We start from the raw sequence: 70,304 nt of genomic DNA on the forward strand, positions 1-70,304 counted from the left end.
TTACTGAAATGTCCCCCTAGGATCCCACTCCCCATATGGCTTATTTGCTCATCCAAAATATAAATTTCTGAAGCACCTCCTACGTCCTAGCCTCCCAGGGCTTGTCATGTTACGTGTACAACTCCTCCTAAGAAGGGTTTTTCAAAAAGCTCCTTGGAGGATTAAGAAAAAAAAAAAAAAAATTCTAGTATCCGGTATCTCTGGGTACCATCTCCTTGTCACTGATAAATGCAGGGCCACTCAAAGGCCAGCTTAAACCATACATATCTAACCATAAATGCTCTGTGCCCCTGGGTGCCAGGGTGGCTTAGTTGGTTAAGCGTCTAACTCTTGGTTTGGCTAAGGTCATGATCTTGGGGTTGTAAGATTGAGCCCCTTGTTGGGTTCTGTGCTCAGGGTGGACTCTGCTTAAAACTGTCTCTCCTTCTGCCCCTCACCACTTTTGCAAATAAAGAAATAAACCTTTTTTTAAAACCACCCAAAGCAAAACAAAACAAAACAACTTCCGTGTAAGCCATCTATTGCCGCATAACAAACCACCCCAAAACTGAGTGGCTTTAAACAACAATACTCATTTGGCTCACAGACCTGCAATTTGGGGAGGGCTTGTGGGAAACAGCTTGTCCCAACTTCCATCACCATTATTGGCTGAGCTTGAAGACCAGGCTGGGGCTGGGACTGTTGCAGTAGCATCCATTCATAGTCTTAGTGGCGGATGCTGGCTGTCAGCTGGGACCTCAGTGGTGGCAGGAACACCTATGACCCAGCTTCTGGAGTCCTGCAGAATCACTCTGCTATGTTCCATTTGAAATAAGTCCACATTCCAGGAGAAGAGAGTTAGACTCCGCCTTTTGATGGGAAAGTGTCAAAAACTCACAGACATGTTTTTTAAAACCCTGTGGCCTTAAAGAGAAATGTTGCTCATAACTGGGCTGTGTAAGCCCCAGGAAGCTTCCTCAACATCCTCCTTGCCAGTTTTCTCCAAAGATCAGGGTATCCTGCTGCTTATCCCTCTCTCCCCTCTTCTTCTCCCTCACCCTTCCCTCAACCCCATCCCCCTCCTTTTTCTCCTCCTCCCCCTCCTTCCTCCCCTCTACCCTCCCCCTCCCTCCGCCCAGACAGATGCCCAGTCATCCTCTTTCTGTTCTCTTGGTTCTGGCACCTCCAGCCCCCCCCCCCTTTTTTTTTTTTTAACATTTTGTTTTGTTTGTCAGAGAGAGAGAGAGAGAACACGTGCGTGCAAGCAGGGGAAGCAGTAGGTAGAGGGAGAAACAGGCTCCCCCCTGAGCAAGGAGCCCAATGTAGGACTTGATCCCAGGACTCTGGGATCATGACCTGAGCTGAAGACAGACACCCAACCGAGTCATCCAAGTGCCCTACCCGTAGTCCTTTTTACATCAAGTTACACTTAAATGCTCATGTGTTCCCTTTCCCTGGACTCCATCCATTGTCAGTTTCCTCAATGGACCCAACAAAGTCTTCCCGCTCAGGGAAGGTGGGAGAGGATCAGTTGTGACTCTACTATTTCTCATGCTGATCCCTGAACTGCGTGGGTCCACTTAAACACAGATTTCCTTTTTATAAATACAGTGGAGTACTATAAATGTATTTTCTGTTTCTTACAATTTGTTAATATTTTCTTCTCTCTTGCTGACTTTACTGTAGGAAGACAGTATGTAATACATGTAACATGCAAAATAGGTGTTAATTGATTGTTTATATTGTTGGTAAGGCTTCCACTCAACAATAGGCTATTCACAGTCGAGTTTGGGGGGAGCCAAAATTTACCTGTGGTTTTTCTTTTTCAAGATTTTATGTATTTATTTATTTGAGAGAGAGACGGAGAGCGAGTGGAGGAGGAGGGGTAGGGGCAGAAGGAGAAGCAGGCTCCCCACTGAGCAAGGAGCCTGATATGGGACTCCATCCCTGGACCCTGGGATCATGACCTGAGCTGAAGGCAGATGCTTAACTGACTGAGCCACCCAGGAGCCCTTACATGTGGAATTCTGACTGCGTGAGGGGGTTTGGCACCTCCAACCCTGTGTTGTTCAAGGGTTAGCTATATACATATGTGTGTGTGTGTGTATATATGGTATGTTTATATATTTGAAAATAAACCCAAGAGTTCACACAGTAATTATATTTGCGAGTTGAGCCAGTATTCTGGATAGACTTGACAGCTTTGCATGAACATAGCCAATGAATGCAAAAGAAAGCATGGAATGTATGAATTCAGTGAATGAATGAATCCCTGCATGTATCGGAGAGGGCACACCCAGGGGAGAACTTAATGAAAACCCTGTTTACAGAGGCACCGGCAGACTGCAGAGAACCAGGGAAGGATATTGAGACACCCAGGGACCAGTCACAGCAAGAAGCCACCACCTCCCCGAGGTCCCTTATTATCCAAGGCAGTGTGATTTGGCGCCAGAAGGAGGGCCCCTGCTAGACATAGTGGCCATAAAAGGGACCAGGAACAGCGGAGAAGGGCATGGCTTAAAGGCACCTCTAACTCCTTTGTCTCCTTCTCTTTTGTCCCCTGCTAGTTCTCCCGTTACCCAAACCAAGCAGAGGCCGGAGGGCACGGGAGCCGAGGAGGCAGCAGTGTCTGTTAGGGGTCAGCTTCCACACAAGGGACGCACTGAGAAGGGCAGAAAATGGGGGAGCAGGAGAGTGGGCAAAGCAGCCAAGTCACTACAACTCGTTACAAAAATGAATTAGATCGTCTTTTTTTTTTTTTTAAGATTTTATTTATTTATTTGACAGAGAGAAAGATCACAAGTAGGCAGAGAGGCAGGCAGAGAGAGGGGGAAGCAGGTTCCCTGATGAGCAGAGACCCTGATGCGGGGCTCGATCCCAGGACCCTGAGATCATGACCTGAGCCGAAGGCAGAGGCTTAACCTCCTGAGCCACCCAGGTGCCCCTTAGATCATCTTTTGATGGCAATTCTTTCAAACTATACATACACTGGGAGTAAATGATGGGGAGGGTGTGGGGAGGGGCCACATATGCAAACAATTAAAAGAAATAGACATTGACAGTCATTGGCAAGACAGCCGCTGTTAATTACATGAGCTAATGGAGTGGGATTCTTGGCATGACTTACTCCAAAGTAATTTATATTTGGCTTGGAAAGCAGAATGGTTTTTATAACAGATTTTTCTAATTATGTTTTGCTTATGTTAATATGAGGATTTGATTCCTCAAGTAAATACCACCTGATCACAAAGCAGGATGGCTCAAAAGCACGCTGGGCGCCAGGTGGAAGACAGGCTGGGATTTCACAAATTGCTGCAAACGATGCAAAAGTAAATGGAAGGTTTCGCTTTGGTTTCCCCCGGGGGCTGCGCTCTCCAGCTGGTGTGTAGACGCATGAAGGGCAGCTCCTCTATCTCGTGCTTCCTCTGGATTCATCAAAAAGAATAACATTCAAACGGCTACGGATAAGCATCGTCTGTAGAAGCTGTGAGAACGCATGTCCCTGGGCCTGCCAGAGCACCGGGTGCCCTTGGGCTGGATGGTGCCTGGGAATCTGAATTCCAGCAAACATTCCAGACCAAGGTGATGCTGCTGGTCAAGGCATCACATCTGGGGAAAATGCTGCTCAAAGTGCGGGACATAGTCATGCACAAAGGAAGCAACATGGAGTAACAAAGCAGGGAATGATTTGGGGTCAGAGCCAGCCTCAATCCCGACTTCGCTGTTAGTTGAGGCCAGTTTTCTTCTCTGTCATTTGCAAGTTCTTTCTCTGTCATTAGGGATACACTTGGAAATGATGAATGAAAAGTGAAGATCATAACTGATACATAGCTATAGCTATCACTATTTGTACCCAGAAGTTTGTTGATTGAGCCTTTCTCAACATAATTGGGTTCTGGGAGTCGTAGCTTAGAAGACCCAGGGACAGAGCACCCATGAGGTGTGCCCGGTCGGACGCCCAGCCCTGCGTCCCTGCACTCACTGAGCACAGCCCTGAGATAGTAGATTTCATATATTCCATGGTTTTCGAGGCTCCGTCTCCTTGTTTCCAAGCAGGAAATTATTATTCATCCTGCAGCATATGGACAACAGGTTTTTACCCATTCTCTCTTGCCTCTGGCATTATACCATCCAACAATCTGGTGTTAACAAAAAATATTAAAACTAGCCATCTTAAATTTTTGGTTCTGGTTCATAATATAACACCACGAAAGGGAAAATCTTTTGCACAGTCCCAGTGGTGCAGAAACATTTAGAAATGATTCTAAATATAGACTCCCAGATGACAGAGGGGTTGTTTTATGTCATTCTGTGATTTCGTTTTCACAGCATGTTCTATGTGCTGGCATAAAAAATTTTAATGAAGTCAGAATGCTAAATTTAAGTGAACCTTTGCTCTTGTTCATTGCAAAGTACAGCTCGTTGCCATTTAATTGGCTGTGCATCTTGGCATCAGACTGGCAAGCAGCAAAACAAAAATCAGACCTCATAAAGCAACAGTCCTGATTATGCCACAATTCTAAGTACCACTGTGGGTCTTTCCTAATCTTTTATGTAATTGACCTTCATGAATACATGCAAAAAGTGTTTTCAATTGTTCCTCTTAAATCATCCTAATTGGACAGAAGTACATAATAATATATGACTTGAGGAATCGTTTACATAATCTAATTATTTATCCTTGATGATATAGGATAAGCTCCAAGGTTTTTTTTGTCAATAAATAGCCTACAAATACTGCTTATTATGGGGAACAGATTTATACTGCAAGCTGTTCTAAGCAGGCCGTTCAAAATGATCACTTACAATTTAGGTACGAAATCTACAGTAACCTGTTAGTGACTGTACAATCCAGAGTAGGTCTGCTAGAACACTAGAACTATGTTTCTCAAACTTAGGGGTACATAGGGGTGCCTGGGTGGCTGAGTGGGTTAGGTCATGATCCCAGGGTCCTAGGATCAAGTTCTACATCGGGCTCCCTGCTCAGCGGGGAGCCTGCCTCTCCCTCTGCCTGCTGCTTCCCCTTCTTGCGTTCTCTCTCTCTCTAGCAAATAAATAAAATCTTTTTTTAAAAACCCGAAACTTAGAGGTACAAAAAGATAACCTGAGGACACCCCTTCAAAATGTGGACTCTTGGGCCACCCATAGAGAATCTGATTCAGTAGCCCCTAGAGCAAGGGAGAGATGAAAACAGAAGCAAGCATTTCAATCAACTTCCCAGGTGATACTAATATAGCTAGTGAAGTAACTAGTCCATTTTTCCCGGATGGGCCGACTCTCTCTCAACCTTGGCATCCTCCCCTGGCTGGATGCTTCCAGCTCTTGATGTTTCCAGCTCTTGGACTTCTCTTGGCCTGACCCCAGGACAGTCCAATCACAGAATAAGTTCATGAATATCTAGCAGGTTACTAGCTCAAGGATTGCTCAGAGATGGTAATCCTAGATGCCTTTGGGGCCAAATAAAAATGTACTGTTATATGTGTTCTTTGCTTGATCCTCATGATGCCATAGAGTGAGTCTTACCCACATTTTATAGAGAAAGGAACTGAGGTTCAGGGAAGGCAGGTCACTTGGCAAAGATCACAGAAGAAAGGTAGAAAACGGAGTCTCCAAGCCATGTCTTCAGTCTTCAAATGCGTTCTTTCCAACTCCTTGTCAGGAATTTGGTTGTATTGCCAGGATGTGTGGAGGTGGGTTAAACATTTTTCATAAGAAATAAACTAATTACCTCTCAGAATTAATTCTCTATGTGAGAGGAGATTTCTCTGCATTCACAGAACAGCAGCGACACAGGAAATGATTAAAATTCTAAGAAAACTTTTCCTCTGTCTATCTCCAGACCTTTTACAATGCTTCCATCTTTTGGTTATGTGTGAAAATAGACAAACAAGTTGAGTTCTGCGTTGCCTCTGATTTTCAAACCCTCTCTCAAGGGCCCAAGGTCCCCTGGCTTGGCTCCCTGGAGCTGAGCAGCGTCGCTGCTGAAACTGTTTCCCAAAGGATCAGAAGGATGATCTTCACAAACCTAACCCTAGAATTTCCTTTTGCCTTTTGCAGTGGGGATGGTTTTGTAGTTTTGATGGTCTGCTCAGGCTGTCATAAGAAAATACCATACCGTTCAGTTTCCGGTGAGAGCCCACTTCCTGGTTTGCAGAGAACAGTTTTCTGGGTGTCTTCACGTGCATGGCAGAGAGGGAAAAAGGTCTCTCTCCTCTTCTTCTTTTTAGAAGGTCGACATTCCTACTGGTTTAAGGCCCCCACACTTAAGACCACATTTAACTTTAATCATCTCCTGAAAGCCCTTCTCCACTTAGAGTCCCTACAATCCCCCCCTGGGGGATTAGGGACTCAGCACATGAATTTTGAGGGGGACACAATTCTGTTGATAGGAAATAGAGTCAGTAATTTTCCAGGAAAGCAACTTTGGAAAGAGGCAAGTAGGCAGGTTTCCTAACTGAAGCCAGAAAGTTCTGTGTGAGAAGGTACCCTCCCGACCCTTTCTTGGAGAAAGGGATGGTGTATGAAGAAGTCAACATGTAGGGTTATCAGCCCTCATGCGGGGCACAAGGAATACTATGGCTCTGAATCTGCTTCCGTAGTGTCTGTATTTGTTTCCTGGGGAGTTTTACTTTTAGTCACAATGGCTTCCCTGCTGGTTTTCGGACATATCAAGCAAGCTCTGGCCTTAGGGCTTCCTTGGGCTGGGTTCCCTGGGAGCAGAGCCTGAGACTGGGATTCTCATGCGAGGGATTTATGGAGGAAATCCTCCCGGCATCAGGAGAGGTGGTGAGGGAATCAGGATAAGTCGGAGGAAGAAGTTAGGCAGACGGCAGTTTTTGAAGAAGTCTAGCCTAAGCCTGTCCCACGGGGAGCTTGGGAAAGAATGAACTCCACATCTTGGAGATAGTCCTGTGCAAGTTTAGGGCCCCCTCCTATCAGTCAGTCATTGTCCACCTCCCTGGCATCTCCAAGAAGGGAGGTTGACCTAGGGCAATCCTCCAGAGAAGGGGACATGTGTGAAACTTTAGGAGCCAACACCTGCTACAACAAGGGGTTGGGTGCCCCAGATGGTACAGAGCATTGGATGAGCTCCAATTGCACCTGCCACAGAGCCTGTTGTAGCCAAACCTTCTACCTGAAAGCTCCCCATCCCTGCACCCCCGCCCCCCAGATAACCTCTTAGATAACTCCCTCATCTCCTTCTGGTTTTTGCTAAAAATCTCAGCTTCTCAGTGAGGTCCATCCTAGCCTCCCTATTGATGTGTGAACTGCACCCGAACCCCCTTACCTTCACCCTCAATCTGGTCCACTTTTTCCTTTCATCCATAGCTCTCGTCGCCCACACATGCACATAATTCACTTCTTTAGTACACCCAGTCTTTTTGGCTCATCTCTCCCCATGAGACTGGCAACTCTTTAAGGACAGAAACACTGGTCTAGCCTTAGCACCTAGAATAATGCCTGGCATATATTAGGCATTTAATAAATGCTCACTGAATTCAGTAAGTCTCGAAGGGGTCCTGACCCAAAGCAAAGAGGTCAAGAGCCTAAAGCAGCAGATGATGCCCCAAGGGCTCAATACTTTAGGCATGTAGGCCCGACCCCTCTACATGCCTACATCCACTGGGGCCTTCAGGAGGGATACCCCTACCTCCAGGAATACACAGATGATACCATTTGGAGATCCAAATGAATATAAAGTCACCATTACAATGTGCTCTGTGTCCCGCCCACCCAACACAGCTGCTCTGCTGGGGACTAAATTTTATTTGCCCTTCTGAAATAACCTGGACTGTACGCCCCCTCAGGAGTTTCAGCTTCGGAAAACCGTGATCCCTCCCACCCATGATAATCCCTTACTTAGCAGAACTTCTCATTCAAAGACACATGATGCTTCGCAAACAGGAAGTGAGGCATTTTCACGACTTCCTGGGAGGACACTTCCTAACGCATGTTCTCAGAAGTCGAGAGTGACCAGGTCGTTGATAACTACATTCTATCTGCTTGACAAAAAAGGTAACTGGGACAAATCCTGAAAAGCATTTAAAAAAAAAAAATCAAGTCTTCCTCGTCTTCCCCCCTGCAAACAACACATAAGAAATTTTTTACTCCTCGCCTAGACAAAATGGGCAAAGAATGTAGACAGATGTATTACCCAGAGAATGGATGACAAATACACAAATAGATGAGAAAATGTTCCATTTAACCAAAGAAATGCTAAGTAAAACAATAGTCAGATACGATGATCATCTATCTAGTGAATTTTTTTTTCCACTGTACTACCCAAACTGGTAAAGATGTGGTCACAAAGAACTTCCTACAGTGCATGTGGAAGGTACGGGAGAGGCAGCTGATGGAAAGTGTGTGCCAGCTGTTTCCAGAGACTTTGCTATCTTTGTCATCTTTGACCTGCTAGAGTTAGAACTCTACTAGGACCCCGTCCTACCAAAATAATCTGAAATTCAGGGAAGGGAGGTCTTTTGAAACCAGCCCTAAGGGTTATTTGTTTTTAATTTTTAGCAGGAACCCTGCTTACCAGGTCGTTTGCCGTTTCCAGTTTTTGAAGGTGGTGCTTCTGTAGCAGAGGTCTTCCCTTATTACTCCAAAAAATATCCACCCCAACTTCATTTGCTTTGGAAAAATGAACTGAAATGTGCCGTTTAGTCACCAAAAGGGAAAGCAAATCCCTATGCATCAATCTTAGGGATGTTGTGAAATCACCCCCAAATGGGAATCCAGGATCGCTGTGGGGAGGGGCAGAGAAGGCTCCACCCACTTACCCCCATGCAGGAGACCTGCTCTCTTGGTCTTGCCTGAGAGGTCACCGTGGGGTGTGGCAGGGAGGACATCCCACACTGCAGCATGCGGGGCTCTAAACCCCACAATCATGAGTCAGGGCCTGAGAAAGGGCCTGGAGAGGCCCCTTTCCCTCTGCCAGGAGTCCTCCCCATACACTCACTGTCACCTAGGACCTGGAGTAGCACTCTGGCTTCTTCCAGGACATGCAGCGGCTCATTTCCTCAGATCCTGGCAAAGGCAAGCAGGACAGGATGGGCATTTTCTGCCTGTAGCCTCTGTGATGGAATTACATCTAAGGGGTTTTCCTGACCTAAAGTTCTAAATTTCCACTTCAGTCAAGAAGAAGAAACGAGCTGAGGAAAAGCAGACGCTGGGCTGTCGGGGCAGCTCCATCCTGGGCCCTGCTCTCTCTGGACCCTTCCTCGGCCCATGTCTTCCTTGCTCCTGTCCACAGAAGGCTCTTGGCCCATTCCTGGCCTCTCTGTCTTCACCTTGTCTTGGCATGGCTGCTCCAGACCCTGAGCTCCAGCTCCCCATATTGAAACCCCTGGAAATGGAATGAGACTCCCCTTGGGTCTGCATTCATGGCTGGTCCAAAGAGTGGAGTGGTAGAAGGGCCCAGTGATGTGGTAGAATCTTAGCCACCAGACTCATGATGTTATCTGAGGGAAAGAGAAGTGGACTTGGGGAGGGGAAGGACCCCTCAAATATCTCCAGTAGAGTTGGAAGCTCCTTCCTTCCCCGGCCTTCTCCTGGTCCTGGGGTTCTTCCTCTGGTTCCTGGAGCAGCACATGACAAGGGGAACTCAACATGAGAAATGTATTGAAGGGGATGCCTGTGAGGGAAGATGGGAGGGGAGCTGGACAAGGCTGGTCCTCTCATGGCCAATGGGGTGTCTATCTTTGTCAGCTCAGGCAGCAATAACAGGATACCATAGACTGGTGGTGGTGGGGGGGGGGTTGTTTAAATAGCAGACATTATTTTCTTGCAGCTCTGGAGGCTGAGAAGTCCAAGATCAAGGTTCTAGAGATTCTATGTCTGTCCAGGGCCTTCTTCCGGGATTGCAGACAGCCATGGGGAGAGAGAGATCATCTCTCAGGTGTCTCATCTTTATATATATGTATGTATATATATGTGTGTGTGTATATATATATATATATATATATGTATGCATATATGTATGTATATATATATATATTTTTTTAAGTTTTATTTAAGTAATTGTTACACCCTCAAACTCCAGGGGCTCAAACTCATGACCTTAAGGTCAAGAGTCACATGCTCTTCTGACTGAGCCAGCCAGGTGCACCCTCAGGTGTCCCTTCTGAAAGGGCACTAATCCCGCTCATGAGGGCTCCACCCTCATGACCTTCCAAAGGCCCTGCCTCCAAATACCATCACCATGGTGGGTAGGGCTTCAACACATGAATTCCTGAAGGCACATTCAGTCCATGACAGCACCCTAGAGGCAAAGTCAGAAGAGGAGTCTCCCATTTCTCAGAAGTTCACCTGTGGTGCTCCGTCACTGGTTGGGGTGTCTGAGCGTGGCATCCACAGCTCAGATGTCCGGGTGGATTTAGAGCACAGCTGCTGGAGTCATAAGTCAATTACTCTTTCCCAGTAGGGGAGCTGAGAGGCACAAGTTCAAAGGCCAGGCACCCAGGACCTTCTTTAGTTTAAAAATGCAAAACTCCTCCCCTTGAAAGCTGTACCAAAACAGAAGGCGAGCTAGATTGGTGGGTGATCCCTGGTTTAAGTTGCAGGTTAAGGTTTCTGTTGCTTGCAGCCGAAATCCTCCTAACTTCCGTAAGAGGCTAGTATGGTTGACGCCAGAGCACTGACTTACGGCTGCTTGTCCTTCTAATTCCCCATGTAAATTAGTCCTTGACGCTCAGGCTTACAAATCTGCAGACCATACCTTAACTTGCCTTCTTGCATGTACAAGCTGGTAACTGAAGGGTAAAGTAGCAGGTGTGGAGCGGGGCAGGATTTCTGTAATAGACCGGCAAGGACAAAGATAGCCTTAGAGTTTAACAAGTCATAGGAGAGTCCCTGGCAAGAATCGAAGATCTGTCTGTGAGATCTTTCCCTGTTACCCCAGTCCCGAGCACAGCAAAGTGGTCCCTAACTCTGGCCTCAACACACACTCCTAAGTGTGATGGAGCTGAGGATGGTTGAAAAACAGCCTTCACGGAGGTGGAGGTCAGGTTGGATCCCAAGGAGATGGGGCTTTGGGAGAAAAGGGGTAAAGAGAATTAAAGAAACTGGAAGGAGAGAGGGAGAGAAAGAGACAGAGACAGAGGGAGAGAGTGACACAAGAGAGAGACTGTGGACGAGCCCTTACGCGCCACTTTGCCCATCAGGATGTGACCACGTGGTGCCACGCCCAAGGTCTAGGGCAGGGTCCAGGCCCATGGGAGATCTCAGAGGCAAGCTGGAAAGACCAGAAGAGCCCTTTCCGAATCTCCAGCTCCTGGCCAACTCTGCACGGGCCAGAGGGATCGCTGGACCCTGCTGGGAAGGACAACGGAACATTTTCCACAATCCTGCATGGCCTTCCCAAGCTCTATCATTCTGCCCTGGACTGGACTGCCCCACACTGCCTGGGAAGCAAGGGCAGTGCGGGGGTTACCCAGGTGGTTGGAGAAGCCATGTGTCCACCTGCAGTCTTGGACAAGACTGTGGGAGCTCTGCAATTTAACTGTGGGAAAGCTTAGGAGCCCGAGGTCCCGTGCACACGAGGGGATAGAAAAATTTCCTTATTGGAAAGAGGAGGTGCAGGACAAAATGCTGGCATGCATGTGAGTCACACACCACAGAGTGGTCAGTCCTGCACTCCGTCCCTGCTGGGCACTGCGTCTCTGGCTGGGTCCTCCTTATTTGGAGAATTTGCCTCCCAGAGACAGTTCCCAGGCCCTGGGATTTGCAGAATGGACTGCTATTTCGACGTTAGGTGTTTTTAAAAGATGAAAAGTCCACCTGATACCTCAGCAAATGTCCATATCTCATGACATGCAATATTCACTTATTTCCTTCATCGGAACCCTTCTCCACTGCTGCCTGCTTTCTCTGTGGCTTTATTGCATGAGAAGGCAGTGTGGGGAGGGACACTGCTCAGCTGTTGATACCCCGTAAGTCTCTCCAATGGTGCCGTTTGAAACAGTGCCCCTTCACTTTCCGCTGTGGTGGAAGAAAAAATACATCTCACATAAGGCAACCGTATTTTCCCATATACCAGGTCTATTCTGATATTTCTTTTTTGTTGTTGTTGTCGTTTTAAAGAATTTATTTATTTATTTGAGAGAGAGAGAATGAGAAGAGAGAGGTCAGCAGGAGAAACAGACTCCCTGCTGAGCAGGGAGCCTGATGTGGGACTCGATTCCAGGACTCCAGGATCATGACCTGAGCCAAAGGCAGTTGCTTAACCAACTGAACCACCCAGGTGCCCTATTCTGATATTTCTAATTGTAACATTTGGGTTATGAACATTTTCTCTCACCAACAAATATTATTATTCAGAACAGAGATGAACTCTTTTAGTAGTTCAGGAGATTTCTTTTTTTCTTTTAAAAGATTTTTTTTTAAAGATTTTATTTATTTATTTGACAGAGAGAAATCACAAGTAGGCAGGCAGAGAGGCAGGCAGAGAGAGAGGAAGGGAAGCAGGCCCCCTGCTGAGCAGAGAGCCCGATGTGGGACTCGATCTCAGGACCCTGAGATCATGACCTGAGCCGAAGGCAGCGGCTTAACCCACTGAGCCACCCAGGCGTCCCTAAAAGATTTTTTTAATATTTATTTATTTGACAGAGATCACAAGTAGGCAGAGAGGCAGGCAGGGGGGGCAGGCTGAGCAGAGAGCCTGCTGTGGGGCTTGATCCCAGGACCCTGGGATCACAACCTGAGCTGAAGGCAGAGGCTTTAACCCACTGAGCCATCCAGGTGCCCCAGTTCAGGAGATTTCTGATCAAGACAATTTTCTCCAAAAGCCTGGACATGGGGTGCTAATTAACACCAAAAGTGCTTGATGAAAAGAGCAGTGTGTTTGTCACGATTGTCAAGGGGACAACCCTGACTTCGTGCCCACCTGTGGGGGTCCTATCATTTTGCCCACCCAGCCCTAGTCTTTTCTTGGGCTTGTCTGAAGAATTAATCAGGTTCTTGGATGGCAAGAGGAAATAAAAACCCAGTGTAGGGGCACCTGGGTGGCCCAGTCAGTTAAGCATTCAATTCTTGATTTGGGCACAGGTCATGATCTTGAGGTCCTGAGATCGAGCCCCGAATTAGGCTCTGCACTGGGCATGGAGCCAGCTTGGGATATTCTCTCTCCCTCTCCCTCTGCCTCCCTGCTGGTATGCTCTGTCTCTCTCACTCTCTCTGAAGAAAACAAACAAACAAACAAACAAACAAAAAACCACAAAAAACAAAACAACAACAACAAAAAATCCAAAACAATGTAAACCAGCTTTGGTGAAATGTAGTAATGTATTTGTTCAAGTAATCAGAGTGGGAAGAGAATAGGACTGGGTTGGTTTCAGGAATAGCTGGAACCAGGGACTCCCATGCCATCAAGATTCTCAGTTTCTCATCTCCTCTTCTCCTTGTGTGATTGCCCCATTTTCTTTTCAGATTAAACTTTTCATGAAACATGGGAGGGGATATGGCGACCCATGAAACCTGATGCGTATCCTCAGACTTCCGACCCAAAGGAGGAAAAGGCTCCTCTCTCCCAGATCCAGTTTAAAAGTTCCTGTGCAGAACAGTGATAGACAAAGGTTTCTGTGCTCATTCCTGGGGCTAATTTGTGGCATGGAGGGACAGGAAAATGCCATGAATGTAGTCAGGAGGGCAGAATCTGCTCATAAAAGAATAGGGAGGGGGCTGGGCTGTCTGAACAGAAGCTGTGTCCTATGTCTCCCTTCTTTTGAGAACCATTATCTTCCCTTCCAGCCAGGAGGAGCCATCCTGGAAGGCCGATGCTGCCCCTTCACCCCATCGGTTAGACATGGGCCTCTGCTAGCCCTACAGCATCCTCTCCCAGGAGTTTAAAGCTGGGGCTCAGAGGTACCAGAGCAGTCTGTGGCTTGCCTGTACTGATAGGCCCTTACAGGGGCCATGTCTTCACCATCAGGGTGGGAAGACTGAGAAACAAAAGACGGCCAGCTGCCAAACTAGAGGAAAAGGAAGCAGCAACTTACAGAGGGAAGCAGATGCCAAGGGCTGAGCATTCTCATGGGATTTGCATCCTGGTTCTTCTGATTCCTGGTGTCCAGCCATCTCCCCACCTGCTGCCAGCTCTACAGGACACCCTGGATCCGTGTATCCCCTCCCTCTCCCTTAAGGAAGCTCAAATTGCACTTCTTGTCATTAAAAGCATTCTGCAGGCACCTGGGTGGCTCAGTCGGTTAAGCATCTGACTCTTGGTTTCAACTCAGGTCGTGATCTTAGGGTCCTGGGGTCGAGCCCGGTGTTGGACTCCCCACTCAGCGGGGAGCCTGCTTGAGGATTCTCTCTTCCTCTTCCTCTGACCCTCCCTTCCTCTAAAATACATAAATAAATCTTTTTTTAAAAAAGGCTTCTGATACTCTCTTCATCTTAAAAAAACAACAACAACCCTAACGTGCTGACTGACACACAGCACAGCAGCATGGTTAAATAGGGGGAGGCTGTTCATTCTTGCATCTAAGTGTCAGTTTTCCTTAAATGAATCTGAGTTCTGCTTCTTCCTAACTCTGTGACATACACAAGCTACTTGACCTCTGTGTGTCAGTTTCACACCTGTAGAATGAAAGATTAATAGCACCTGCATCTGTAGGGTGAGAGGGAAAAAAGTTAAACCAGGTGGAGCCCAGTCCCTGGCATGTAGAAATCACTCAATAAAGTTCGGCTGTTATTCACAGTAGGAGACAGCAGAGTATCTGGTAGAAATTTAAACATCTCTTTAAAGATCAAAGAAACAAACCAAGGGAGCTAACTTCCCACAAACACCCTCCCTAGCCAGGGATCATATTCCCAGCTTGTTAGATGTGCTATGCCAAACCCTCCAGCCACCTTTCCAGTATTTGGCTGCCAATACAGGGGAGAGATAACAAGGACTTCCTCTAAGAAAACTGAGCTCTGCTATAAAGCTTGTGTTGGGGTATAAGGCTAATACCCACCTCAGACACTGTCATTGTTAAAACATGAAATCTGAGTGTCAACATACATAGAGAGTAGATGACGGGAACTGCATGTGCTTTAGTCTGGCTGTAGAACCTAGGGATTCTTCATGATGAAATTTTCCTGTAATATCCATACATAGGCAAACACAACAAATCTACAGAGAAGAAAGAAAAGCCAAGGGATAAAAATGCCAAGTAACACATGCCTATAAGGGACCATGATTACTGTCATAAAAAAGTGATATTTGGAGGGATCATTAGTGTGTCTGAAAATCTGCGTTGGTTGTTTTCTTGGCCATCCTTTGATTTAGCAGCTACTGTGTTTATACAGCAGACAATTAACACAGTAACATGGTTAACTTAGCTTACTTTCACTTTTAGAGATCTAATTTTGGGAAAAGTGGAAAGGAATGGAAATAAGGAATTAAAGATCAACAGTAGTTTAAAAAAAAAAACAAGAAATTATATTTTAAAAAAGAATAAGGCGGGTGGGGGGGACCAGGAAAGAGTCAAACCTCCCTGACACAGCCTCTTGGCCAGTCCATTTTTACTTTTTTTTTTTTTTAAGATTTTATTTGAGAGAGAGAGTGTGTGTGTGTGTGTGTGTGAGCACAAGTGGGCAGAGAGAAGGGGCAGAGGGAGAGGGAGAAGCAGGTACCCACTAAGTAGGAAGTCCAATGTAGGGCTCAATCCCAGGACTCTGAGATCACGACCTGAGCCAAAGGCAGCCACTTAACCAACTGAGCCACCCAGGCAGCCCTCATTTTTACTTTATATTCCTTAAATAATGCACATTCAGATCTCCCTTCCTGAAAAAGTGAGCTCTGTGATCAGGATCCAAGCCTGTGCCATCTGTCTTCCTCATAGGGCTCACCCCTGTGCCGGATCCACACTCGGATTCAACTGTTTACACTTGCCAGTTGAAAGATAAAAGGAATTGGAAAGACCTAAAGGGTAAGGACCAGAGTAGATAGGTCAGTCGTCTGAAAGTTGAACTTGAAGTCCGCCCTGTTAGAGCAGAGCTCACAGATGAGGTATGTAGACATCGATGGTTAGGATGAAAGTCTCCGGAAGTTTTTAACAGTGGAAATGCTGTTATGTTCCATCGGGTTATACTCAGCGTCAGTGATAAAAACGTTGCACAGAGAAAGTTCTTTGGTGAGGGATGCCTCCTCCTCTCCTCTGTGAGCAAATTTGTTCTTTTTAGCACACTACTACAAGAATCTTGGGATATTTTACTTACACCTTACATCCATTGCAGGCAGTCAGAATCAATCTCATAGATGTTGCTTTCCAGCAAAGCAAGCTGAATCTTTCAAACACTCATTACTACCCAGAGCAAGACCAAAAACTTCTCTCTTAAGACTCATTATCTGTCTCCAGAATATTCAGACAATCTAATCTCCCCCTCCTTCCTATTACTCATCCCCATCCAGGTCCTGGGGATACACCTGAAGTCTTCACATCAGACTGATTTTTGCCAGGATGCCTTCCCTTTTGTCTAATTTAGGAATTAATTATATACCCTTTCAAATTATTCTTTGTTTTACGTGTTCCAGTTGAGCCAGACTGCAGTATTAGCTGGAAGACACCTGGCAACGGAGTTCAGTGGTTAAGGACCCAGCTGCTAGAGTCAGGAGCCTGTGTGGGAACCCAGGTCTTGCCACTGACTAGCTAGCTGTCCTCAAGCAAGTAATTTAGCCTCTCTGTGCTTCAGGTTCGTAATCTGTAAATACGTAATAAATAAGGATGTAAATAAGGAAATGAGGATGAAGATGGTAACAGCAGGGGTGCCTGGGTGGCTCAGTTGATTAAGCGGCTGCCTTCAGCTCAGGTCCTGATCTCAGGGTCCTGGGATCAAGCCCCACATCAGGTTTTCAGCTCATGCGAGAGCCTTCTTCTCCCTCTCCCTTGGCTACTCTTCCTGCTTGTTCTCTCTCTCTGTGTCAAATAAATAAATAAATAAATAAATAAATAAAATCTTTAACAAGACGACGGTAACAGTAGCTAACAATAACCTTACCAAGTAGGGTCGTTAGGAGGATTAAAAGAATTACAGTGTGTGAGGAAGTCAGAAAAGTTCATGGGCTAGAACACTGTGGAAGCTTTCATACTTATTAGTTATGTCCCACAGAGCTCAGCGCCCAGAAGAATAAAGGGTTTCATATATACATATTCATTTTTATAGCTTTCTTTTACATATGTAGTTCAAGTGTAATGGGTAATAATTAGAAAACACAATAGAAAAAACAATAAAATAAAAGATATAGAAAATCTTTAAGATATAGAAAAAACAATAAAATATATAGAAAAAACAATAAAATAAAGATATAGAAAAAAAATAATAAAAACTGCATGTCAACTGTATTCAAATTAAAACACAAACAAAACACACCAGCAATGGTACTGCCTGGAGTTAATACTAACGGTATTTTCATACATTCCATTCATCAATTAAACAGCATATACTGGGGCGCTTGGGTGACTCCGTTGATTGAGCGTCCAATTAGGTTTCAGCTCAGGTCACGATCTCAGGGTCCTGGGATTGAGCCCCATGCTGGGCTTTGTGCTGAGTGCAGAGTATGCTTCAGATTCTCTCTCCCTGTCCCTCTCATTCATTCTCTCTCTCAAATAAATAAATAAATAAAATCTTTTAAAAATAAACAGCATTTACTGAGCACCCAAGATATAGCAAGCTTCATGCTCTTGCTGTCTATGATGTTGAGTAAAAAGAGACACACCTCCTGCCTCATAGAATTTACCATCTGGTGAGAAGACACACCTTCATCAAGTAATGATAGAACTATGCGAAGCTGCAAGTTTGATTATTGCTATAAAGGAGAGGTACGTGTGTGGTAGGGAGACCTGACCTAGTTGTGAAGGTCTCTGTTATTGAAGGCTGTAATGCAATGATTACTGAGTTGAGAATTAATACATAGGAATTAACTCAAAGTCGGAAGAGAAGAGTGTGAACAACAGAGACACAATAAATCCAAACGCCCTGCTGTGGAAAGGAGTATGATGGGTGGAGGGGAGTAAAAAAAAGGACCCAAGGTGACTGCAATGTAGTAGATAAACCTAGTGGCTTAGGGAGAGGGCACACTTAGCAGAGCTTAGTACCCTTAATTTAGAAATTATATTTATTCATTTGACAGATTTTGCCTAGGAGGAACCAAGAATGTACTCCTTTTACATAAATCAGAGTTGGTTTTTTTTTTAAGATTTTATTTATTTATTTGGCAGAGAGAGTGCAGGAGCACACAGGCAGGGGGAGTGGCAGAGGGAGAGGGAGAAGCAGACTCCCTGTTGAACAGGGGGCCGGATGCGGGACTTGATCCTAGGACCCTGGGATCATGACCTGAGCCAAAGGCAATTGCTTAACCAACTGAGCCACCCAGGCACCCTTACATAAATTAGACTTACACCATACACTGTTTTTATTAGAAACATTTTTTGAACAATAAATATACAATAATTTAACCTCTTACTGTTGAAAATATAGTTTCTAATTTTCCACTATTTTGAACAATACTGTGACAGATGCTTTTGTATATGGACATTTGTCCAAACATTTAACACAAATTTCTACAAGTGGAATTGCTGGTTCTGCAAATTTGTTAGTATGGTTTAATCATAAGCTTGTCTGGAAAATCAGCACATTCAACTGTCAAGATTTGATGCTATGTGATGCTCTGGTCTTCTGAGGTCGATACCACTGTTACGTTTGGGGGGCATTTTTGGTGACTTTCAAAAACCACACTCTCATTTTCTTCAGTGTGTGAGAAAGGCCCTCCTATTTCTGACTCTTCCTAGTCTTTCCCACAAATTCAGATCACTCAGTACTGACTGCCAGTGAAGTGCCTCTAGCTGAAGCTCTAGAAGCCTGACTGACCTACTCCCTCCACAGGAGAGAAAAGGCTATTTTAAATCTGTCTGTGAAGGACCTTCCACTGGATTTGAGCCACACTGGAAGAGAAGCCAGGCTCTGATATTCCTTTCATCTCCTCTGGCCTCCTGTTTCGTCCAGTTTCCTTTTTGTGCAGTAAATTCCCTAATTAGTGAAAGGTAAATGGAGCTCAGATGATTCTATTATAGACCATTACCATTCTACTGAGTTGACAAATGCCTTCGTCTCGAGTCTGTCTTCCATGGAGCACCTTCAGTATCTACTGGCAAACTGACATTTTCCGCTTTCAAAGTCCTGTTTATGTCCCCACTCTTAGATTACCTTCTAAGAACCCATTTACTGTTAGGTCACAGATAATTTCTACGCTCCATAGCTAATCTACTCCCATTTTTCTAAAGCTATTCTTTGCATTCCGTATCTTCGTTGTAAAAAAAAAACAAAAACAAAAACAAAACAAACCTATTCCCAAGGGCAATGGGACACTCTTGCCTACGTATAAAGCAGCCAGACTTTTGGGTAGGAAGATACTGGGGGGTCTAGGTGAAGTTAGTCTTGCAATGTACCAGGCATAGGGCTCACTGCATTGCGTAAGTTATTCCATTTAATCTTCATGACAACCCTGTAGGAGAGTATCCTGAGGATCCCCGTTTTACAGATTAGGAAACAGGCTTTGCAAGATTGCCACTCATCTAGGGTCATTCAGCTACTGTGTGGGGAGTGGCCTCCACTTCTGCTTGTAAACTGAGGCAATAAAGAAAGGCAGGCCAAGGAAAATAAAAATCGGCGGGGGTGGGGGTGGGGTAGGCAGCGAAGGAAACGTCAACTGACAGACGGCTCCTTCCCTGTCCCCTTCCCTCTTACAGCTAAGGCTCCGGCGTAGCTCGCACGCCTCCCAGCGGCCACCTCTTGCCGCCTGCGCTTCCGGCCTCGGGAGGGCGTCATTACTCAGCGCCTTGAGCAGCCACCGGCCACGCGCACGCGTGTAGAGTAAATCGTCGGGTTAGGAGGCGGGCTTTCCGGCCTTGACCCCAACCCTTTCCGGCAGGAGCCGGAAGACGGTCCCTGACGGCATTGGCGGCGGCCTGTGCGTGGTAGTGTGCTCTGGGCCGCCGGTTTTCCGGCGTCCGCTGGTAGCCGATGCTGCGGTCCGGGGCCGCCATCCCCTACTCGGATTGGCGGCGCTAAGGCGCCGGGGCAGCGCGCGAAATGTCGTCGGGGCTCCGCGCCGCAGACTTCCCCCGCTGGAAGCGCCACATTTCGGAGGAGCTGAGGCGGCGGGACCGGCTACAGAGGCAGGCATTCGAAGAGATCATCCTGCAGTGTGAGCGGCGGGCGGCCAGGGGAGCGGGCGGGCGGGCGGACCCCGCAGCAGCACGCGGGGTGCCGGCGGAAGCCGTAGGCGGACCCCTGGCGTCGCCTGCGCGCCTTGCGGCTGCCCCACAAACCCTACGAGGCGGACGCCGCATGCCGTTTTTTTTAGATCTTACACTCTTGGACTTTAGAGGGCTTTCCCTACTAAACTGTGTGTTCTTCGTGGGCAGGCACCGTTCACGCTTGTGTTTGTAAGCCAAGCTTCCACGCCTGTGTACGTGAATAGGGTCTAGAAACGTCCCGTTTGGGGCCTCGTGTGGTTGAAACGGGTCACGGACTTTAAGCATTAACTCACGTAATTAAGATTGTTCTCTGAAATATTCAGCCTCTGATTCCTCGGACCTCTCGTTTTTTAGTCCACCTTGGTGTTCTTGGTGTTCTTTAACACATTTTGAGTCGTGCTGGTTGGTTGGGACATCGTTATTGGAAACTTAAATATGAAGGTTTTCTCCTCTCCCGACCCCTGTCTGCAGTTTGAGTACCAAAATGTTCGTACCCTTAGGTGAGCCTCCCTGAGCATTTCCTTGCTCCTTCCCCAATTTTACGTAACCGATAAATGACACATTTAGGGGGAGAAATGAGCACTCCTCAGTCTTATGGTTCCATCTGCCCTTTGAAGTAAGCCTGACAAAAGTTTGGAGTCCATGTTGATGGTGAGATTCAAAGTAATAGTCGCCTATTAATGAATTCTGTGCTAAATCAGTGGTTCCCAAACTTATGTGCACATTAGTATCACCTGGATCTTTTAAGAATTAAAAAGCCCAGATTAGTTAAATTGCAGTATGTGAGGGCGGGACGCCGATGGGAGTGTTTTTTGATGCTCCCCAAGTATTTCTAATGTGCAGAGTGGTTTGAGTGCTTCGGTAGATAAGCGGCATGTGTTATTTTCTCTTTATCTTCTTGAAAATTCTATGAAGCAGGTCCTATTGTCTTTTTTAGGAATGGTGAGGAAACCATGCAGAGAGAGATTAATAAGGTTTCTTGGAGAAGCATAGCAGATTCTTCTGGAGTCTGGATTTGAACACAGACTTGATGGGTCCTAACTTTGTGTTTTGTTTTTCTCACTGGGGTTCTGAAGAAATGACCCTTCCTTGCTTTCACTGAACCCGAGCGCCCTCTTAGCAAAGGTGGGAAGCAGAGTGAGATAATTTGCCGCTGTTGTGTACTCTAAGAGATCCTTACAGCCAGAAACACAGAAAGCCCCTCCCACTCAAAAGTGATTCCCAATGGGTTATGGAAATTCAGGTGGTCAGGTGTTTGTTGAATGTTTTGTCTTAAAAGCTAAAATAAACTTACAGTCAAATTGGGCTGGAAGTTTGACTCCACATCTTACTGATCTTTTCACTTACGTTTCTGAGTCTGATTTACTGCTTTTGTAAAAGGGGCGAATCTCACCCTGCCCGCTTCATAAAAACTATGTATAAGTGCTTTGAAAGCCATTTTCGAAATAGTCTATAAACAGAAGTTGCTATAATTGCATAGATAGGGATTGGATGGTGTTTCAGCATTGAAAATCGTCATTTTGATGGGGGGGGGTGTAGGAGAAAAATCAGAAGATCATGCTGAGAGGGAGCAGGTCATTAAATAGCTATGGGGAATAGTGCTTGCCTGAGGGGCTAGGAGCCCAGACTGATATGAGAGGCAGTTAGGGAGCTGGAGAGAATGACAACCTTTGCCTCTTAGAGCTTTTGTCTTTAGGTCAGCGATTGATATTTGGGGGGCCATTTCCATTTTGCCTGTGGAACAGCTTCACTACTCTCTTCTTCCCTTCCCTGGCCAGTCAGGTTCAGCTCTGCCTCTGAACCTAAAGAGAAAGATGAAAAGAGATTGTAAGGACAGATGGCAGCTTCCCTTCAGCTGGATCCTTCTCTTTAGTGAGAGGAACTTTTAGGGAGGGTCCCTCTTGAATATCTCCTGTCCTTTGAAAGACCTAATATCTCAGGGCACCCACCTCTGGTGTGACATTTTGAAGATTTTATTATTTGATGTGGGTGAACACTCAGGGTTGGAACCATGCTTCCTTGTTCTGCTGAACTGGTTGATTAAATTAACCCAAACCAAGAATATTTCTGTTTCTGCCCAGGAGTTCCATTTCCATATATAAAAGAGAAGTAGAACTCAAGACTGTCTTTAAGAAGAAAAAGATAAGGCCTTCCAGCAGTAATATTCACTAGCATAAATCCTATCAAAATTTTGTTCTAGAGCAGTTCTGATCTAGACAGTCCCCATCACATGTAACTGTTTAGAGAATTTCCCATGATCATTCTGTTTTGCTTAGTGCCCCCTCCCACCTTGCCAGTCCCTGTGTGACTGTCATTCGAAACTACTTGTCCTTTGAATTCCTGCATCATGTTTCCTGTCACATTTGTTACTTTCAGAAGGAAAACTCATTTTCTTCCTTAGGTTCTCCACTCTTGTATTCTTTGACACATTAGCATCTTCCAAAGTCACCTGAGCAAGGAACTTCAGAATAATCTTCGACTTCTTATGAGTAAATGTCTGTCTGTGTCACTGCCTGCTGTTAAAATCTGTTATTTTACCATGGCCAGTAAGAAAAGGTCTGAATTTTTCATTCTGCTCTTTCATGTGTTGGTTCCAGCTTTCATTTCTGTCTGCTTGCCAGATCACTGCTGGCCCTCCTGCCTGGACTCTGTCAAACCATCCAAGCATATGAGTAAAGATAACTCTTCTAGTCCTTATACTTGACCTTCTGCTATACTTGAGTTCCTCAAGGCCAAGGACTCTCATTCATATTGTATTTCTAGTGCCTTGATCTAAAAATTACGTTTTCCAAATGTAATAATAAGGTACGTAATGTTTCATTTTTCCACTGGGTTTGTTTTGTTTTGTTTTGTAACTTCTGAGATAAACATAGGTAAGTGGGGGACATTCTTGTAAGGATGCTTCCACAGGTTCCTTTGGCTGGGCTGCTCCTGCTTAGGCCAGGAAGCATTGAAGGAGTGTATGTTCCTGGGTTTTGGACAGTTGGTACAATTGCTGTCCAAGTGCAGCACCTGGTACTTGGACACCTCATGAAAGTGAAACATACCCAGTTGTCCCCTTTGGGTTTTTTTGGTCCAAATATTTACAGGATATGTAGTAGTGATAAGGTGTGCATCAGTTATAATAATGTGTTTCTTCTTTTCCTTTTTAATAGATAACAAGTTGCTAGAAAAGTCAGATCTTCATTCAGTGCTGGCCCATAAGCTACAAGCTGAAAAGCATGACATCCCCAACAGGCATGAGATAAGGTATTTTGAAACTATCCTTTGTTGCTTGTGTCTCTTCAGTTAAAATGGATCTCAGTTTAGCTGTCACTTTTCTAATTGAGAGGTACTGTTTCTGTGCTCCACTTTTTGTCAGTTCCTTTCAGATAAGAACTTGGAAGCCCAGTAACTAAAATCCTTTCTTTGAGGGTATGTACCCACGAAGAAGGCTTTTCAGTAGGTGTTGTAAGTCTGAGAAGTCACTCGAGGCGGGTAACTGGGCCAGTTCCTCCATCAGCCTACAGGGTTCACTTCCTGAATAATCACACAAGTAGGCATTCTTGAGCAGATTTACACAGCTCTTATTAATACAGGATTGACTGGTGCATAAACATGAAGTGCTTTTTATACAATACAGGTCTGTTTGATGCTTTTTAATTTCAGTGATTTTCAACGTATTTTAGTAGAGTGAAATTAAGCTAGCAGGTCGCAGCAAGCTTTATTTATTTTACTTAAAGATTTTTTAAAAAGTTTATTTGTCAGAGACATAGCGAGAGAGGGAACACAAGCAGGGGGAGTGGGAGAGGGAGAAGCAGGCTTCCCTCTGAGCAGGAAGCCCGACACAGGGTTCCATCCCAGGACCCTGGGATCATGACCTGAGCCAAAGGCAGATGCTTAATGACTGAGCCACCCAGGTGCCCAAGTTTTTTTTTTGTTTTGTTTTGTTTTGTTTTAAAGAAAGATTAGGAAAACCTTGCATTTTAATAGGAAGGATAAGTATTGTTTCATTAAGTACGCAATATGTGTTCATGATGAGAAGTTTGATGTGTTTACATGGGTCATTCATGTAAACTATTTTTCTTTTAAGTTTTTGTTTTCTCGTATTTATTCATTTGAGAGAGAGAGTGTGTGTGTGCTCACGAGCAGGAGGAGGGTTAGAGGGAGAGGGAGAAGCAGACTTGTCACTGAACAGGGTGCCTGATGCGCGTCTCAATCCCAAGATCCTGGGATTATGACCTGAGCCGAAGGCAGACACCTAACTGACTGAGCCACCCAGGTGCCCCGTAAGCTATATTTCTTTTTGAGGGCCATGGTCCAAAAAAATCTAAAAGCCAGATTTCATCAGAAACAGTTTAAATAGAATCATTCTATCATCTTACTGTCTTTTTCCAGATGTTTATCATGTTTCCAGATGTTTATCATGTTTGCATATTAAATTTAAGGGTCAGTATGGGAACAGTACTCATCACTACTCTAGAATCTGTGTACTTTTTTTAGGTGTCAGATAACATTTAGCAACTGTAAAAACGAGTTGGTATTAATTTAAGGGTTTTTTAAAACCCAGAAGTGTAAGGTGCAGCCAAACTTATTTATTCCTATAGCTAAATCTGCTATGTAACTGCATGCCATCCGTGTTTCTTCATCTGGTCTCCTGGCAGACCAGAGTGGGAAAGAGGAACAGAGGGTCCAGCCCAGGTTCTGTCCTTCCTTAACAATAAATTCAAGAGCTGCTTCCTGACTGTGGCCCTGGGAGGCCTACTCTAGTATTTAAAATATTAGGTGTAGCCTTCTGGTCAATATTAGGTATAGAAAATGCCATCTTACCTTTTCATCTAAATCAATCAGCTGAAAACTTGAAATATTTTGTTTCTATCTAATTAGACTCTTGATGTCCATGTTTTTCTCTCCTGTATTGGTCAGTCAAGTTCGTTTGCTTGGAAAGGTGCTATAAATAGATATACAACAATTCTTTTGATTGAATATCACTGGAATGGTAATTTAATTGGAGGTCCTTCCTTTCCTAAAAACTTGAGCCCCTAATGAGGCCTCTCCTGATGGCTTTGTTTCTATTAATGGTGCCCTTATTTCCCACAAGTCGTCTGTGATTCCTTTTTCCCTCAGTGTCCTGCCCCTCCTCGTTGGTAGTCACTCACTCAGGCATGTTCATCCTTCACTCACACACTCTTGTGCGTCTATCCATTAGTCCCTTGGGGTAGAGCAGCTTAAGTGGGTGTTTGATGGTGCCGGAAGGGTATTTACAGAAGATGGGCCTGGTGGCTTCCTTTGCCCTTCTGTCTCCTTAAGTTCTGTCCATCTCATCCTAGTTATTCTTAAAATACTACCACCTGTGCTTAAAAAGCTTTATCTGGATCTCTTCTCTGCATCCCTCCTGTAGTGTTTTAATCCCTTTGCTCTCTACATAGATTACAGCATAGAAGTAGTTGATTCCATTCATTTCCTGCGTATGTTTCCTAGATGGCAGCATCTAGCAAATTGTTAGAAATGCAGTTAGAATCTTGGGCCCCACACCAGACCTACCATTTCAGTAAGTTAGTAAGGCCCGTAATCTGTAATCAGATGATCTGAGAACCACCACTTTAGACCATGGCTGCCCGGTGTCCTTGTCATCCATCTGTAGCACCAGGCAAGCAGGGAGTGACCTGATGTGCTCTTGGAAGAAGGGACTGCTTATACATTTGCGTATTTCACAGTGCTTTGCATTAACATAAGAGGATTTGATAAAAATAATTTCTAGTTCTTATGCCTAATTTAGGGTGACTTCCTGTACAGTGTGTTCCACTTTCTAATCTCTTGGCTTCTACTTCATGGGTGAAGATTGGGGAAGTATTAGATTGCCTCAAAGGATGAAGTATTAGGATGGGCTTGGAACATGTCATAAAAGTACCTTTAGAGGGAGGGAGTGTCACACTGCTCCCTTTCCCCTCTTGTTCAAGACAGGGCATACGGAAGAGGCCGTTCTCCCCTCCCTTCAGGTGCTGGTGTCCTACTTTTCCAGTGTCTTCCTCGTCCCCATCTAGTGCTTTCCCCGGGTTGTGGTTTAAGTGTCTGTCTTCTGATGGTTCTCCTCTGCAGCCGCAGCCCTGGTCCTGAGCTAAAACACACAGGTCAGTCACCCACTGTTTCCCACCTGGGGTGCGAACCCCTGCCAAGCCTCCAAAACTACGTGAACTCTTGAGGGCGTTGAGCTCAGCTCTGGGGCTTCAGATACGTTTGCCGACAGCTTCCACTTGTTCGCCTCTGGCTTGGATTTCTGTACTTGACATGCAGACTCTCACGGCTGATTTCCACTCCACATACCCCCTTGGGTGTCCACACCACCCTCTTCAGGTCTTTCCCAAACCCCAGTCCCTCCTGTCTCAGTAGGTGGTGCCTGCACCTTTCACACTTGCTCAGGCCCAAAGCCCTGGAGTCCTCCTCCACTCCTTCCTTTCCCTTGGACTCTCTAGCCGACGCAAAAAGCAAGTCCTGTGGGCTCTCTCTTCAGAATGGATCTAGGATCTGACCACATCTCACTGCCTCTACTGCTACCACCTTGATCTGAGCTGGACTTTGTAACAGCTCATGAACTGCTCTCCTTGTTTCTACCCCTTCCTCCCCACACCCCCCACCCCCCGCCGTGGTCTGCTCTCCACCCAGCAACCATAGCAATCCTGTTAAAACTTAAGTGATTCCTCTAGAGGCTCAAAATACTGCAGTGACTTCCAGTCATTGTCCCAGGAGGAGCCTGGGAGGTTCTGCATGGTGTCCCCACCTCCTCCCTGACCGTCTTCTCTACCCTCCTGCGTGTGGAGCTCCGCTCATACTTTCTCCGAGGACACCAGCTAGGCTGCCTTCTCCAGGCCTTTCTTACACTTGACGTTCCCTCTTCACTGGAGGGCCCAGCCTCCAGGGGCCATGTGGCTGGCTCCTCACTTCTTTCCGGTCCGCAGTGATGTTCTCCTCTCAGAGAAGCCTCCTCTCAAGGTGCCCCCCCCCCCCCAGAACAGGAACCCTGTTGCTCTGTCCCCACCTTTACCCTCCTTAGTTTCTCTTCACAGCATGTCTGACCACTGGACTTCATGTATTTACTTACTCACTGTGTCTGCTCTTAACTGTTTATCTGTCACCTGAGAGCAAAGCTTTGTGTTCACTGCCTTCTCCCCAGGTCCAAGGTCAGTGCCTGGCACGTAGTTGGCACTCAAACATTTGTCGAGTGACTGGACCTTGTTGTCTCCTCCATGTTTACCTAAGCCTCATCTGGAATCCATGCTTTGTTCCTGACACGACCCGTGGTTCAAGTTGTGGTTGGTTTATTTTACCATGTCTCATGTTTCCTATTTTCTGCTTCAGGTTTGTAGTGGCTTAGAACCACATTGTCCCAGAGAAAATGAATGGCTTTATTGGTTGTGTGTCACGTACAGGTTCAAAATTCTGAGGTTACTGTTTCAGTGCCAAACTGAGGTGGTTTGGGGTCTGATTTTTTTTTTTCTCTCTTTACTCTCTTTTTTGCACATTCTTTCATCTGTCTGGTTTGGGGACTTAGTCCTGGACATGATGCTGCCTGGAATGATAGTCAGCTACAAGAGATGGCCCAGCTGAGGATTAAACACCAAGAAGAACTGACTGAGCTACACAAGAAACGTGGGGAGGTACTGATAGCTGCTCCTCGTCTCTGCTCTGCTCTGCGCAGGCCCTGCAGTGGGGGAGAATAGGCAGGAGGGCGCTTGCACTAGAATTTGCAGCTGTCCTGGCTACGTGTGGCATCATCCTCTCTCTGGGAATGCAACATCGGGAAAGCCAAGGGCTTTCCCTCCATCAGCAAGAGGGCAAGCCACTAGGATAGCTGCCGGTCACTCCATTCCCAGGTGGCATGAAAGGTACAAGTGGAGAAACTTCAAGGGAAAGAAGCAGGCTTTTCTGCCTGTTCGAGGGCAGGTCTCACTAATATTTTCCTAGGGTATTTGAGAGTGAACCCTGCAATTTCTGAAAAATTCATTAGAAAGGACATAAAAAAAAGTCCTGGGCTATATTAATCCTGGGTGGCGATTTGATGGCAAATTATGAGAAAATGTATTTTCTCATCAATGCAGCTGAATTGATCATTTTACCAGCTGAAGTGTGTGAAAGGTGGCTGAGGTGGGGGGACAGATGAGTCTTCGGTGGAAACCTGGCAGTGACCCGTAGCACTTCCCATTGTTCCCATGAGCATCCCCATCTGCCCTCCCGCTCCTTGCTGCCACCCACCTTATTTCTTCCTGGGGCCTTGGCCCAACTCTACACGGCACATTTTCTTTCTTAAAAATAAAAGCCCCCCCCTCCAAATTTTAAAAAGCACCCACTGTTTAGGTTCCAGCTGAGGTCCTGAACTCTCTCACTGATGCAAGTGTTTTCCTTTCCCCAGTTAGCTCAATTGGTGATTGACCTGAATAACCAAATGCAGCAGAAGGACAGGGAGATGCAGATGAATGAAGCAAAGTGAGTAGAGATGATGCCTTCTCCAGGGCTGGCCATGGTGTTGCACTCTGTTTATTGTACTCTCGTGGGTGGGGCCAGTGGTGATTGCTGGCAAATGGTCACCACATGGGACTCAGCAGGAGTGTCACTTCTGTGCATGCACAGCCTGAGATTTTTAATCTACCTGCTAAGGATGGCAGAGGCAAGGACAGTGCCCTCAGTCTCCTGGGTTCCCAGCATGCCCCTGGCAAGTACCCTTGGCCCTTGTGAATGTCCCCAAAGCATTCATGGCTCTCCCTGTTGCCACTGCATAGGAGAGCTAGCGTCTTCTGTGGTGGAGATGGTGCCAAAGTGAGCCTGTGGCCTTTGGGAACAGGGATGAGTTTGTTGGCAGGATAATTCTTGATCAGGGAGAAGCTTGGAATTCCAAATTGTAGGACCTTTGAGCTGGAGGGAAGCCTGGGTTTCCTCTGTGCCTTTTTTCCTTGCTCTGCAGACAGGGGTCTCTAAAGGCTTAGAAAGGCATCTTTGCTTATCGAGTGATCAAACCAACAGAAAGTGCAGAATTTCTAGGCCTCTTTTAAGCCCCTGTTAGTACTCTATATAGGCATCAAAAGTTCCCTTTTCAAGTCCTGCTTTTCTAGTCCTTCATCACCTGGGTGAATTTTACCCTAGGTAAAATTCCTCTCCCAATCAGCTTGTCCTGTAAACCACTGGGGCTGGGCTTGGCTAAGTGAGATGTTCGTAAACATGAGTCCTCCGTGGCACCTGGTGTGATGGCTGGCGTTATTGTAGGGGGCCGTGCTCATGGAGCTCCAGCACCTGGTAAGGTGCCCTGGCTCCTCACAGGGCTCCCGAGCAGGCCCATTCCTCTTCTCCACGTCCTGCTTTCAGAATTGCAGAATGTTTGCAGACTATCTCTGACCTGGAGACGGAGTGCCAAGAACTACGCAGTAAGCTTCAGGACCTTGAAAGAGCCAACCAGACCCTGAAGGATGAGTATGATGCCCTACAGATCACGTTTACTGCCTTGGAGGAGAAACTGAGGAAAACTACTGAAGAGAACCAGGAGCTGGTCACCAGGTGGATGGCTGAGAAAGCCCAGGAAGCCAATCGCCTAAATGCAGAGAATGAAAAAGATTCAAGGTGAGACACTAGTCCACAGGTAGTGATTCCCTTTTTTAGTAAAGTAGAGCCTTGTTTTCTGAAAAGACAGAAACAAACCTGGCAGCTCTGATGAGGAGGGATGGCACAAGCTGGCCAGAAAACACTAATAAAATCAGAAACCTCAGTGGTGCACATAAAAGAGATTTGCATTTATAAGAACACTTTTACAGGGACGCCTGGGTGGCTCAGTTGGTTAAGCAGCTGCCTTCGGCTCAGGTCATGATCCCAGCGTCCTGGGATCGAGTCCCACATCGGGCTCCTTGCTCAGCAGGGAGCCTGCTTCTCCCTCTGCCTCTGCCTGCCATTCTGTCTGCCTGTGCTCGCTCTCTTTCCCTCTCTCTGACAAATAAATAAAATCTTTAAAAAAAAAAATAAAAAAAAAAAAGAACACTTTTACAGCTGAGCGGAGGATTACCTTCCAAAAGGGTTTTGGCCCATACAGTTTTTGCCAGTGAATTCTTTCAGTGTGTCAAGGAGAAAAGCTAATTCTTGAACAATAGAAGGCAAACCAGAAATAGAAAAAGATTGCAATTTTTCCCATCCATAATTTTATAACACCAACCACATCCATACCAAAGCTCTGGATAGTATAATAATAAGACTACGGTCTAACCTCACATGAATATAGATGTAAAATTCCTAAGTCAGAGTCACTGGTACCTCCGCCCCACCCCCGCAAAGAGAGTGTGTGTGCCCACACAAGGGGAGCTGAGAGGGAAAGAGAAAATCTCAGGCTCCGTGCCCAGTACATACGGGGCTCTATCCCAAAACCCTGAGATCATGACCTGAGCCAAAATCAAGAGATGGTTCCTTAACTGACTGGGCCAGCCAGGTGCCCCAGTACCTTTTTTTTTTTTTTTTTTTTTTTTTTTTAATTTACTGCAGTCCTACTAGGATTTACCCCCAGGAATTAAAGACGTTGTATCTGGAAATCAATTAAATCTCTCACCTTGGATGATAAACTGTAGGGCCACTATAGTAGACCCCAAAAATGCCATTTGCTCAGATTCAGTTCCCAGTCCTGATAAAAACCCTTCAACTTGGAACAAAAGCTTTTAATAAACACACATATCAGCAACCAACAGCCAGTAGCATTCTTAACAGGGAGACCTTCCATTCTAGATGCCAGAGTCAGTCTTGATGGAGGGAAGTATGTGTGTTGAAAATTTCCACGGAGAGTCTAACACACATCAAAACCAGGAACAGAAGGAAGGGCTCACTCTCTTCAACTCTGACTGATGTTTTGGCCATCGGACCAGATAAGATGCAGAATGAAAGGCCACTAGAAGGGGCGGGGGCCCATGCTTATCCACTTAGCCTAAGAAAATCCACTGAGCAAACGGACAGTAAGTGGTCAACAGATTAGAACATACGATTTTTCTTTTTCTTTTTCTTTTTTTTTTTTTTTAAAGATTTTATATATTTATTTGACAGAGATCACAAGGAGGGAGAGAGAAGGAAGCAGGCTCCCTGCTGAGCAGAGAGCCCAATGCAAGAATCGATCCCAGGACCCTGAAATCATGACCTGAGCTGAAGGCAGAGGCTTTAACCCACTGAGCCACCCAGGCACCCCATAACATACAATTTTAAAGCCCTGTGTCTGTAGTTTAGAATTTGAAAAGATGATTGCAGTTAATCTGAAAGAATGAAAATAGGAAGGAGTCATCATAATGATTACTAATCCTTCCAAATAATACATTCAAGTAGATTTCAGAATCTGTATAAAAACTGATAACGTAAGAGATGAAAAATGGGATACCTGTTTCTTATTTTATGAAAAATTTCTAAATAGTATGAGGACTTCCCAAACATTTTTTAAAAAAATAGAAATAAAAAGTGGACTGTATAAAATTTTCCGATTTCTTGACACAAAAACAATCAAAGAGATGCAGTCAATCACTAGGTAAATATCCTGCTGCAGAGTGGATGAGACAGGTGAGCCCTCCAACAGGTGTGAGGCACAGGGAGTTGATGAAAGCAGGAGTGCACACGGTCAGGAAAGCTGGCCTGGAGGACTGTCGGGAGGAAGGGGGAAGCACCTTCACATTGTCTGTGGAAAGCCCATTTCACCACCTCCCAAGGCCACCTAGGCATGACCTGAGAAGTGTTCCCACTTTTGGACTTTATTTTAAGCAAGTCCTAAGACTTGGTCACGGGTAGTATTTTGTGATCGCACATTACTCATAGTAATAAAAAATAAGAAGTAGTATCTCCCTTGGGGAAGAAATAAACTGATACTTTCATACAGTGCAGTTTTACGAAGTCATCTAAAAATACATGTCTTAGGAGTACTTAGTGACCCAAGAAAATACATGTAATTAATGTAACTGAAAGTATGGTAGGAAATGTTTTCATAGGACATGATCCAAAATTTGAATGAATTTAAAAGTTTAAAAAGGAACCATATCGTTAATAGTGTTTATTTCTGCGTGGCAAGACTGTGGCTTTTATTTTCTCATTTTATACTTCTCTGTATTTTCTAACTTTTCTTAAGTTTCTGTCATACTACAACATGAGCTTTGTTTTTTTATTCTGTCTCATATTTACATTTTTTGTTAAAGATTTTATTTTTAACCAGTCTCTACCCCCAACATGGGGCTCAAACTCATAACCCCCAAGATCAAGACTCACATGCTCTGCCAACTGAGCCAGCCAGGCGCCCCTCGTGTTTCAGTAAAATAGCTTGGCCTCTGCTGTGGAGTCCTTAGCTTAAAGGCAGTGAACTCACCAGGGTCACCTGGAAGTCAGTGTAGCACGTTGAACACCTGCCAAGGGAGAAGCAGGCAGGCGTTTCGTTAAGCTAAGGAAGGGTCCTTGGTCATCACAGTGGATAGGAGAATGACACAGACTTCCTTCGAACATGGGGTACGAGGCATATTACATGTCTGCCCTTGCTCCTTTGGAGTGTTTCCCTAAGGATTTGCCTCTGGTTGCATTCTATTCTGATTGCATAGGCGGACCTTGAGGTTTCTTCACTTTTGCTCTGACTTTACTCCTTGGAAGCTTTCCCTCCTTCCTAATGATCCCCAAGTCAGATGTTCTCCTTCTAGAGCCTTAGTTTACCAGAGCGATAGCATGGCACATTTCATGTTTTGAAGTAGCTGTCCATGTTCTGCCTCCCTCACTATGCTAAGGTAGGTCTTTACCATCACGGTGGCTGCTATGTCGGACACACTTGGGGAATATTTGAACTATTGAAGGCAGTATCTTTTCGGGTATTCTAATGAAGGAGGGGCTGCAGGAGCCTTCTGCTCCCTACAACACTAGATCTTTTATCCTTCACTTAGAGGTAGTGCCTTTGCAGTAGACGAGCTGTTACTTGTACCACACCAAATTCTGGTTTCCCTCAAAGGTAGTTCATAGGTCATCTATTCCAGCTAAGAAAAAATGATAAAATTTTGTCATTCGTCCTATAAAACTTAGTTTCCCATCTTCCTCATATAAAAGTAAGAGTGTAGGGGGCGCCTGGGTGGCTTAGTCAGGTAAACTTCTGGTTCTTGATTTTGGCTCAGGTCCTGAGCTTAGGGTGGTGAGATCCCGCCCTGTGTTGAGCTTTGTGCCCAGCAGGGAGTCTGCTTGTCCCTCCCCTGCTCTTCCCCTCCTCCCGCTTGTGTGTATGTGCACACCTCACTCTTATCAAGTAAATAAGTATTCTTTTAAAAAATAAAAAATAGGGGCACCTAGGTGGTTCAGTCAGATAAGCATCTACCTTCAGCTCGGGTCATGGTCTCCAGGTCCTGGGATGGAGCCCCACATCAGGCTCCCTGTTTGGCAGGGAGCCTGCTTCTCCCTCTCCCACTGCTGCTCCCCCTGCTTACGCTCTTTTTCTCTGTGTCAAATAAGATTTTTTAATAAAATGAAAAAATAAAATGAAGAGTATAAGCTGCAATCATCCCTTTCCATGATTCTCACATGCCATCTAAAGGACTTCTCCCTGTTTTGAGAATTAACACTGGTAGAAGCTTTTGAATTCTTGGCTGGGGCTTAATAGCAGTGCTAGAATTCCAGATTAGGGGTTCTCCACATACAGAATAAAACCACAGTTAGAGATGAAATTGCCGTGGAAGAGAAAACAAGGCCAAGGTTAAAAATGGAGGAGATCCTGAATTTAGGACTTGGTGAGACAGAAATTTTTTCTGAGAAAGGGTAACAGTGCACTTGACTGTTTGGCCACATTAGAATTTTTCCACAGCTGAGGGGTGCCTGGGTGGTAATCCACCACCAACTCTTGATTTTCGGCTCAGGTCATGATCTCCACGTCCTGGGATTGAGCCCCATGTGGGGCTCTGCATTCAGTGGGGATCTCCTTGAGGATTCTCTCACTCCCTCTCCCTCTGCCCCTTCCCCACACTCACTTTCTCTCTAAAATAAATACATAAATCTTAAAAAAAAAAAAATGTGTCCATAGCTGAGACATCTGTATGCAGCCCTGGTAAGTGGACCCATGTGCATTTTGACAGTTCAAGAATCCCACACCTCAGTTTCCTTACCTGTTAAAGTAGTGCTAGATCTCAAAGCATTGTTACAAAGATTAAATGAGTTAAAACCTGGCAATAACAATACCAAGTAGTCAGGGACAAGTAAATTCTAAGTAAGTCTTAACTATTAAATATTCATGCTCTTGACATGTTGGTGTCAGACTGTTTGCTACAGAAAGCCCACTCTTGACCGTGACTAACCCTGGATAAATCTGATGTGCCTTTCTGCCCTGGGAGGCCCCGGGTCACGATGGGCAGGCTCTACCTTGCTAGGTCACTGCTTTCTCTAATGATATAATCCCTCTTCTGGCCTGTGCTCTGGAATCCTTTATGACAGGGTTCCTTACTGACATTACTGGTGTGGGTTTGGGACTTGGGTATCTATGCCCAGGGCAGTTATTTGAGATGCACTGAACATTCAAGTATTTTATGAGAGCTAGTAGTTTATTGAGGGCCCAAGTGCCGTGCTTTGTTGAGGCCGACATGAACTACTGGGCTTTCTTCACTAGGAGGCGGCAAGCCCGGCTACAGAAAGAGCTTGCAGAAGCAGCAAAGGAACCTCTACCCGTTGAACAGTAAGTAGAGCTATTCTAATCAGAACTGCTCTTAGTAATTGGATTTGCTCTTTTAAAATGTTACCATGTTCTTATTTCTGTAAAATCGTTTATTATAGATTGTAGAAAGGAAACTCAGAAGTTCTGAGGGAGCCACTAAACACGGGTTCCCATCCCAAGGCTGCTGCAGCTCATGCTCCTTGTGGGCTGTGGGGCTGTGAACAGATGACTTCTGCACCCTGAATGGGTGCCCACCTTGCTGCTTCCTTCTTGACACTTTGATCCATTTTCTACCCGTCATTGGGCCTCCTGGAGTGTATTGCTGGGCTGGGTTCTTTCTCTTGCTCTCTGTTCTTGGGATGCGACTTTGAGTGGAGGTGTGGGCAAACCTTTGAAGCCTAAGTGAAAATGACAGTCTCTTGGAGCAAAAGGGAATGAATCCATTTGGAACTTTCCCTGATCTAGAGTTGGGGTGGAGAGTCCTCTGCAAGATCTGAAGCTTTGTGTTAAGAGTGGTAGATATTTAAATTTAATTTAATTCAGTTAATGACTGAATTCCACTTGCTTCTGGTTTATGATGTGTTCCTTTTCTACTGAAAAATATTCCAGAATACAGTATTAGAATTGTGATTTACTGCATTTTAAAATGTTGTTTGTTTCCTTATAAATGGAGGGGACTGGTTTAAATTCAGTTAGAGGAGTCAGCCACCAGACAGGGTGTTAATTTATAAGGAAAAAAGATTTCCATACCAAGGCTGTACTTACAGGCATTTCTTCTGTATTCTCAGATGTGGAAAATGAATCTCAGTTCTATTTTATAGACACTACAAAGTAAAGAAATGACAGCTTATAAAAGCAACATTTGTCTGCATCCCTACTGCAGCTTAAACAGGTGACACAACTTAGGTCAAGCATGCTGCCCAAGATCTTCTCGGAAGGGACAGAGCAAACCTAACCTAGGAGTGCCAGACCTCAAAGGCCTGTTTTTAATCTCTGTTTCCCAAAGAGCAGAGTTTCTGGGGCAAAGGGCATTCTTACCTTTGAAAGATTGTGATAACCAGTTGCCACATCCTGGTATTTTCTTGTGGCCCTGGGCCTTTGCAGGGTTCCAAGTGTCTTCATGTTTGTCCCATTCTAAAAACATTTCCATAGGCTCTGCTCTTGGTCGCTACCCTTGCTGTCTCTGTTGCTCTGCTGTCATGCTTGTATGGACACAGGGGACTCCTCCAAACCAGAACCACGAAGAAAAGAAAGGCTAGCCTTGTTCTCTTTCTTCAGGCATACCTTTGTTCTCCCCTACATCCTGGCCTAGACTGGGGTCAGTTGTGTGGAATCCTAAAATCGATAGCCAAGGAAAACAACTTTTCTTTGACTTGGTTTAACTTGGTTGGTAACAAGTATATGTTTACTTGATAATTAATCAAGTAATATGTTTACTAGATAATTAATCATGGAAAAATTTAGCTCTCAAGTCTAAAGAGTCTGAACATTAGGTGATAAAGGCTTGGGTTGTTAGGTTTTATTATTTTACTTCTGATTGCAACTCGGTAGGAGGTCATTAAAACCAAAATAATTGCTTGCCTTCCCCCAAACAGGAACAAGGGGTGGGGTAGATTCCAGAGGTGCTTTGTATCCGGTGGGATAAGGCGGGTAAACAACAGGGCATTTCTGTGTCTTGATTATTTCACATGAAGCATGATAAGACTTCCTACATGTCAGAAGCACCAAGTGTTGAAACCTAGGCATAAAATACCCAGAGTCCAAAATGAATTGTGTTGAGATTTTGCTTTCCTGTTTCTATTACTAAGGCAGTATTTAAAGCCAATGTTAACGCAACCATGGACTCCATTGCCCTTCCAGCAAAAGCTTTCCTTACTCCCCTGGATCTCCTCCTTGCCCTGTCATTTTCTTGTGCTCCAGAGCTGCCCTGGCTGTCATCTGTGCCATGCTCAGCCCATCTCATAGGAACTGTTTCTTGGTGAGCACTGTGGTCCAGTTATTCACATGCAGGAGCCCTTACCTGTGAACCTGGCCTGAAGGAAGGAATCTCCCTTGGCACTGGATGCATGGTTCTAGGCTTGTTAGATCGTTTCCTTGCTTTCCAAGTGGGAGTGATGTTCACACCTCAGAGGATCAAAAGATCACTTTTTAAGTTCTTTTCAGCTGGAATTCTAGATTTGATGTCAGTAGGTTAAACGTTTTTTTAGTGTCATTCAGAGTGTGACCATTCCTGTTTCTCTGAAGAACCCTTGGCTGTTTTTGTCACGGCCAACTCACGGAGGCCGCGTGTGACTAAGAGGTGGTGCTTGTGGGACAGACTCACCACAAAGCTCCCAAGGAGCAGGATCAAAGACTTGGCCTCTTGCCCTTTTTTCCAGGGATGATGACATTGAAGTCATCGTGGACGAAACCTCTGATCACACCGAGGAGACATCTCCCGTGCGTGCCCTCAGCAGAGCAGCCACGTAAGTAGCTGGGGCGGGCCAGGAGAGGAGCACTCATGCTGTATGTGGACGGCACGTTGTGGCGGCAGCAAGAGCCCCTTGCTGGAGTGCCCAGCCCCTCCTGCACAGCCTTGGAGATCGTGGGCTCCCGAGTGTCCCCATCTTCCTCAGGTCACCTCCACATGGGACTCAAGCTATCTGGTGCTGCCACCACCCCGTGAGGGGAGGTGGGAGGAAGTGTCATGGCTTCCCACAAGATGGACAGTTGCACCTTGTTGGGATGATTATTTAAATCATACTGTTTACTTCATACTTGGGTTCCAGGATTTTTTTCTTTGCTAATAACTAAAGCAGGACTAAAAGAATGGGGATTAGTTATTAACAGCCAGACACTGTTAGGTCAGATTGAGTCATTTTCTGAAGCACAGTTTCTAAGACAAGTTAATTTAATGCGGGGAACCTTGTGTCTTTTAAAACTTTGAAGCTGGGTCCTCCCTCTTGCCTTCCCCTTGTTTTCTGATGGTTTGCTCCTCTGAGGGGGTTTCTTGGCTGGGGTTTGGGAACTTGATGGGAAACATACTCCCAGGTACCTATTTTTATGGACTGTTTTTATTGATGAATTATGGGCAAAATGTTTCTAAGGTTTAAACCTATCCTCCCCTCCTCTTTAGTAAGCGACTCTCGCAGCCTGCTGGAGGCCTTCTGGATTCTATCACTAATATCTTTGGGTAGGTTAGAAAACCTTCACCTTTCCTTGTTAATATGTTTGTGAATATTCATAAGTGTTGTATATGATTTATCACCATTTTTTAAGCATACACCAAATTTCTGTGGCGCCAAGTATTCAGATGCTTTGACTTCAGCTTTTCACTTAGCTTCTTCCTTTTTCCTCTGTTTTCTTTCCTTAATTTTGCTGCGTACTGATCTGGCCTTACCTTTAGTCTGTCCGAGTCTCCCCTTTTGGGACATCACTCTTCTGATGCTGCCAGGTGAAAATACTCCCTTCTCTCAGTCCGGCATGTGAACGTGGCTCCTTGATAATTGTGCTGATCACCGCTTCAGCCCCCACCACCCTTGTCGGGTGTGCATGTGCCTCCCAGGCCACTATGCATGCTCCTAGGAGTGCTGTCAGCTTCTTGAGCGGGCAGTTAGGTTGAGCTCTGCACAGCAGCCACGATCTCATCCCTCTCCTCGGGCACGCATTTGATTCTGCTATGACCACACTGGATGCTGAGGATGGTTGTAACTAGGCACAGAAATCACCTTCAGGTAGTCTTATCAGTAGATAAATGAGCCCCCGCAGAACGGGCAGTTAACTCATGTTGAGAACGTTTTTGCAGCAGTTTATTGGCTGGGGAAGCAGTTTCGCGGGACTGCTTTTCAGTGTTGGGTTTTGGAGTCTGTGAGTTAGTGAGCAAGCGAGTGCAGGTACGTGCTGGATACCTCTCGGGTGTCGTTTGAGTGAGGATGCCTCTGGTCGGGTGAATTGTTTTGTGGTTCAAAGAGTCTAGGAGGGAGAAGAAGCTGTCAAAAGTCATCTTTGAATCCCTCCTGTACGTTTGGTGGACAGGAAGCCTTGTGCAATCCTAATATTTTCCTTTATGTTACTTCTTAGGAGGCGTTCTGTCTCTTCCTTTCCAGTTCCCCAGGATAATGTGGATCCTCATCCTGGTTCTAGTAAAGAAGTGAGAGTGCCAACAGCAGCGATGTGTGTCTTTGTAAGTACAGTTGAACCCCACGTCCCACCAAGCTTTGTGTGGTAACTGAGCATGACAGTTAAAGGATCCTTTCTCCACAGCAGCTGGCTTTCTCTTGTTTTATTTAGAGCAATAGCAAGCTTTTACACCTGTTGGCTATGTCTAATGGAAGGAATTGATACATTTTGCTTAGCTTAGAGTATAGAATTTATTATAACCATTTTCTGTAATTCAGGACTGGCTGAGAGAGAATCCCTAGCATGAGAGATGGGACAAGGGAGAAGGAGCTGTGGTTGGTGAGAAGTTACACTAATGTGTGTCATTGTTGTCACTGGTTGGCTCTGATCTAGAGTGAAATTCTAGTTAGTAGTCTGTTTTGGAAGGTGGGTAAGGGCAACTGTTTGCTTCGTGAATTATACCCAAATCTGTGTGACTTCCAATTGTTAGAAGCACAAGTTTGGAAGCAGGAGACAGTCCTGGGCAGAGGCCACTGTGATGCTGGGGCTGTCAGCTGGAGTTCAGAGCTGGATGCTAGTAGAAATGAAGAAGTAGGTCCCAGCTTGGGGGAACTGAGCAGAAATGGAACCAGCCTGGAGAAATGAGGGGTACTGATTCAGGTCTGGCAGGTGGGAGTCTGGGGGGAAGAGAGAAGCAGAGCAGAGCCCAGATAGCTGGGCTGACTTGTGTCTTACATGGGCTGAGTTAGAGGAGCCAGCTTTCAGGGGAGAGAAAGACTCACTATAAAACGGGAGGGAATTTATATGGGGAAGGCTTTTAGTTCCGGCATAAGGAGGAATTGATTAGAGATTTCCACAGTTAACTAGCTGAGTGATTTAACCACTTTGTCTGTCATAAAGAGAGTCTCCCTCCAGATGAGGAGTTGGATTGAGGACCATTAAGGCCCCTTCCCATTCCACTCCTGCGAGTCCCTGACAGGAGGTCAGTGATGATTGGTAAAAGGTCTGATTGCACTCAATGTCACAGCCCCTTCCTTGCCCTCAACTCCCAGCAGCCCATTGTTTTCTCCTGTCACATTTAAGTCATGTGTATGGGATAATGGAGCAGCTGATAATTTGGGATTCTGTCAGCATGTGTGTCTGAGAGTATACAGTTCACAGCTGACAGATATCCAACAGAACCGGCTATGCAGGAGATGGAGGAGCGGCAGCCATGGGTGTGATGGTGCATGATCTCAAGTTTTCAATCTGAGACCTCCTGAGTAGAAAGATAGCATTAAAAAAAAAAGAAGAAGAAAGAAAAGGAAGGGAATTACATGGAGCAAAAAGGTTGGTCAGCTCTCGGATCGCTTTTCAGCAGTGGGACACAAGGGCTGGGGCGGGATCAGATCACCAAGCAAAATAAAGTGGTGTGTATATCCCAGTCAGTTAATAATCGTGCCTTTGATAATATTTCAGGCATCTTTTTTAGTCCCAGGCAGATGTGACAATAAGATTTTTGTCTTCCCCAAATGATGTTTTAGGCAAATGATAGATGATCTGTTTAGTGATCTAATATTTGTAATCCACATTTTCCAGTCTTTTTTTTTTTTTTTTCCTTTTTATTATGAAAACTTTCAAACATTGGTGTGAGCAGGGAGTAAAAGAACTTCTGGGTCCCATCACCCATCATCCTGCCAGGCGGCCCCAGTTAGCTACATCTGCCAGTTTTCTTCTCTCTGCCCCACACACTTTTGCTGGAGCAATTTAAAGCAAATCTCAGGCATCGTAGTTCATCCATAAAGACTTCAGCATCGATAGTCTTTTTTTCTTTTCTCTTTTTTAAGATTGATCTGTTTTAGGGACGCCTGGGTAGCTCAGTTGGTTAAGCAGCTGCCTTCAGCTCGGGTCATGATCCCAGGGTCCTGGGATCGAGTCCCACATTGGGCTCCTTGCTCGGCAGGGAGCCTGCTTCTCCCTCTGCCTCTGCCTGCCTCTCTGTCTGCCTGTGCTCGTGCACTCTCTCTCCCTCTGTCTCTGACAAATAAATAAAATCTTTAAAAAAAAAAAAAAAAAAAGATCTGTTTTAGAGAAGGTAGCTGGAGGGGTGAAGGGAAAGGGAGAGAGAGAGAGTCCTAAGCAGACTCCCTGCTGAACACAGAGCCCAATGCGGGGCTCAGTCAGATGCCCAACTGACTGAGCCTCCCATTCACCCTTATAGTCTTAATTTTTAAGAGCGGTTTCAGAGACATTTTCTGGTATTTTTTTTCCCATTCTAGGAGGGGATGCTTTTTACCCCATTTCCCTTCCCATCATGAACACAAAAAAAGATACCATCTTTTCAGATTATTTTTTTTCTAGTTTGGATGCCAGTCTCAGTAATTTCCCTGTGAAGGAGTCCTAGATAGCTCAGTCGAATTAGAATCTGACTCGATTTCTGCTCCGGTCATCTCTTGGGGTCAGAGATCGAGTTCGGCATCAGGCTCTGTGCTCAGCAGGCAATCGCTTGGGTTTCTCTCCCCTTTTTCCTCTGTCCCTCCTCCCGTGTGCATGCTCTGTCTCTTTTGTCAAAATAATTAAACCTTTAGAGAAAAAGATTTCCCTGTGAAGAACTTATTCTTTTTTTAAGATTTTATTTATATGACAGAGAAAGCACAAGCAGGCAGAGTGGCAGACAGAGGGAGAGGGAAGAAAAGGCTCCCCATGGAGCAGCGAGCCCAGGACCCTGGGATCATGACCCAGGACCCTGGGATCATGACCTGAGCTGAAGGCAGATGCTTAACTGACAGTCACCCAGGTGTCTCTCCCTGTGAAGAATTTAAAATTCTCCAAGAGTGATACCTGTTTCGTTGAAGGCCTGTTGGTGATTAGGCACACTCCTAAGTCACACAACTTGGCAGAAGTCTTTTTCTATAGATGAGCAAATGAGCTGAGACTTCAGAAAGTTAAGAAACTTGGCAAAAGTCACCCTGCTAGTACACAGTAGTGCTGTATTGTTTCCAGAGCAGAATAGAATCCCACTGTAACAGTGATGCATCGCCGCAGGTGTGGTATCTGCTCGTATTAGGACTCCATGTGGGGATATACTCACATTAGGAAACCATAAAGACTTCTATCATGAAAAGCCATGCTGTACTTTGACTAGATAGGTTAGCATGTAGCATTAACATAATCTGGACAAAAAGAGAGGTGGTTAATCAGAGACTTAATTTTAAGCCATTAAGATCATAGTAGAATATAGACTGAATTTTATTTTTCTTAAGGAGAAATGAAATTAATGCAAAGACAAACTTTTGGCAGTTAGTCTACATGGGTTTTTGAATGCTTTTTAAGAAGGTTGCACTGTGCTTAAATAAATGGAACTGTAACTATAAGAGTAAAATAGGGTAGGAATCCAAGTTAGTTTATGAGCGGACCCCCTTTATTTCTAAGTGAGCATCTGATGCCTTTTGTTAGATGTCCAGAGTGTTCATGTGCACTGGGCTCCTTCCTCTCGGGAATGACAGTGATTGGGGTTGAAGCAGGGTGCTTGTCTTGCAGGATGCTCACGATGGGGAAGTCAACGCTGTGCAGTTCAGTCCGGGCTCCCGGCTGCTGGCCACAGGAGGCATGGATCGGAGAGTTAAGCTTTGGGAAGTGTTTGGAGGTGAGATCCCAGAGTTGCAAAGAAAGAGGCTGTGTTGGGGACATCTGGTTGACCTTGGCTTTCAGGCAATCTTTAAAATTTTTTTTTAAGATTTCATTTATTTATTTAGGCAATCTTTAAATCATTCACCTTCTCCAAATATCTAGTATCTTGTTTCAGAAATTATCTGACCAAAGCATTATCACCATCTCAGACACTGCACCTGTGTGGATATTTGTGCTGAGTTTTTAAGCAAGGGCTAGAAAATGGTTTTAGGTTATGGATTCGTTAGTGTTTGTGTTTTCTCAGATATAATGAGAACATCTTCCAAGATTCTACAGGATTTAGAAGGAAAATGAAAGGTCTTAAAGTCATAGACTTTAGAATTAAACTATACATTGAGCTGAGGCGCGTGCATTTAATAACACTATTGGCTTTAGCCTAGAGAAAAAGATTGAGGTCATATCTAAGCTTGAGAATAAAAAGAGGGATATATCTTCCAGAAAAAAAATGTATTTAACAAGCAGCTTATCATCAAGGGCCAGAAGATCAAGACCTCGTCTCTTTGATGAGACTTTGTTTCAGAAGTGGCTTCAGAGTACTCAGAAATGGGATGGCATTAAAACAGGAAGTGGGACTTGGTGAAATCATCTCTTAGAAATCTGAAGCTAGGGATAGCTCAATTTCAGCATTTTGAGATGTAGTTAAATCTCATGTTGTGGTTTTGTTGTTGTTGTTTTAAATAAAGCAGGGTTGAGGAATAAGGCTGAAGATTTTAATAAGAACCGCTTTGTCAGCTTTCCTTAGTTGTAGCACTTACATTCCCAGTGTCCACCAAGAAGTAGATCCAGAGGGCCCTTGTCTGTGTTAGTTCCCCTGATCCTCACCACAGCCCTGTGCAGCTTGAAAGACAGGTATCACCCCTACTTGACAAGATGAAAACTCAGAGTCCCTACTTGATTTTGCAGTTGGTTTTCATGGCTGGTAACTGATTAGCATGGCAGGGGATGGCAGAACCAGGTCCTGCTGGGTCTGCTGACTGCAAAGCCCCTTTCTTCCCGCTGTGGCCTCCCCTGAGCTATAGAGCACCTGAAGGAACATGCAGGTGACTTTTGGTGTGTTCAGAGCAAGAGCAGTCTGTTGATCCGTTTGATGATCGTAGATTATCAATAAAGCACCACATTTGTCTGCCCTGGCCTTTTTTTTTCTTTTTCTTTTTCTGAAAAGTGACTCCATCGTTAAATCCCTGGCAAATACAGCTAGTTGAAGCCCATGAAAATTTGTGCTGCTTTACCCAGAAACACCTTATGAATGGTAATTGTGAAAACCATGATAATGCAATAATAAAGCCATATTGTAATAATAGAAGTTTTATGAGATTTGATTTTTTAAAATCTAAGCAGAGCATCTGTTTGTATTTGTTCTTAAGATTTATCTATTTATTTATTTATTTGAGACGGAGAGAGCAAGAGAGCGTGCACACACAACAAGGAAGAGGGTCAGAGAGAAAGTGAGAAACAAACTCCCCACTGCGCCCCAATGTGGGGCCTAATCCCAGGACCCTGCGATCATGACCTGAGCTGAAGGCAGATGTTTAACGACTAAGCCACCCAGGTGCCCCAGAGCATCTGTTTTGATTATGTCTTGTGATTAAATAAAAATAACTCTAGAAATACTTTCTGCTTCCTGGTAGTAGAAGTAAAAGCACTTCTAAGAAAATTAGAACCAACCTTTAGTAACAGTGTTAGGTTTTTGCTGCTAAAAAGGAAGTAAATGGAAATGAATATTGGCATAGTTGGTGTCAATAAAATGAAAAGTTTCTGCTGGGTCTAAGAAATAACATAGAATGTTTGGCAGCACTTTATATAGTTTTGAGGAACAAATATCAGTTATGGCCTAATTATAGAGTATTTCTTCTGCAAATCACTTAGTCAGCAGGTTTTTTCTCCTTGGCTAATATTTACTGAATCTTGGAAGAGACTAAGTCCAAAAAGCCTTTTATGAAAGAGTTTGGGGGTCCTGTTTTTTACACTTTTAAAGTATCAGAAGAATGGCACTTTCTGCCCAGTAGGAACATCTGTCCTTGCTCTATCAAAATTTTCCAGAAGCTCCATTGAGATGTTGACATACCTTCCCTCCATGCTCTCTAGATCTTTGGGAAGGATTTTTTTTTTTGATTGTTTGAGATCAATCTCTTACATAGAGTAGTATTTATTGGTCATTTCTTACATTTTGGCAATGTGTTAACTACCAGAGAAATAAACTGCTATCTTGGGCATAATTTTTGATATTTCTTAGAATTTACAGTAATATTTTTGTAAAGCTCTAATCTAAATTAAGACCTTAATTAATTAGTGGATATTAGCCTTTTCTGACTTTTGAAAATCTCATGAAAGCTAGGATCCAAGAAAAGGCTTTAGATATGCTATACAGGTATTTCGCAATAATTCAGAGGGTGGGCTTCAACCAGTTTAATAATCCTGACCCTAAATGTATTTGACAGCTCTTAACCCAGTATTCATATCATAATTATTACCAGTAGAAGTATTGAATAAGAGAAAAGGCTGTTCTTGGAGATGTTTCCTATTTTATGTTCCCTTTTTATGAACTTCTTTTTTAAGATTTATTTATTTTAAAGAGAGGGGTGTGCTTTGGTGGCCCAATTGGTTAACTGGCTGCCTTTGGCTCAATTCATGTTCCCGGGGTCCTGGGATTGAGCCCCATGTCGGACTTCCTGCTCAGCAGGAAGCCTGCTTTTCCCTGTCCCTCTGCCTGCTGCTCTCCCTGCTTGTGTTCTCTCTCTCAAATAAAATCTTAGAAAAAAATTTTTTTTAATTTATTTTAAAGAGACAGGGAGAAAGAGAATCTTCAGCAGACTCTGCTCTGAGCACAGAGCCTGATTTGGTGCTTGATTTCAAGACCCTGAGATTATGACCTGCATGAAATCAAGAGTCGGACTCTCAGCCAACAGACATCCAGGCGCCTGATCCCCTTTTATGAATTTGATTTGAATGTTTCCCTGATTGTTTTCTGAACTTGTCATCCTTAAGGTACCCTTTAAGAAGGGGCTTAATCACATCATCCTGAGACTCATACTCTTTTCAGTTTGTGCCTACATCATGAAAACTCCTGCGTGGGTGTCTGAGAGCAGGACCCAGGAGCCTGTGTCTGGTGAGGGAGGCTGGGGTGAGGGGAGTGCTAGCAGCCAGTTGGACTGCCAGAATCTTCAGCTTCCAGAGACAGAGGAAGTGTACAGACAAATTCCAGAAACTCCAAACTAGCTTCACTGGCATTCTAAGGACTAGCCAGTAATTTATAACTTAAAAAAAGAAAAAAATAAATAAATAAAACTCTAATGAGAATTCACACAGAGATTGTGAAAAATTTCGTGGTGAGGTTCTATACAAGAGATTGTTAAATTGACACAAATACTTATCAGACCCAAAGGTGTATTTATCTGAACTAGAAATTTTTACTGAGGAATAGCAGAACTAAAACTCTATCTAGACGGATTGACATTTCTTTAAAATTCCTGCACTTACTTCTTTGTAAAGGGAATAGAAGACTCTAAATTTTTGAAGAGAACAGGGAGCACCTGTGAAGTGCTGGGCCCTGCGTCGCTTACACACTTATGGCTCCAGCAGCTGCACAGCTGTCCCCTCTGGTCTCACTGCGGTGTTTGTCCTCCTGCTCTCCGATGCTGCGTCCATGCAGGACAGCTGCTCTTCGCAGTCTCTCACTGGCTTCCACTCCGTTTCAGGTGCCCCAGTGTTACATAGGTGTTGGCCTTACTTTCCTTTGTCTCCTGTCTTTCTTTATCCAGATAAATGTGAGTTCAAGGGCTCCCTCTCTGGCAGTAATGCGGGAATTACGAGCATCGAATTTGACAGCGCTGTGAGTATCCCATGGCTGTGGAAATGAGTGCGCTTACAGAGGCGTAGAAACCATTTAAGACATCTGGTTCTTGAAATTTTAAAAATTACTCAGATGATTTCCCAGCTTTTCTCCTTGTCTTAAGTCCCATCAGTGTCCCATCACGATGCAAGGAGATGGTAAATTCTGGGCTGTTTGTGACAGTGTTGCAATCTGGGTGGGGGAGGCAGGTCTGCAGTGTCCCAGCCAGTCAGTTCTCTGCAGGCTTGCTGAAGGTCCCAGCTGAAGCGTGGCGGTGCAGGGGGAGCCACAGGCGTCTAGCTAGGTGGGTGAGAGGCAGGTCTCAGGGAGAACAGTTTGGGGAGGTTGTGGGAGGGAAGAGCTGGTGCCTCTGGGCTCTGTAGTTTGGACAGTGTGTAGACAGTTGGTATTTACTGTTACTGAAGGGGGTGGAGGGGATAGCTGATGAACTCGAGAGAACAGGTTACAGTTTGAACTGGAGAGTCTGCAATATTCCAGCGGGAGGGCAGGATTGAGCAAGTTCAGGAGCAAAGTGGATTTACCGCAGTCAGTGGGTTGACAGACTACTGGGAGTAAGGTCAGTATTCACATCAGCTGTGCAGCTTTTGAGCATCTAATAAGCCTTTTCTGGACTCGATTCTTAGGGAGTTTGTATTGTGTGGACTGAAATAATCTATTTTGTCTAAAATTTGTCTCCCCCCACCCTTATTCCCATAGGGATCTTACCTTTTAGCAGCTTCAAATGATTTTGCAAGTCGAATCTGGACTGTGGATGATTATCGGTTACGGGTAAGACCCAGTTAAAAAAGTTAGTATAACTTCAAACTTCATGAGGTTCTTAAGGCACAAAATGTAGGAAATGGCAGGTTGATTAATTAGGAGAATCGTGTTTTCCTAAAAATCATACTTGACTCCCCCTGCCTTTCCTTTTCCCCCTTGGGAAAATTTGTTTCCATGTTACATTCTTCCTTTGTCCAAGATTGAGTTTCAGAATGCTTGCACGAGGAAGCCATCACATTTCTCATAAAAGATTCAGGGTGTTCCTGTTCCTAAGAACTACATACTTGGGGCAGGCAGGTGTCTGTTTTAGCAGAACTTCCAACAATCCCAGCGTTGTTGTAGAAGTTACATTTGTTATGTCCCAAGACTCATAATGAGCTCCCAGAGTCGAGCTGAAAGTAGGACATAGGATTGCATGTGGGTACACTTACGGTTAGCGAGAACCACAACTCTGACACAAGGTGGGAGCAGGTGGCAGGGAAAAGGGGAAGGTCGGGGTCATGTGAAGGAATTAGCATGTGAACCCGAAGTTGTTGAGAAGTCGCTTGGCCTCCACAATGAAGACCAAAACTTGATGTTTATAGTACTTTGTTTCTAGTGAAAAACAAATAGCTTAATTTGGGGACATGTTTTTCTCCTTAAGCCTGAAGCAGTTTTCACATGTGCTCATTAAGAAAAGGCTGTTGAAAGATAAGAGGGAGGCTGAGCTTCTTACAAAGAAAAAAGTTTGACACAAGCTTTTGTACATCAGCTTGCATGAGGCATGGCGTTGAGAGCTTCTTCGAGGGAAATCTGCAGAAAAGGGGAGCTGCCGCAGAATGGTCCGTTGCCAGTGGTCTGATGTGATAATGCTGGGATGCAGTTTGGAGAATCTTTGGAAATGCACAGTTCACGTGTCTCATAGGCTCTCCGTTTTCTTGAAGGAGCTGTAGGGAACACCACCAGTATTAGCTGCTAGTCAGTACCTCATGGACGGTGGTGATCCTTCATTCTGAGTCGGAAGAAGATCCAGGGTTACACATGCAAAGTATGGGGCAGGAAGCTGACAAAGATTACTCCCTTGTGAAAGCTGAAGAGCCTGTTCTGTGTTCTTGTCTGAATGCAGAACAGGGAACAGGGCCACTGGGCCCCCGTGGGCAGGGCTGGACCTTTTGCTAAAGCAGTAGTCCCATCTGTTCCAACACCTGAACAAGTTTTCAGTAGCCGCCCTCTACTTCTGCACGCTCAAGGTGGCCTGGCCCGTCCTCAACCAGCATGATAACCTGCTGTGGGCTATGCTGTGCTCTCTTAACCATCGATCCCTTACTGGATTCTTGAAACAGGATTGAATGTGCCTGCAGTTCTTAGTTTGCCTAAAGGAAAAGGGACTTTTCTTGAGTGGCTCTGATGCGTCAGACCCAATACCAAGGTATTGTATGTACCCTACTGCTTTTTTCATCCCCAGGGGAACAAGGAGGGATAGGTTACGGAAAACCAAGGCTCAGTCAGAGAAGCCCACAAAATTGCCTAGAGTCCCCCAGCTACCAGATGAGAATGAGAACTGGGCTCCTTGCTTTTCTGTTTGATCTGGATTACTCTAGTGTCTCTACAGGTACAGCAGACCTGTCTCACCATGAAGAGGGACATACAGTCCTCCCTTACATTGTAGGCCATTGGAGGAGAAAAGCAAGCAGTTGAGGGCTCGGCCAGTTGTGCAGGATGATATTTTCCATTGGAAAAGAGTTCTATTCAGGTGACCATCAGCCCTTGGGTTGGACATAAGAAGGGGACCTGCAGGTGGGAGCCAGACCTGGAAAACAAAAATAATGTTGGGAAACTTTCTTCAAGTGAGCTAATCTGCAAGAGTGGGCTGAGTTTCATGGGAGAAGGCACTCAGGGTACTGGAGCACCAGGCTTCCACTGGGCTTGCTGATGGGTTGGGCTGGTGCTAGGATAGTAGCCTCCGTAGCTGGGCTAGCTGACTTGGAGGGCTTCTGGCCCTCTCTCTGTGTATGTGTGATGAAGATCAGGATGAACATCCTCTGGATAAATATCTGCTCTGGGACCACAGAACACACATGGAACTCTTAACGGGGTCCAGGAAGTAAATACACTCCCTCTTGTAGGAGGCTCTGGCTTCTACTTAGACCCTAGTCAACAGAGGATGTTGGAAGACACATAGGTGAATGTTCAGAAATCCAGGACCCAAGCCCATAGTTTTTCTGGTAAGGGAAAGGTATTGGCAGAGACCAGAATGCAAGGAGCAACTGGCTGAGTGCTTTAAAATCCTTGTAGTAAAGGTGTGCTAGAGACAGCCTGGTATTTACAGAGGACTCCTTTGAAGAGCGGGTGTTTTAGATTCCCTTAAAAATCCAGAAGGTCCTTGCAAAACTTCCTAGCTGCTCTCTAAAATGTGACTTGAGGAATGGGGTTGAACAACCCACCTTTTCACTTCTCTAATGTGGACATAGAAAAATAACCAGGGTGACGAGACTGGCTTTCAGATGGTGGTTTTTGCTTCAGAAACATCCTCATTGAGTTCTGCATTTTTTCTGGGGTCAGTTGACCATTTGGTGCTAACGGTGGTTGCTTGCATGGTGGGTGGCCCTCAGGTCTCTCCTGAGGCATGGGGGAGCACCTGGCAGGGCCCTGGAGAAGAGAGGTTCAAGCTGCTCTGATGTCTGAACATGCTGCCCCATCTCTTAGGAGCCACTGTTTGAAAAAGGAAGGTAAAACCTGAAAATTAAATAAATTGAATTGAATTAAATATTGAAAAGAAATGTCAGAAACACTGGGTGGATAAAAATTTTACATAAATCTGATGCACTTGAGATAAGGACTTTGTAAATCATGGAAAAAAACCTGGAGGAGGCTGCATTCCATACCTTTGTGAGCATGGAATGGGAGCCCGTCAGCTGGATTTCCTCCAAGGATGAGATTGGCAGAAGGACAAACTTTAAAAAGCAAGCTAACACATAAGAAGAGCCAGGAAAGGGGTACCAGGGTGGCTCAGCAGGTTAAACCTCTGCCTTCTGCTCAGGTCATGATCTCAACATCCTGGGATCGAGCCCCACATCAGGCTCTCTGAGCCTGCTTCCCCCCCTCTCTCTGCCTGCCTATTTGTGACCCTTTCTCTCTCTGTGTCAAATAAGTAAAATCTTTTAAAAAGAAGAAGAAGAGGAGGAACCAGGAAATAATAGTATCTCTTTTCTTTCTTTCATCAGTCCAGCAGTTTTACCAGGGAAACTGTGTGCCCATAGCTGTTTGCAGTAGCACCATTAGTGCTCATGAGATGTAAAGTGACCTAGGTGTCCGCTGGGCATAGAAATTTCCATTAAATTGTAATTGCCACTTGACAATTACTTAACTATCAGAGTAACTTTGAAGGCTCTTAGTGGTTGGAGGAAGGAAGAACATTAATGCTCCCAGCAGTGGGCCTTATACACGGGGCACCTTGTTTGGTCCTTTTACTAAAACAGTGGGAGGAAGAGGTTATTTGGCAGATGTTTGAGCCCTGACTGTTCAAAGCCAGAGCATTGTGACCCCAGAGCCGGAGCATCTTCAGCTGTCACGTGGGAAACTACTTCTGCTGTAATGTGAAAATGGCAATAGATAATTTTTTTTTTTTAATTTATTTATTTGACAGAGAAGGAGATCACAAGTAGGCAAAGGCAGGGGCGGGGGACCCTGTTCCTTGCTGAGCAGAGAGCCTGATGTGGGGCTCAATCCCAGGACCCTGAGATCATGACCCAAGTCCAAGGCAGAGGCCTAACCCACTGAGCCACCCAGGCGCCCCATCAGCAGTGGGTAAATTTTTAGGAGTATTTGCACATGAGAACAATGAAAGTATTAACACGCATTTAATAGAGTTCACAGAAATGAGTGCTCACAAGCCTGTTTATGAGCAGTGTCTCTTTCTCCGGAGTCTGCCAACTGGGATTTTACTGCAGTAGGATGAACGAAAACAGTGAATGTACCCAAAACTTTGATTTCTTTGATGATGTAGTTCTTTTCTCCGAACTTAATTTACCTAGCATGGGGTGTACTCTTCCTGAGTTGAATGTCTCCTCATGAACCGTACAGTGTGGATGATCTGTGCTGGGTGGAATCCTTACTCCCATACTGTACTCAATGTAAGCCTTGTTGCGGGAGTGTTCAGGATCTTACGAGAAGGATCTGTGGGAGGTTTTTATACAGCCATAGCACAGCTGCCCCCTGGCTGGCGCATTTGTCTGATGTCGTTCAGTTTCAGAGAGGTTTAAATGTGGGAGAAACGAGTCTTCGAATCTGTGCCAGCTTCTCCCTTCAGAAGGGAGAAGTATGTGTGGGCCTGGGTTTTCTGTTCCTGTGGTGAGGTGGCGTTGCTCCACTGAGCAAGGAGGGAAGATAGGTTTCAAAAATTCTCACACTAAACATTTCACAAGGAACTGTGAGATCTTTGGGAGTCAGTGTGGAAACTCTGTAAGTAAGTTAGCAGTTGTAGTAAGTATATGAAAGCTTTTAAAGGTTTATTTATTAGTTGGTTAAAAAGAAAACCTCAACGAATACTTTCTGAGCCTTTGAGATTTCACACCTAGAAGCATGCCAGCCTGCACTGGAAAATCCATGAGGAGTAGTGAAAGGTCCGACTCCCAGGGTCCCCTCCCGATACCCCTGGCATCCCCTTGGGCTCCAGTAGTGCCGTGATGGGCAGAAGGGTGGCTGGTGCTGAGCAACGCCCCAGGGCTGTGTTCCCTGGCGGGAACCCCCCAGCCAGCTGCTAAGGGGGTTCATTGTTGGGGCTGCTGGTACCTGTGGTTATGGTCTGACATTGCAAGCTGAGATCTCTGATTGAAAAAACCCCTAGGGTTTTTAATAGTTTATTTAGAGAGTCCTGATGTTTCCTTTTGTAAATTATGCCTGCAGGGAACCAGTATGTTCTGACTTTAAATAGGGTCTGGACTTTCAGAGGCACTGGGTAAAATCTAGGCTTTGAAAAATTCTGTAATCTGATACAATCCAGATTTACAGAGAAGGTTGCAGGAATCCTACAGACCTGTGGTATCTGTAACAGTTTATTTCAAAAAGGTCCTCCAACTGCATGTCCCTTTTTTTAAAGTTGGCACTAGTGGTGTTAGATTTTTTTTTCCCCTATACATTATTTGTGCTGAGAGATTTATGCTCTTCCTCTTGATTCCTTACCTCTGGGCCACACTGAAAGATAGGCTTTCTGGACATTTTGCCGAGCCACATATCCTTTGTCTGTATATTCCTGACCAGATCTTTGGGTGTTTGGAGAAGCCAGTTCTTCCAGCATGGTGTGTGCCCACGGCTTACCCCAGCTGTGTTCTCTCTCGCAGCACACTCTCACAGGACACAGTGGCAAAGTGCTGTCTGCCAAGTTCCTGCTGGACAACGCGCGTATTGTTTCCGGAAGTCATGACCGGACCCTCAAGCTCTGGGATCTCCGCAGCAAAGTCTGTGAGGAAATTTAGTCTTGCTCTCTGTCTGTACAATTAGACGTTAACCACAAGGTGTTTGTTGCCACACGTGATACAGTTTGAATTTCAAGTCTGGTTTCATATTCAGAGTGGCGTTGAGGTAGCGACAGTTTTCTGTGTTTGAGAGTATGTTTAAATTAAATAAGGAGCTCCAGTTACTCGGATGAGAGGGAAGCGATGCTCCCTGCACGGCCTCTGCTGTGCAGGGTCCTCTGCTCGATGACTAATGTTCACTTTTCTTTCAGGCATAAAGACGGTGTTTGCAGGATCCAGCTGCAACGATATCGTTTGCACGGAGCAGTGTGTCATGAGTGGACATTTTGACAAGAAAATTCGTTTCTGGGACATCCGGTATACTACCCCAGAGCTTGGTGGGGGAGGCAGATGAGAGGGTCTTCCCGTGGTAGAGCTCTGAGGAGGCTTTGTATACAGGGTGTACTTTTTAAGATCCCTAGAAGTAGCAAAAATGAGCTCTAGTCCACGTTTGTCTCAGTAGTTCGATATTCTTTACCGTGAAGTAGACAGTCGTGTTCAGTGATTACTTACGAGCACACTCTCCGCGCTTAGGAGGCACTTTTTCAGCTGCTAGGAAAATGAAGATGGACAGCTAGGTAGTTGGAAAGTCTGCACGGGGTTCGGAAGTAGAGCCAGGCGCCTTAGTCCAAGGATATGAGAGAACACCTGTCAGGATGAGTCTTAAGAAGGCAGTGGGCATCACATGACACAAAGCCCCTGACACACTTTCCAGACAGGACAGCAGGATAGCCTGGGAGATCGGGCTGTGGGCAGACAGGACTAGCTGGTGGTGGGTTGGGATCAGATGGCTGTTTGTTAAGTGACTTGCTCTTGTAAGCCATTGGGTGTTTTAACAGAGGACCCCTCTGCACAAGTGAGTAGATGGTGCAGGTGGCGTTCACATGGCATCCTAGAAGCCCGGACCTCATCCAGCAGTAAAGGAGATGTGGAGCGGAAGGGATTTGAGGGAACATTCGCACATGATGGGCGAGGAAGGGGAGGACTTAAGCCAGACCAGTGACTGACTTGCCTAGGGTGGGAACTCTGCCCTAGAGTCCAGCTGCACACCTGGCATCACTCAGCTGGACTTGGGGAGCCCTGGAGCTGAACTTGTAGGGCAGGGAGCCTGCAACGGACCACATGTTTATCCCAGACCCACCAGAGCAAGTTTCTGGGCCCTTGGCCACGTTGACATGTCATCACTGGAAGAGTACTGAACAGGTCGCAGACCTGCTTAGCTCATGCTGGGCCGAAGCTCCCTGATTGGCAGTTACTGTAGCATTTCTCCAAATGGGTGAGGAAGTTAATTCTTCCCCAATTCCAAGTTCTGGTTCTTACACTATAACTATAGAATGTATTGATAGAAAAATAGTAAAAGCAGTTCCTGAAGTGATTTTTATAAGGTTGGGACACTCACTGTTCTTGAAGAGTATGGCATTCTAGTCGAATTCCCTCCTTTCCCCTTCTTCTCCATGGAGCATGGTGTCCTGGTCAACACGGGGAAGTGCCAACGCTTCCATGTTCCGTCTTCTCAGACTTCCCGTCACTTCTGTAGATCAGAGAGCATCGTCCGGGAGATGGAGCTGCTGGGCAAGATTACCGCCCTGGACTTAAACCCAGAGAGAACAGAGCTTCTCAGCTGCTCTCGTGATGACCTGCTGAAGATCATTGATCTGCGGATCAATGCTGTCAGACAGACATTTAGGTAACTGGAGACATGCTGGTTTGGGTTTTATTTGACCCTTGTTGTTTTTCTGGGGGTCACATGAACACCAGAAGCCCTGACCCTGCTTTCTCAAACCCCGAGTGGTATGAGCTCTCGGGGTAACAGTGCTGTTGTTGGTTTCAGCGCGCCTGGGTTCAAATGCGGCTCTGATTGGACTAGAGTTGTATTCAGGTGAGTAGCGCTTCTCCTCCTGTCCTGCCCCACCCCCCCAGCTGGTGCATGCGGGAGTTGGAGGTGGGGGCCATGTGTTCACTGACTAACCCTGAGAGAGTGTCCAGGAATGACCTGGAAGTTCACCTTTAGGGGTCACTATCTCTCTTTCCTTTCTGGTGTGCCTAAGAGCTGTTGGAGAGCTTCTAAGGAAGGTGGGCTCTGTGCAGAAGGGCAGCCCCCTTTCCTGGTTCTCGGCTCTCCCTGCCCAGTGCTTCTCCCACGGAATGCTGAACTGGGGGTGGGTGCTTGACACTTTTCCGGTCTTACTTGTTCTGCAGCCCTGATGGTGGTTATGTGGCAGCGGGCTCAGCTGAGGGCTCCCTCTACGTCTGGAGCGTGCTCTCGGGGAAGGTGGAGAAGGTCCTTTCCAAGCAGCACGGGTAAGGGGAATCCTGGTAGCCCCCCTGAGGTTGTATGCAGGTGCTGTGACCTCATCTCGGGGGTCCTGCCCCTTTGGGCATGGACTGAGCCCCGGGAGAGCGTTGTGGGCTCACTGGCTCTGCTGTGAGCAAGGTCACTGAGGGGAGCCTGAGGCCATTCATGCAGTACAGCAAGTGGCAGTGTTTGCTTAGGGATGTGACAGTCTCTAGTTAGAGCCCTTCGAGTAGTGGCTGCTGGAGAAAGCTTAGGAAGATCACCTAGCGTCTCCTCTCTGCTTCTCCTTCTCCCTTCAGAGCCCCATTCCCCAGGAAATTGACTGGCTGTAAACCCAGATTTTCACTCTTTCAGTACTCCCCCGGGCTCTTGTTTCTCTTAGCTTTGTTCTCTCCACCAAGCTCAGCTGCTAGTTTTAATGGAGGTGGGGCTTTCCTCCAGAACCATCTCTCCTTGCTCCCAGGGGCAGTGGCCATTGTCCACTCCCCAGCGGGCCCCCAAGGCTCTTGTCAAAGGGTGAAGGCTACCGCCTTAGGGTAGACTTGGTTTCACTGGACTCCTTTCATTCTTTTTGTTTCTAACCTGCTTTCTTCAGTACAGTGTGGGGTTCCTTTGAGTTTCTGTGCTCATTGCCAAGGGCCTGCCTGTGGGCGGCAGCAGTCCTGGTGAGTAAGCCAGGCGTTGGAGAGAGCCTTGCTCCCAGAATGCAAGGGGGCCTGGCGTTCAGCTCACTAAGATCTCACAGGTGTTTCGACCTCTCCCTTTGAAGCTCGTCCATCAATGCGGTAGCATGGTCCCCTTCTGGCTCCCATGTCGTCAGTGTGGACAAAGGAAGCAAAGCTGTGCTGTGGTCAGAGTATTGATGGCACCTTCGAGAGAGAGAGAAAGGAGCTGAAGTCGGAGAAGCACCCAGACTCCTGCGGCGGCTCTGTCCTGGCAGGTGGTGTGTTGGGTGTAGCTTCGATCTCCAGAGAGGAGCTGGAGCTGCGTGGCCTGCCTTTGAACAGGATTTCTGAGGATTTTAGCTGAGGTCTCTAATGGCCTGAAAGGATAACACTGAAAAAATCTGGCCCTGCAGTCACTTATCAGGGATTCAGGTTCTTGCCTTGATTCAGGTGGGAAACACTACTGGCTCTGATCTTCCATACCTCATCGGGGGAGCACGGTCACCTGCCGGCTTCCTTACTGGCCAGCAGGACCAGGAACGCCCCACACGTGCGCGTGGGTGTCATTTCTCCCTCCGTGCTTTCTCCCGTCCTTCCAGAGTCGGTTCTGGCCCAATGCATGTCCTGCCCCCTTGGGATGGTTTTCCCGGTAAACTCACTTGAATCATTGGATTAACAGAAACCCAAAAAGGATTACCCCTGCCCTCAGCCCACAGGGACTACCCTGATTTCTGAGGAGACAGCGGGACTGTGGTTCTCCCTGCTGGTCTCTGTCATTATTACAAGGCTCTTTCTCTGATCTCATCTGATTACTGTTGGAATTTCCTTAGGTCTCCTAAACTGTTCTTAGAAAGCAGCTGTTCTTCAAAGCTTCAGGTTACCTTTCTTCCTAACAATGCTATACACTTATTTCTTGATCAAGAAATAAATGTTTGGTTATAAAATACTTTCTGGAAGTAGGAGAGGAAGTGCAGAAACCTCCTTGCAGGGAAGTGGGCATGCTGTGGGAGTAGAGTGGCTTCCTGCAGCCATCTGTAGACTCCCAGAAAGTGGGCAGGGCACACACCACCTTCTTTCTAGGTGTGCCTCGGTGACAGCCGCTGGTGACAAGAGATTGGAGGCCTCAAATGTATTAGCCTGGAGCCCAGTTCCGGGTCACTGCCCCTTTGCCAAGCCTATGTGCAATACCCCTCGGTGCTTTAGTGCGAGAAGCCCGTTCCAAGAAGTATGGGAATGTCATCTTTAGGTGTCAGGAGTTGGGATCAAGGCCAGGGAAAATCTGGCCTGTGGCGCTTTTTTTTTTTTTTCTTTCTTTTCTTAAAACATTTATCTTTACCATTTTACCTGTGTATATCATTTTAGTTCCTGAGTGACTGAAACACCAGTACTTTCATCACTTTTTAATTTGCACTTTATTTTTTTCCTTCCAAACTTGTTCTCTGGACAGCTGTGGGTAGGAGAGCTGGAGCTGGGTGAGGAGGGGTGCTGTGTCCATCCTCCCTCGCTCCCTGGCCCTCCTCCCCCCGCCCCTTCCAGCTTGCTGCTCCAAGAGCTCAAGGGGAGGTAGAATTCGCAGGCCAGGGCGCATCTTTTATTTATTTATGTTGCCCAACAGAACTTGATTGTAAATAAAAAAGAAATCGGTTATATACTTTTCAAACTTTGTGTCTCTTCATGGTTATTGTGTGCTCCTCTGTCTTTCCGAGAAAAAGCTGTTTCTTCCATCTGTTTGCGTGGTATTCGTTCATTTGTAAATAACAGCTATTTTCCTGGGGTCTCTCCTCATCGTTCATCATTTGAGCCTCCGTTACCACTGCCTGTAAACCAGCATCCCAGTTTCACATCACATGTAAGTCTTAGGGTCTCATGAATCTCTGCGTCTGTCCCGTGAGCGCCCAGCGCACTCACAAGACCCCTGCCATCAGGTCTGTGCTGCAGCCGGTGAGAGTACCTGGTTCCGCACTGAAGACTTTGTCCATAGGATCGATGGTGAGCCTTACCGGTCTCCCACTGGTCTCCAGCCTCTTCACTGAAGGGCCAGGAACTACCTCACGGAGGAGTGATTTGGGTCTCTAGTAAGCAGCCTTGTGCTGGGACAAATCCTGATCTCCTGGAGCCACCACCCCCACCTCAAGACCTCTGTTCGTTCCCTTATGACGACTGTTTGCAGGGGGTAGGGAGACAGCCGAACATCCACTTCACCCAGCACCTGGGGGCAGGATTCTTTTGTGACCTAAAGTCTCAGAGGCAGCCAGCAGTCTCCAAAAAGCCAAAGGAGTCTTTTGTAGTCACTTTCAAGAAGGGTAAGTCATTCTTAAAAGAGACGTGAAGTAAGCATTGCAGTAACCTCTAACTATCCTGTTTTCTTTGAACTTGGAGGGAAGCTTGGCTGCTCTCCACTTCGAACAAAGAGAGGTTTGGGTTTGAGATCCATCTGTACCATGAAGCTCTCTTCAGGTCACCTGCCCTGGCTGAGTGTTTGTGTGTGGGCTCACATGGGCGGTGGGGGAGGGCTTCATCTGACTCATGGTCCTGACACCCCCTCCCCCCCCAAAATCTGTCCGATCATCTGGGATCCTCCCTGCTGCTGCGGCTTCTGCTGGTGGGTAGGAGATGGTCGCAGGAATTTCTCCATTTCTCAGATGAATCTGGGTGGTGGGAGCTGGTGTGCTCCCTGGTAAGTGATGGCAGCTTTGACCCGGACATGAACATATCTCAGAAGTTGAGGATTTTAAGACATTTTTTAAATGAACTTGGGTTCCCTAGGTCATTTCCCAAAATAGTGTGATAAATCAAGATCAGTGCCTTATTCTTAAAAGTACATGCCACATACATACTAGCCTTTGTCCTTAAGTCCTGCAAAACCCCTCTACATCTTTCACATCGTGGCACGCAGGAGAATTTGTGTGGACACTGGAGTAATCTTTCAGCCTGGAGGGGCCAGCCTGGCCCCAAGAGTGGCTTGGTTGGGAAGTTCCAGATCTCTTGAGCAGAGCAAGGTGTGCAGAGCTACCTGTGTTTTCATGTGGCACAGCACAACCCTGCTTTTAGAGAACTAGATATTTTGAAAGGTACACTTGAAACCCCTCACCCATGTGGGCACCAGGAAAGAACAGCCCTGATGAAATTCCCCTTCAAGACTGCCGGATTGCAGAAACCACAGACATTTCTGGGTTCCTGTGAGGCCTCAGATCATAATCAGAAGCCTGTGGCTCTCAAACCTGGTGATCTGTGAACTGTGTCCCGTGTCACAAATTGGGGGGAGTTTCATAGTTAAGTGAGAAACTCTTCCAGCATCTTGACCCCTAGTGAGTGCCATGCCTCCAGTCCACACACCCCTCCAGGCCTCCATGGTGAGGCTGCCACCAGATGGCCTGGGGCTGGCCACAGGGTTGCCTTTACTCCACTCCATCTTTTCTCTTGTGCCGTATGGAAATGCCCACTCGCTAGAAATCCAAAGTTTTCTTTCTTAATTTCTTTCTTTTTTTTTTTTAAGATTTTACGTATTTATTCAACAGAGACCACAAGTAGGCAGAGAGGCAAGCACAGAGAGAGATGAAGTAGGCTCCCTGCTAAGCAGAAAGCCCAATGCGGGGCTCAATCCCAGGACCCTGGGATCATGACCTGAGCCAAAGACCTGAGCTGAGCTGAAGGCAGAGGCTTAACCCACTGAGCCACCCAGGCACCCCAAACTTGGGCAATCAAGGAAGGTGAAATGTACCCATTTGTATAGATTCTGGAAGAAAATCAAAAGTGGTACAGTCCAGTAAAATTACTTTTAATCTGCTTCACCTCCACAATTTGGTTTTCGTACCTCAGGGAGCTCTAGCTTCATAGCACAGCCCTAGTGGTTTCCATCTATGCCTCCCAACCCTTCCCTGCCTTCATTCCAGATACTTCCATCCTCTTTGTGCTCCAGCCATGCTGTGCTCCTCAAACACTCCCACTCTCCTTTGTGAGTTTTCCCCTGGGCTACACAGCCCTCGTTTAACCCTGACTGACTGACAGGCTCCGTGAGCTCACCCACATCCAGTGGCCCCAGAATCTGAGGAGGCAGAGGAAACACTTGTGTGTAAGGAGCCCTGGTGCATCTACTGCCAGGGTGTTTCACAGCAAACCTGAAGCTTGTCATTTTCTCTGAATCACACATCCCAGACTACTAAGGACACCGTGCCATAGTTCTACCTCATAGGACTGGTAAGAACTAGGTGTCATCAACTGTTCAGTCCAGATTCAAATGTTCCCAGTTGTTTCAACAGTGAGTGTTTGGATCAGGATTTAACACAACAAACTACCTTAAAATGTAATTGTAATGGCTTGAAACAGTCATTATTTCTCTCGAACCTGTGAGTGGGCTGGGCTGGCCCAGTTGGGGATGAATGGTAGAGGGTGCCCTCACATCAGGCAGGCAGCTAGGAAAGCAAGAATGATGCAGCAAGATTGCACCCATCAATGTGCGAGCACTTGTCATCCTGCCCGGGTTGCCTTGTCCCATCTCACTGGCCAGAGCAGATGGCACGAGCACCCTTGCCTGAATATGGGGCGCCACCCAGCAGCATGGGGACAGACAGGAATGAACTGGAGCTGTTACGGCAGTTGTCCACAATAAGGGCCCTGTTCTGTTCGCCTTTTGGGTCTTTTTTATTCTAGAGCAGTATCTGTTGCTGACTTTTTTTATGCCCCACACTGGATCTGGTTGACATTCCCCATAGAAGCGGTATGTGTGTCCCAGATGGGAACAGTGGCCCTGGGCACAGCCATGTGCCAGGCTTCTCTGGCTCTGCCCTGACCCTAGACATGGAGAGGAGGGCAGGTGAATCGGGCTCTGGGCTTTGTGTTCCCAGAGCAAGAAGATGGTTGGCAGTTAAGCTTGTGAGTGCAGCATGCAGGCTGTGCGCAGTCTGGTTTCTGGTTAGGAAGCCCTCGGTGCTGCTGCTCCCTAGAGTACATGCCCAGATGGTTCTAAGAACCTGTACGTCAGTTCTCAGGACCCCCGCTGTCCCGCTGTGGTGCTCAGCATCATGGACGCTCAGTCAAGTTAGTATTTAGTAGGACTGAATCAGCGAAAAGCTAACCAGACAGCCCCAAAAGGGTGGGTCGTTAACCGCCAATGGGACAAACGACGAGGAGGGAGGGAGGGAGGGACAGTAGTTAAAAACCTAAGAATAAACCACAGAGGAAGCAGAAGTGTTGCGAAGATACTGTTCTGTGCGTGCATGTGTAGGTTTCAGGTCACAGTGTAAAAAGTCTATTTCTTTTTTACTGGCTTTAAATGTATTGAAATTCACATAAAAGTAACCATTTTAAAGTATATTCACAGTGTTCCACCGCCACGCCCGTCTGGTTCCAGCAAAAAAAGGGACATTTCTGAACCTGGATCAGTGTCCATTTTTTCCGGACTTTTTTGATCTATACCAAGCAGCTGATCTACCTGAAGAAAAGCATGGGCACTTGTCTTAGCTCGGGCTGCTATCACGAAACACCACAAACCGGGCAGCTCTGACAACAGATACTTCTTCCTTCCACCTCTGGAAATCTGGTAGCCTGAGGTCAAGGCACCCACCAGGTAGGTTCCCTCCCGAGGCCTTATCTTATCTCGGAGGTCAGAGGTTGCTGCTGCTGCCCTATGCTCACCGGATTTTGGAGTGCACTTGCATTGTGGAGAATGGGTGTCTCTTACAGGGACACTAATCCTATCAGATCAAGGCCCCGCCCTGTGACCTCATCCAACCCTGTTCACCTCCCAGCACCTTATCACCCTGGGGATTTAGGGCTTCCACTTGTAGATTTGCGGAGGGGTGGTGCATATGCATAAACATTCATTTCCTCTGAAAGGCCTCCCCCTAAGTGTGCTCAGCTTTTGGAGTGAGCAACTCAGTTGGTGCTTGGCCACGAAATCTTGTATCGAAGCAGCTTCATGGCCCCTGGAAGCCCCCTAGTGCTGGGACCCATGTGGCGTTATGAGGATGAAAAAGAACAGAGGCACACATGGAGGCACATGTCAGCCTTGTGGGAGAGGACGAGGGGAAATGCCCTGCAGAATCCTCCACCCCCAACTCTGCGCACAACTCTCCTTTTAAGGGACTCATCTGCACATTTGATGCATCTCCCCAGCCCTGAGAGAGGGCAGCTCACCGGCTCCCCTTATAGAGGAAGAAAAGGAAATAGCTGTGAAACAAGGTACTTCCCCAAGGTGGCAGGGGAACCTTCAATGGGTCACAGAACCTTGGACTCCAGCCTGGAGCTGTTTATATAGCATGGAAACCTGGAGCACCAAGTGCCATTCTCAGCACAATGCCTCAAGATGGACATTCAAAATCTGACTGGGGTGGGACCCCAGCATGGGTGAGGCGGTGGCAATGCCCATGAGAAATGAGCACCTGGGTCCTAGTCACAGATGAGTCACCCGTGGAAGAGATTAGATTAACTTGCAGCAATGGAGGGAAGTAGAAGGGAAGCTGAGCCCTTCCTAACAAAGAATTTTCTTATGTGTCACACTGTTTCAAAGAAAGGTGGTAATGATTTCCCCATCCCCAGAAGCATTCAACAACTTCTTATCGTGCATGTTGTGGAGGAGAGCCAAGCAAGGGATGGCGTGTGGACTACATTCTTTTTATTATTTATTTGTTTGTTTGTTTGTTTGTTTGTTTTTAAGTAGGCTCCATGCTGGGCATGAGCCTCAGTGCTGCAGGGCTTGAACTCACAACCCTGAGTTCAAGACCTAGGCTGAGATCAAGAGTCAGATGCTTAACCGACTGAGCCACCCAGGATCCCTTGGATGATAATTTTTTTTTAAAGCATCTGCCCAACTTGAGAACCCCCAGGATCCCATTTATGATTTCAGATACTGTAAGCCAGCCCAACCAACAACCACCCTCTACTCCTTAGGCCAGCTGCCCAAGAGGTCCATGTTGGAATTAAGGTGGCTTTTTATAAGTTCTGATTCCCTGGCATTCTGTAAATAAAGTTGCCCCAGTCTTTTCCGGGGCTCTCTGCTTCAAGGAAACCAAGGCGATGAGGACACAAGATTTTCATTTTGTAGTTGATGTTTAGCGGGGTGTACCGCTTTTCTTCGTGCATGTGCCCTAATAAAGCCCTAAGACTATAACCTGCCCCTGAAGCCCATAAGCCTCTTAAGCTGAACATCTCCACCCTGTCGCCCCTGCGAGCTGGCTGGCACTGCATTTGGTACCTGGAGGTGAAGCATGGGGCTTGGAGCTTCATCTCACTGGACACTGACTTCAGAGAAGCAAGCATTGCTGTCACCAGTGGTTCCCAGACTTTGCATTCATAGAGCTGTCGATTTCCAAAATAACTCTAGGGAAAGGCTGACAACTTTTTATTTTGGCCAAGTAAGGATTTTTTTCTAAACTGCCATCTACTCTCATTCTTATCTTATAAAAGAAAGGACATTTTGTCCTTACGCTCAGTGGCTGCATCCTGAAATATAAGTAAAATGTCATGATGTCTGCAGTTTACTTTCAAACGCTTCAAAGGGGAAAAACAATAAGTGAGCACATGCACTGAAGTGTTCATTGTCAAATCCCACAGAGGACTATGTGGGTGTTTATTGTGTTATTCCAACTTTTCTCTATATTCTGAACTTCACAATAGATTACCGAGAATGCAAAACTCATGGGAGGGGCAAATAAGTGGTGGCTCTAAATTGGGGGGTTGATGGAGGAAATGACCGAAATAGGGACCCAGGGAACTTTTGAGGGGATGGAAATGTTCTGCCTTAACCATAGTCCTAGTAAAACTCATCAAACTTCACTTTAAAATGGGCAACTTTGCATGTATGTAAAGTGTATCTCAATAATGAAAGAGAGGAAGGACATTTTAATATCCAAAAATTGAGGACTTTATAACCTTAGAAAAAAGGAGGACAGTCCTTTATAGTGAAGACATCTGGCTCCATGACAAAGCTTACAACAGTGCCCTTGTTTTTCTCATTTTTTTCTGCCAAGCAGAAATAAATTCATCACAGACCAGAGGCTGGGAATGACTACCAGAGACTACATTTCCAAAATGAATGAGGTCCAGTATCCAGCCCAACCCCACCTGCCGGGAACTGGTGGGTCAGTGACTGAAATCCATGAGTCTGCACCCTTCCAGCGACCTGGTTTTAACAAAACTGTGTGAGAATGGGTGTCCCAAGAGCAGCCATAGCTGCAAGTGGGTCCCAGATGCTGCAGCCCCTCTGATGGGGACACAGAAAGAAACACCCTGGTCATTTGTCTTCCTCTTGTTGGCATATTTTTAAGAGGAAAAGCAGATACTCTTCTAAGTTTATAACAATGTTATCTTTTAACCATTCTGCTTTAGGAGAAGTATGTGATTATTGGAGAAAAATTTTAAATCATAGACCAGGAAAAAAAAAGTGAAACCTGACATACCCACCATACAGAGACCAGTTAGCTCCTTAGTATGTATCCTTGCAGATTATACCTATAATGTGTGTGTGTGTGTGTACACACAGAGTGTATGTGTTTGCAGGGTATGGTCATATTGCACATGCCATCCTATGACTGTTGTTTGGTCACAATCTCTACCTTCCTATTCCAGATATTTCTGTCTTACATGTCACCTAGACCATATACAGATTTTCCCGATGGGCCCAAATGTCCTGTAGATCCTATTTTTCAAATTGGAGATCCAGTCTGGGATCACACATTACATCTGGATGTTGAGTACCTTGAGTGTCTTTTAATCAAATACCTCCCTTTTCTGTGACATCGGCTTATGAAAGACACTAGCTATTTCTCCATTCATCGGGTAGCTCTCTTGTGGTGTCTTCTAGCTTGTTCCTCTATTCTCTGCATTTCCCATAAACTGGAAGTGATGTCGAAATGCTTCATGGATTCCTGTTCACTACTGTGGATGCTAAGATTGACCGTGGACCTAGCCTGGCCCCTGTTGTGCAGGCCAGGCTTGCACCTTGTGGTGAGCCCAGGATCCATTAGCCATCACTTGGGCGCTAATAGGGACAGCCATTCCCCTCCATCAACTCTTCACCTGAAGGTTTTGACCCCAATGAAGAATCTTTTTTGGAGTCGATCATTTTATCAGTATTTTAAGATGGGTATTTGCAATCATTCAGCAATGATAAAACCAACAGATCAGGAAACAATGGCCACTGAAAAGGTAATTTGTTACTGTTCTTGAAAGGAGTGGGCAGCCTGTGCCACACAGGACCACCTGGGGGAAGCACCAGGTTTGGTCAGAAGGCAGAGGGATGGAGGGGGAAAACATGGACAAGAGTTTTCCTATGGTTTCCATGGGGAAGAACTGGTGAGGCAAGAGAAGTGGGTTTAGGATTGGAGAGTTTGAATAACTTCAGGCTCTGTGATGACGGGCTCTCTCCAGTTGGCTGAATCCTGGTCTGGGGATGATTAGGGTAAGGCTGTAGTGGCTCCGCGTGAGAGCCCGTCCCAAGAGGAACCAAGGCCACTGTGGTGGCATCTGGGCTCCCGATTGGTTAGTTTGCATATGAAAGGTAGTTGTTGGGGTGCCTGGGTGACACCCGTGCCAGGCATCTTTCTATAAGAAGAGTCTCATTGTTTTGGCCCTTGAAGTCATTTGTCACCTTAAGAATTCTCTGTTTAAAAATCACAGTTGATGTTTTTGGGGCGCCTGGGTGGTTCGGTGGGTTATGCCGCTGCCTGCTGCCTTTGGCTCAGGTCATGATCCCAGGGTCCTGGGATCGAGTTCCGCATCGGGCTCTCTGCTCAGCTGGGAGCCTGCTTCCCTCTCTCTCTCTCTCTCTCTCTGCCAGCCTCTGCCTACTTGTGATCTCTCTCTGTCAAGTAAATAAATAAATAAAATCTTTATTTAAAAAAAGAAAGAAAAGAAAAGAAAGGTAGCTGTTTGTAGTCTCTGGGGAAGGAGTAGCCCTGGGAGGAGCAGTCTCCAGAGTCTGCCCCTCCCAGCCCAGAGCCCAGGATGTCACAACATCGGAAAGGCAGAAAATAGGGGGCACCTGGCTGACTCAGTCAGAAGACCATGTGACTCTTGATCTCTGGGTTGTGAGTTTGAGCCCCACATTGGGCCTGGAGATTATGTAAATAAATAAACAAACTTAAAAAAATAGAGCAAATCAGAAGTCATGATTAATCCACTCAGAGTTTGTCAGAGTATGTTTTTCTCCTTTCATCATCCTTTTGCATTTAGTAGCTGGCATTTCTCTGTTTAAAAAAAAAGTTTTCTCCCTTAGAAATTAAAAATACTGTTTCTCAATTTTAGCTATTGCCAGCTATCACACTGTTGCAATCCAGTGACTCATCCATGTGCTTTAAGTATAATGAGATCCCTCTTCTAGATGCTGGAGATGGGATAGGTGCATAAAGTCAGGGTTCTCTGCACTCCGGGAGCTTATGTGCTAGTGATGATGGGGTGAAGGACAGACAGGAAAGAAGATACATAGGTTCTTCTGCATGCAAGACTGATGAGGGCAACGGAGAAAAATAATGCAGAGGAGGCCACAAGTTTTGGCGCATGATAGAACGCACAATAGGCCCCAGGTGAATGGGGTCACACTGAAGTAAAGACCCAGAGGAATTCAGGAAGCAAACCAAGTGGCTCTCTGTGGGAAGAATGGTCCAGAAGGGGAAACAGTTAAAGTGCAAAGGCCTTGAGGCAGGTTTGAAGAAAAGCAAAGAGGAAGGTGGCCTGGAGCAAAATGGGTGAGTAGTGAGAACTAAGGTCAGGGGTGCCTGGGTGGCTCAGTCGGCTAAGCTCAGGTCTTGATCTCACGGTTGTGGGTTCAAGTCCTGCATCTTTTTTTTTTTTTTTTAAGGGACAAAGGTGCCTGGATGGCTCAGTTGGTTAAGCCACTGCCTTTGGCTTCGGTCATGATCCCAGGGTTCTGGGATCGAACCCCGCATCGGGCTCCCTGCTCAGCGGGGAGCCTGCTTCTCTCTCTCCCTCTGCTGCTCTGCCTGCTTGTGCTCTTTCACTCTCTCTGTCAAATAAAATCTTAAAAAAAAAAAAAAGAAAGAGAAGAAAGAGGGTTAGAGGTAACAAAGGATCAAATCTTGGAGGGCCTCACAGGCATTGTCCAGGCAGGAGGAAGCCACTGGAAGTTTCCACACATGCTAGCATTTCAAATGTTAGAACAAGCTTTCTGCTTAGACTTGCTTCATTCGCAGACACCACGTCAAGTTCAATATGTGAATGTGTTAATGGCCACAGTGTCCCATCTGTTTATTCCCTGAATGTTCTTGGAAGCAGCTGTTGAATGCAATGGTGAGGGACGGGCCCCTGCCCTCCCGGAGCCTAGAGTCAAGTAAGGGAAGAGAGACCATGAAATAATTTCCCACACAGTTGTCAAAGGTGACTGTGCTTCCAACCCAGCCTGGGAGGGAGGTTGGGAAAGGATCCCCTGAGGATGGGACTCCTCTCTTCCAGCACCTGAAGCGTGAAAGGAGTCAGCAACTTGGAAAGAGGAGAGGATTGTTCTAGGCAAAAAGAACAGTATGGGGGAGTAGGCGGAACGCAGGGCAGGACAATGTGGAAAGCAGGTTCCCGTGTCTTCTCTCAGAGCAGTGGGAGACACTAAGTGGAAAGGACAGATCAGGGCTCGGAAGGGCCTTCTTCCACGTGCAGAAGGGCCTGGCAGCTGAAGATGGATAGAGTTCAACAGCAGGCGACATTATGGTCCAGGAAAGCAAAGGGGTGCTAGGGACGCAGGAGAAGGCTCTGGGGATGGGATGGTGTGATCAGATTCCAGAGACACTGGGGAGGCGGAGTGTAGGGAGGGGGCAGATCTGACAAGATTCGTTTCCATAATCAACAGGGCGTGGGGTCGGGGAGAGGAACCTCTAGTCCTGATGTGTTTTTGGAGTAATGTTGTTGGGGTCCGGAGCCCAAGGCCAGGAAAGAATTCTTGAGATGCTTTTGGTGCCGAAAGATGATTTTATTAAAGCCTGGGGACGGGACTCATGGGCAGAAAGAGCTGCTGGCCTGGGACTGTGAGGAACAACTGATTATACACTTTGGGGTTGGGGGAAGTAAAGACGAAGGGAACTTCTGAAAAGATTTTCAGATGCTGAAGAAGACTTACAGGGTCCTGGAGGCCTGGCTATTGTCAAGCGAAGGTGGTTTTTCTTTCCAGCAAGGCGTTAACATTAAGATGGGAGCTTCCTGGAGGACCATTCTACCCTGCCACCTCAAGTATTTGTCTGTGGGCTGCAGGTTATACGGACGGTTAATTTTCTCTACATTTCCTCTGGTCTTTGTTTCCCATATGGGTTTGGCTTCTATAAGACCAGGGCTCATCTCGAGCTTGACATCTCCCCTTGACCTTTTCGTTTCTATCCCCCACCCCCAAGGTTGCATTAGCAGCCTGCTGAGTTTAATCAAGTCTGTTGAGCACTTGAAAATCCCCTGTCCTGGTGATACTGGGAGTGAAGGGATAATCAGTCTATTTCCAGAACCCAAAGAGGGTTAGGATAGAAAGTAGCTTTTCTTTAGCTCTCATCCCTCCCACCACGCCTTCCCCACGGGAGCTCCTACATCTGTGAGCCCCTCTGGAAGGAGACTAGAGGCCTTTGCCTAATGCCTAGAACTGCTGAAACCACCAGTTCACCCGTCTCAACACTAATCCCATTTCCACTCTGCTCCTTAAATGGGATTTGGCTTCTGGACATTGAGACGCGGGTGTGGGCCCCCTCTCCAGGTTCCCTACAAATTCCCCCATGCACGTCAAGCCAGGGACCTCGACAGGGTCATCTGGTTACATAGAGCAGGGGCCGACTGCTCTCCCCAGAGGGACAGAGCCCCTCTCCTCGCCTCCTGGGCCCTTCTGGCTGGCTGAACAAGGTACATGATGGCCCCTGATCCGAAGCTTCTCAGACCTCCAGGGCAGACACAGGGAGAGCAAGGGGCAGGGCCACCGGTGTTTTCCTGTGGTCAGTCTGTCGTCTCACTTGCACCTTTTCCGTGTGGTTGCACAGACTTTGCTTGTTAATGAGACTCAGGGTGCGCTGAGGTCCAGACAGCTAAGAGGGCCTTTTCCACACTGGGGAGCGGTGGGAGAGCAGGACAGGACTCCTGGGGATTTAACACATTTTCAAATGATATTTGCTAAGTGGTTATGTTGTGGTTTTCGGGAACCTCTCCTATTCTAATTACCATGGGACATCGTCGTGATAGAATTTTGATTCCAACCTGGTGAAGTGTGCCGTTACCAAAAGCTAGTCAGGAAGGCAAACCTTCTAGCTGAGGTTTACTAAGAAATGTTTGAGGCTTATGGAGAAAAAGAAAACACATGTTCGGAAAAAAGCACCCCCTACCCCCATGTCATACACACAAGACAAAAGCCTTATTTCATCAAACCACGATACTTAAGCAGATAAAAGGAAATGTCTCCCGGGCGTACAGCATCTCATGAGCAGGTTTTGTACCCAGAATGTTCTTGACTGCACTCGCAGCATCGTTTTACCTCTCCGCAGGCCGCAGACGCCAGACGCACACTCTGAGGTGGAAGAAGCCCGCTACTGACAACAGGGACCATGGCAGCCAGCTCGAAGGGCAGCAAGTCTGAGCCAAACCACGTGATTTTCAAGAAAGTCTCCCGGGACAAGTCGGTAAGTGGTACAGAAGTGAGTGGCGTGATGGAGGGGAGAAAAAAAAAAAAATAGAAAGCTGCCCAGGGCGCCTGGCTGAGCATGCAGTTCCCGATCTCATGAGTTCAAACCCCACGTTGGGTGTAGAGATTGCTTTTTAAAAAAAAAAGAGAAAGAAAGAAAGAAATAGACACGATCTATACCAGAATCCTGAGAGGTTGAGGGAAGCTCCGTGTCTGTGTTCTGTCTCTATTTTGCAATGAATGATCAATGAGACATAATTGAATGAATGGATTGAACATGTAGAATTCTTTTCAGTCTCCTAAAGAACCTAACTCTGAGACCCTTAATTTTCTCCTTGTCTCTCAGCCCCCACCCCCTTACTTCCAATTTTACTTCTTTTCCTAGCTGCCCTTGAACCAATGACTTGACATTTCAAACACTGTTTTGTCAATAGTAACTCATCTGGTCTTTTGTCATCTCATTGCCTGCCAGGGGAAATCCCCAGTGCTGGACCAAGGCAGCTCTGTTTTCTGTGTGCCTACCCCAGCCACCATGCCCTCAGTCCTCACTTGGCTCAGGGCCACTGGGTAAGGGAACATGGTACCCATATCTGGGCAGCTTGTGTGCTTGGCAGAGATGACGCCACTGTTGAGTCCATTGGGGCACAGTGTATGGCCTAGATGTGCTCTATTTTTTGTGCTTTATAAACCTGAATTTTGGATTTTTCCTTTTGAGTTTCTTATATGTTAAGCCAAAGGCCCAGAGGAAACTCTCTGATTCTCATAGCACAACACAAGAGAAACAGGTTTGCACCAGGCATTCTCTGCCCTTTCTGTTCCCAGCTGAGGAACTCCACTTTGGGGTGATGTACAGGTGCAAACCTGTTTCTCTTGTGTTGTGCTATGAGAATCAGAGAGTTTCCTCTGGGCCTTTGGTGATGTATATGGGGGGGGGGGGGGGTTCCTTCTGTTAATGTCTCACATATTAGGACTATTCCAGTTGCAACTTCTGTATGGCTCTAGGCATGGTGCACAAGGAGCCCTGGGCCCATTT

At 46.1% G+C, this 70,304-nt stretch overlaps 2 protein-coding genes and 2 non-coding genes across 8 annotated transcripts in view; all 4 read left to right on the top strand.

Moving 5' to 3' along the window:
* The first annotated feature begins 19,896 nt into the window (after positions 1–19,896).
* ATG16L1 (autophagy related 16 like 1) lies at positions 19,897–57,348 on the top strand. 4 transcript variants are annotated; one of them, XM_059393740.1, is made up of 19 exons: positions 19,897–20,164; positions 23,372–23,465; positions 27,745–27,850; positions 28,603–28,676; positions 29,550–29,801; positions 34,810–34,875; positions 37,233–37,319; positions 37,970–38,026; positions 38,240–38,287; positions 38,914–39,016; positions 42,472–42,577; positions 46,380–46,450; positions 47,168–47,239; positions 52,549–52,669; positions 52,935–53,040; positions 54,260–54,409; positions 54,554–54,601; positions 54,922–55,023; positions 55,788–57,348. In XM_059393740.1, the coding sequence occupies exons 1-19, from the start codon at positions 20,050–20,052 to the stop codon at positions 55,879–55,881; spliced, it is 1,872 nt and encodes a 623-aa protein (XP_059249723.1). In that variant the 5' UTR covers positions 19,897–20,049; the 3' UTR covers positions 55,882–57,348. The 4 variants fall into 4 exon arrangements, with proteins under 4 accessions (XP_059249723.1, XP_059249724.1, XP_059249725.1 ...); XM_059393741.1 differs by lacking the exon at positions 38,240–38,287; XM_059393742.1 differs by lacking the exon at positions 34,810–34,875.
* Positions 39,934–40,208, top strand: LOC132014798 (small Cajal body-specific RNA 6). Its single transcript, XR_009403436.1, has one exon. It is a non-coding gene; the product is annotated as a small Cajal body-specific RNA 6 (non-coding RNA).
* On the top strand, positions 51,810–52,034 carry LOC132014799 (small Cajal body-specific RNA 6). Its single transcript, XR_009403437.1, has one exon. It is a non-coding gene; the product is annotated as a small Cajal body-specific RNA 6 (non-coding RNA).
* A 3,660-nt stretch (positions 57,349–61,008) lies between the features above and the next one.
* SAG (S-antigen visual arrestin) overlaps positions 61,009–70,304 on the top strand; it is a 35,142-nt gene continuing 25,846 nt past the window's right edge. For both annotated transcript variants that reach the window (XM_059392721.1, XM_059392720.1), the window contains exons 1-2: positions 61,009–61,249; positions 69,135–69,269. In XM_059392721.1, coding sequence (XP_059248704.1) covers positions 69,195–69,269 — 75 coding nt within the window. In that variant the 5' untranslated portion in view covers positions 61,009–61,249; positions 69,135–69,194. The remainder of the gene's footprint in view (positions 61,250–69,134; positions 69,270–70,304) is intronic.

This window comes from Mustela nigripes, chromosome 3 (assembly GCF_022355385.1).
Source record: "Mustela nigripes isolate SB6536 chromosome 3, MUSNIG.SB6536, whole genome shotgun sequence".
Taxonomy (NCBI): domain Eukaryota; kingdom Metazoa; phylum Chordata; class Mammalia; order Carnivora; family Mustelidae; genus Mustela; species Mustela nigripes.

Excerpts from the sequence above, each read along its gene's own strand:
- ATG16L1 (XM_059393740.1), top strand. The coding sequence starts at position 20,050 with ATGTCGTCGGGGCTCCGCGCCGCAGACTTCCCCCGCTGGAAGCGCCAC. Across the intron at positions 37,320-37,969 it reads GCCCTCAGCAGAGCAGCCAC|TAAGCGACTCTCGCAGCCTG; the intron begins GTAAGTAGCTGG and ends CCTCCTCTTTAG. Across the intron at positions 38,027-38,239 it reads TCTATCACTAATATCTTTGG|TCTGTCCGAGTCTCCCCTTT; the intron begins GTAGGTTAGAAA and ends CCTTACCTTTAG.